Below are 72,089 nucleotides of genomic sequence, written 5' to 3' on the forward strand. Positions count from 1 at the left end.
GGAAGTTAATGATGATGATCATGAAACTTCAGATTAAGTTACTACAGAACCTCGTAGGTCTTCCAGAGTAAGATCCGCACCAGAGTGGTACGGTAATCCTGTTCTGGAAGTCATGTTACTAGACCATGATGAACCTACGAACTATGAGGAAGCGATGATGAGCCCAGATTCCACGAAATGGCTTGAGGCCATAAAATCTGAGATATGATCCATGTATGAGAACAAAGTATGGACTTTGATTGACTTGCTCGATGATCAGCAAGCCATGTTAAATAAATGGATCTTCAAGAGGAAGACGGACACTGATAGTAGTGTTACTATCTACTAAGCTCGACTTGTTGCGAAAGGTTTTCAACAAGTTCAAGGTGTTGAATACGATGAGATTTTCTCACTCGTATCGAAGCTTAAGTCTGTCTGAATCATGTTAGCAATTGCCACACTTTATGAAATCTGGCAAATGGATGTCAAAACTGCATTCCTTAATGGATTTATTAAAGAAGAGTTGTATATGATGCAACCAGAAAGTTTTTTTCAATCCTAAAGATGCTAACAAAGTGTGCAAGCTCCAGCGATCCATCTATGGACTGGTGCAAGCATCTCGGAGTTGGAATATACGCTTTGATGAGTTGATCAAAGCATATGGTTTTATACAGACTTTTGAAGAAGCCTGTATTTACAATAAAGTGAGTGGGAGCACTACAGCATTTCTGATAAGTATATGTGAATGCCATATTGTTGATCGGAAATAATGTATAATTATTCTGCAAAGCATAAAGGAGTGTTTGAAAGGAGTTTTTCAAAGAAAGACCTTGGTGAAGCTGCTTACACATTGAGCATCAAGATCTATAGAGATAGATCAAGACGCTTGATAAGATTTTTCAATGAGTACATACCTTGACAAGATTTTGAAGTAGTTCAAAATGGAACAGTCAAAGAAAGAGTTCTTGCCTGTGTTGCAAGGTGTGAAGTTGAGTAAGACTCAAAACCCGACCATGGCAGAAAATAGAAAAGAATGAACAGTCATTCCCTATGCCTCAGTCATAGGTTCTATAAAGTATGCTATGTTGTGTACTAGACCTATTGTATACCTTGCTCTGAGTTTGGCAAAGGAATACAATTTTGATCTAAGAGTAGATCACTAGACAGCGGTCAAGAATATCCTTAGTGAGGACTAAGGAGATGTTTCTCGGTTATGAAGGTGATAAAAGAGTTCATTGTAAAAGTTACATCGGTGCAAACTTTTACACTGATCCAGATGACTCTAAGTCTCAATCTGGATACATATTGAAAGTGGGAGCAATTAGCTAGAGTAGCTCCGTGCAGAGTATTGAAGACATAAGAATATTCGCAAAATACATACGGCTCTGTATGTAACAGACCCGTTGACTAAATTTCTCTCACGAGCAAAACATGATCATATCTTAGTACTCTTTTGGGTGTTAATCACATAGCAATGTGAACTAGATTATTGACTCTAGTAAACACTTTGGGTGTTGATCACATGACGATGTGAACTATGGGTATTAATCACATACAGATGTGAATATTGGTGTTGAATCATATGCTGATGTGAACTAGATTATTGACTCTAGTGCAAGTGGGAGACTGAAGGAAATATGCCCTAGAGGCAATAATAAAGTTATTATTTATTTCCTTATTTCATGATAAATGTTTATTATTCATGCTAGAATTGTATTAACCGGAAACATGATACATATGTGAATACATAAACAAACATAGTGTCACTAGTATGCCTCTACTTGACTAGCTCGTGAATCAAAGATGGTTAAGTTTCCTAGCCATGGACAAAAGAGTTGTCATTTGATTAACGGGATCACATCATTAGGAGAATGATGTGATTGACTTGACCCATTCCGTTAGCCTAGCACTTGATCGTTTAGTATGCTGCTATTGCTTTCTTCATGACTTATACATGTTCCTGTAACTATGAGATTATGCAACTCCCGTTTACTGGAGGAACACTTTGGGTACTACCAAACGTCACAACGTAACTGGGTGATTATAAAGGAGTACTACAGGTGTCTCCGAAGGTACATGTTGAGTTGGCGTATTTCGAGATTAGGTTTTGTCACTCCGATTGTCGGAGAGGTATCTCTGGGCCCTCTCGGTAATGCACATCACTATAAGCCTTGCAAGCAATGTGATCAATGAGTTGGTTACGCGATGATGCATTACGTAACGAGTAAAGAGACTTGCCGGTAACGAGATTGAACTAGGTATTGGATACCGACGATCAAATCTCGGGCAAGTAACATACCGATGACAAAGGGAACAAAGTATGTTGTTATGCGGTTTGACCGATAAAGATCTTTGTAGAATATGTAGGAGCCAATATGGGCATCCAGGTTCCGCTATTGGTTATTGACCAAGAATAGTTCTAGGTCATGTCTACATAGTTCTCGAACCCGTAGGGTCCGCACCCTTAAGGTTTTGATGACAGTTATATTATGAGTTTATGAGTTTTGATGTACGGAAGGAGTTCGGAGTCCCGGATGAGATCGGGGACATGACGAGGAGTCTCAAAATGGTCGAGACGTAAAGATCGATATATTGGACGATTATATTCGAAGTTCGGAAAGGTTCTGAGTGATTCGGGTATTTATCGGAGTACCGAAGAGTTACGGAAATGTGGAAATGTGGAAACAAAGCTAAGATTGAAGCTTCCATAGCTGAGGCAGTTATCCTAGAGGAGGTGGCAGACCTCAGGACAGCCTACTATCCGGACCATGTTCCCACGTTGCACAATAAGGTGTCTCGATACAATACAGAAGAACCCAAGTATAAACCCAAGTTGCCTCTATTCACCGGGCAAGGTGGCAGGGCTGGATGCTCGACATCTTATGTCATGCCACGAGATGAGTGGGAGGATGTCATGTTCTATATCTTGCACAATATCAAAGAAGTTGAGGATGAGTGGATGAGGTAATACCTTTGCACCATTCTTTTAGTCAATTCGTTATGTTCACTTTACCTAGTTCTTATACCGCTTTTCTTATTGTAGTCGATTCGTTGAGGAAGAATGGACAGGAATGCTGCCTCCTACTAAATCGGAGGCACTTGCTCTTCTCCGAAAGGGTGCTGATGGAAGGAAAATTTTCGTTGCGTGGTTCATGGAGAAAGTAATATTTCACACTTCCCTATTACCCATTTCACACTTCCAATTAAACTCATGCACCCTATAATTTCAATTAAACTTGTAGGGAAATGATCTGAACGAATCAATGGATGAAGAATTGAGATGGGTTTCCATGGGTTTTGACCCTACCGTCATGACATGCCAAAAGTATGATGTGAATGGGTATCGCTTCCATACAGAGGAGCACCAGAACAGTCGGCCTGATCCCAAAACCATAAATACCGGAGTCTTCACCGAAGGAGATAATAATGTAGATTACTACGGAAGGGTAGGAAAAATATACGAGCTTACATTCAAATGTGGCCGTAAACACCTAAGTCTCACTGTGTTCAAATACCGATGGTTCGACCACAAAAAGGGTCTGAGACATACGCCTTCTATTGGTTTAGTTGAAGTTAAACCATCAATCGTCTATGCCGGAGCTGATCTCTTTATCGCCGCTACCCATGCCACACAAGTATATTATCTGCCTTACCCATGCCAGAAAGAGTACCTAAAGGGTTGGGAAGTTGTGTTCAAGGTGTCGCCACATGGTAAGCTACCGGACCCGAACGATGATGATTACTACAACATAAAGCCCATGACATATGAGGGAGTGTTTTTTCAAGAGGAACATGATGACGTGGTCCGAAACAAGGAGGATGATGACTTGGGTTATGTTGACCTGGACCCAAACGACGACGGTGCCCGGATTGATGGTGAGGCAGTTGTGAATCAAAGAGACATAATTATGCTTGAAAAGTTAAATGAAGACGCCGACGCTGACGATGAGGAAGAGCCTCCACCTCCGTCAGACAACGAAGAAGATATGCGGGATAGTGATGATGAGACCGGTCGACAAATAGATTACAATAGTGATGATTCATATGGGTTCTAGAAAATGTATGTTCTTTTAATAATGTTCTCTTCTGTTATTAATGTCTTTCCTGTATGCTTGTTTTTTTATATCCTTACTAATTGTTTATTCTCTTCTCAATGCAGGTTTGCTAATCATGGGCAAGTCCAGCGGTGCCAGTTTCCTTAGTAAACTCAAAGGAGGACTTACTCGGAGTGGACGAGCCCACAAGGTTCCCTCCCGACTACGCGAGGATGGCACCTCACTGGGAGGTGGAGGGGTCGGGGGAGGAGACCCTAGAGGAGGAGGGGGTGGGGGGAGAGCCCCTAGAGGATGAGGAGGTGGGGGGAGAGGCAACCGGGCCAAAAAACTCCGGGCCGTGTCTGAAATAGGAGGGTCTTCTTCGATGCCCTCCTATGCTGATGCAGCTTCTGAGTCTGAGGAGGAGGAGTATATTCCTGATGTCGAGGAGGAGGAGGGTGAGGAGGAGGAGGCCGAGGAGGAGGAGGCCGAGGAGGGCGAGGAGGGTGGAGGGGAGGTTGACCCCGAGTTGTGGGGTGACTTGCCACCGGGTGCTCCGCAGGGGTGGCTGCGTGGTAATGTCGGAGTACCTACACCACCTTCAATCGAGGCGCACAAGTGGCTCATTGAACCTGCGGGGACAGAGTAAGTGCATCTCAATCATACTTTCAACACATGACAACATTTTTTTATTGTACACATGGCAACCCTTTGATTCTTTTGCAGTAACTGGATCCTTCACGGAAAGGGCCGTAAACCGAACGGCCTTCTCACTGTCCTGTTGAAGCAGTTTTGGCCTGGCCTATTCTGCCCGCGGCTAGACAGGGACCCACAACTGCGTGTTTTGGCCACAAGCTGGGCCCACTACGAGGCTTGCAGCAACGCGGAGTACGAGACGGCCGCTAAGGCCATGATCACCAAATTTTGGGTAAGTTCCCTTTTGAATCACTTGTCTTTAGTTTCGTTCATAGTTTATCATTGAATCACTCAAATCATGCCTTGTTTGCTTCTGGTTTATGCATGATTGCAGCAACTCTATAGAGTTCTTGATGAGCACAAGGCCAGAGCCGACGTGGTCTTACTTGCGTCTGCAAAGAAGAAAGCTCGTCAGTTGTAGTACGAGGTGCGTTGGGTTGCCGTCTCACAGTACTACCACATCTACCTGCAACAAAAGATGACCAAAACTCAAGCACAGAGGCAAAAAATTACCATGAGCAGGGAGCAGTTCATGATGGTAACTATTACTGACTTTTCATTGTTTCAAGGAGTCAACTATATGTTTCGTGCTCACATGTCATGCTTCCAAAATTTGCATAGGTTGTTCCTCGTTGGTGCTATGGAAGGCATGACGGATGGGCGTGTTTGGTGGATAGGTGGGTCGGTGACGATCCAGAGTTTGTTGCCAAGAGCATCAAGGCCCGGGCTAACCGTGGAAAAGACGGGACACACGGCCAAGGAAACAGGAACCACTGGGGCTTCAAGGCCATGAAGGTATATCTATATGAAAGATGCATTTTGGTTCTTCTTTACCGTCATGTTCTTATGTATGGCTAACTTCTGTTTGACGTTGCAGGAGGACAAGTTGCAGAGGCCGCTCTCAGACATGGAGTCGTGGAAGCTGGCCCGCGAGCGGAGTGATCGCAAGGAGGGCGAGAGCCAGTACTACGGCAACACCGAGAAACACCTGGAGTCTTACACTCAGAACTATCAGAAGTTGCATCCGGATGTTCCCGTTCCTGAGGTCGCCCAGTCTCAGATCGACGACACGGCGGTGGTGGCCATCCAGGGTAAGTCCCATGGCCGGTATCCGTGTTTCGATGGCTTGGTCACTCCGTCGATCTCGTACACACGGCTTCGAGCTACCAACCCGAGCCCGTTAGAGAGTACGGGGCGTTCGCAGCCTCCCTTAGTCCGCCAACGTGCTGTAAGTACTTCCCCTTATCTTCTTTGTCTCTATCTTTCTTAGTTTATTTTCATCACTGCCCACTTAGAAACAACCTCAATTTTGTAGGCATATTAGACCTTTCTCGAGCATAGGCATATTGAGGTGAGGGAGTACTTGCAACGAGTGAAGGCAAACGATGATTACAGCCGTCAAGTGATGGCGGTTAGTTTTGCCCTCTTAAACCAAGCTCAAATTTGCACTTTCATTCCTTCTAACTTTGTTGATCACGGCTTGTTTCTAAGTGGACTTGTTTAACTAACATCTAGGCTATGTTGGCGTCTTGGACTAACCGCACGGAGCCACCACAAGTTGGACCCCCACCACCACCTGCGGGAGACGCCCCACACATTCCCACGTTCGAGGAATGGCTGGCACTAGGCGGTGATACTCCAGTTAGTAAATTTGCCTAACTAATGACAAACTAGTTCTCGTTCATTCAACACTATCATGTCATATTTACCGTTAGAATCTTCTTTCAAACATGTAGGGGACCGGTGGCTCGACTCCTGCTCCGTCGACCCCAGTCACTCCGATCTGGCAGAGTGATGGTGGTCGCGGTGGCGGTTTTGGCGGAGGAGGACTTGGCGGTGGCGGTTTTGGCGGAGGTGGACTTGGTGGTGGTTTTGGCGGAGGTGGACTCGGTGGTGGTGGTGGTTTTGGAGGAGGTGGACTCGGTGGTGCTTGATGTCGATGATGATTCCGTGTATGTGGCCGTTGTGCCATGTCTTTCATGTTTCAACTTTTATGATGTTTCATGTCTTGCACTACTCTTATGTTCGTGGACTTTCGCCGGTGATGATCTTTAGATGATGAACTTGACTATGTTTAAATGATGTTGATGAACTGTCATATTTCATATTATTCTGTTTTGAAATGTTGTCAAATGAATTGGAAAAGAGAAAACAGGGAATATAAAAAAAACTATGCCTACGGTAAAGTCGTCGGCATAGATACGCTCAGGAGCCACCAGGAGGCGACACGTGGCAGGGCTATGCCTACGGCCAAGCTGTCGGCATAGATTTATATCTATGCCGACGGCTTTGCCGTAGGCATAGCCATGCCACCAGGTTACACCAGGAGGCGACACGTGGCAGGGCTATGCCTACGGCAAAGCCGTCGGCATAGATTTAACCTATGCCGACGGCTTTGCCGTAGGGATATCTTTGCCACGTGTCGCCTCCTGAGCCGCCAGCAGTTTTGACGGCGCCGTCCGTTGCCGTCAGACGGAAAACTACGCCGACGGCTAAACTATGCCGACGGCTGCGCCAGGGCCGTCGGCATACCCTCCTATGCCGATGGCATTATTATGCCGACGGTCTGACAGGAGTACGCTGACGTAATCTAGACTGGCGGCTCTATGCCGACGGCTGCCGTCGGCATAGATCTATGCCGACGGCCTAGGGGCCTATGCCGATGGCCCGTGGCCGTAGGCATAGACCGCGAGTCCGGTAGTGAGTATCCCCATACTTGCTTAATTAGAATGCATCTTAATGAAAAGGAACATATAGTTTCATGAGATTTTTCTCATAATAATTCAAGGTAATATAATTTGATTATCTATTAGAAATGCATTAGAGAAAAAAGAAATCCATGCTACTTTGTGAGCCTTGCGTGCTAATATGCCCAAATTGGTATTAGCTTCCATTGTCCACCATGATCAATTTTTGAGTGGAAAAGTAACGAAAGGTACACAAAATGTCATGGTTATTAAGTAGGACTACAAATACACTTCATTTTCTACATATTATTCAAGTGACTGCCATCCATCATATCATAGAACAATTAAACTGAGTGACTCATCAGAAAAAAGTCCATACTTGATCCTCTCACCAAGGATTGTCACTAACACCAGAACAATCAAATAGTGGTATTCACAGTTATTCTTATATTTTTAAAGTGAAGCTATAACCTGAGAGAAGATTGTTAAGTATAATTTCCGGGGAGGAGTATGCATGAGAATTGCATTCTCCACTGCAATTGGATATGAAGCTATAACCTGTAAATTGTAATGCATCAGCAAGTTATGGGAATAAAAGGTATACCTTTAGAAATTAAGGGAATACATTATTTGATTGTGGCCTATATTTTTCCATATCTGAAGGGTGTGCGTTGCAGCAGGAATATGCAGGCATAGAAAAGAAATATGTTAAAGACATGAGTGAGATTATGAAACCATGCGACATTTGTAAATTTTTATTAGCTCAGCACGGACGAATTGCATAAAAGAAAAAAGTGAAATAACAATGGCAATAGCAATAATAGTCTCTTTAAGCATTATTGTAAGAAAATAAAGAAGTATAGCAGTTGTTATGCAAAAGCATGAATGATAAGGCCACTGTGTGAACATATTGGAGGTTGTGTCACCGTCACCGTAATATGGTTCGAATATAGCTAATAAAAGCTTCAATTTAAGAAAGGAAAAGTATAACATATCATTATGTAAAACATATGCAAATATGAAAAAATTCTATTTGATTTTGTTTAATATTTGGAGAATTTCTTTTTAAACTTCCTCTTGAAGCCGCCAGTCGATTAACCTGCAACTCATATCCACAACAGTATTTACAAAACCTTCCATTTTGAATGATAAATCCAAAACACGCCTAATCCAGCACAGTGCTAGCTTGCCAGGCTAGATGATGTTCAGATTGGATAGTACTGCTACTGCCGAAACACACATGCCCATCTATTCGGGTATTAGATCGATCTGATGACATTCATCGTGCAATAGTATTGCCCCCTTTTTTTTGCGGGTGCGTGCAATAGTTCTGTCGGGCAGCAATATACCTGAAAATGACCAAAGAGTATATATTTTTTTTGCGGGTAGAAATTTGTATTACTCATCCACCAAAGTCCTTACAATCAATCGCAGCTAGTTCCAAAGCCTCAGGAGGACCAGAACCTAGCCAAGTCATGGTTCTACCCTCACTACGAGCAAATTTAGCTAAGCTATCACTAACTTTATTTTGGCTACGACTTACATGAGTAATACAATTTTCACGTAGAGACATAAGATATCTAATCTCCTTGATGATAGACGAATATACCGATCTGTCAACCTCTGAAGCCTGGATCAATTTCACTGCAATTATAGAATCCATGTCGATCTGCACTGGTAACTCACTTCTCTGGATGGAGAAAGATAAACCTTCCATGCATGCACATAATTCAGCTTCAAGTGCATCCCGGCAAAAAAATAACTGCCTACAGGAAGAGAATATGCCTTAAGAAAAATCAAAGCTAAGCAAAAAAAACAATAAAATTCATACTAAACTACAGGTGTGTGCAAGTATGAGAGAGAGATGCAGGATTGAATTTCCTGTAGTAAACAGTATGTTTCACCTTTTTATTCCGTCCAATCAGCGCCTTACATAAAACAAAACGAAGAGAGATGACTACGATCCATCGCTTTAAATCAACGTTGTTCCATCTGTTTATTCCTTCAAACAATAAATAAATAAAATAAAACGAAGAGGGGACTGAGATGGTTGTTTCATGCTTGCCGGGAATGCTTGAATTAGAGAGGATTGTGGATTAGAAAGACTGACCGGACTGTTGCACGGATGAGGCGGCTGGAAACAGAACAGATCTCGCTTCTAAAAGATGCTTCCTCCACATATAAATCAGAGCTTCAAAGTTCCAATCCAAATAAACCTGAGATCGCTTAGATTTGGGGAGATAGAGAAGGAGAGCACCGACCTTTTGGTGCAGGAGATGTTGGCGGAGGACGACAGCAGTGAGACGTGTGGCTTGCCTGGAGCTATGGTCGACACCGGGGCACGAGGATTGGGCCAGCGGTGTCCGCGGGGATTGATTCATCGGCAACAGATTGCGGGCTCAAATCAATTACGGTGATCGGAGGGCCCTGGGTCGGCAGCAACATGCACGTCTTAGGCGGCGACCCCCCACGAACGCTGGGCTAGCAGCGGCACAGCACCATGACTGCTCAGAGCGAGATGTGTATGGTAGCTTTGCCACGGCTGATGATGAAGGGGGTTATTTGTTTGGGTGAGTGGAACTATATGGAGAATACGAAGAGGAGGGGGCGTCATTGAGAAAATAAAGTGGGAGGATGGTGGAGAAGATGATGCGTCTTCATTCCAGAAAAGTCCATAATTTACGGATGGAAACGGATGACGGATGGTAAGGCCATCTCCACCGCGCGACTCCAAAACGTCCGGGTCTGTCCGTTTGAGATTACACGGATAAATGAGACGACCCAGCGTGCTACCCTATCTGTAAAAAGTGTCCGTTTCTGGTCCGTCTCACCCCATCCCGGAAGCAAAGTTGGGCTGGATTTGCGTCTGAAACGGACCCGAGCGGACGCTCTTTGTCTCCTCCTCGTCCGGGCGTGTCCTTTTGCATGTGACCCTGGCCCGCCTGTCATTGGCACAAAAGTGGCCCACACACCCACCCACCCACCCCTCTCTCTCCTCCTTTTTCTTTCCCTGGCCCACCACGCACACACACCACCACGAGGCACCCGCGGGCGACGAGGAGCACACGGCGCGGTGGCACTCCCGCCGGCCGGCCTTGCCTTGCCGTCGTTGAGGTCCTGCCGCCGCGGGAGAGGAGTGCGCCGGCGCGCGCGGCAAGCTTGGGGCGCGGACGGGCGCAACGGACGCGGCAGCTCGGCGCAGGCTAGCGCGGTAGCTCGGCGCAGGCGAGCGGCTGTGGGCTGCCGCGGGCGCGCGCAGCCGCAGCCGAGCGCAAGTGATGGCGGCGCGGTGCAGGGCGCGGCGGCGAGCGCGGCGGCTGGACCAGGGGGCGCGGCGGTGGGCGGCGTGCGCGGGGCGAGCGTGAGGCCGGCGGCGAGGCGGGCGCGGCAAGGCGGGGTGAGCGCGAGGCGGGGAGGCGCGGCGAGGACGCGGCGAGGCGAGGGCGCGGGCAGGTGCGGCGAGGCGAGGAGCGCTTCGGCCGAAGCATGGCACCGCACGGACGTCGCGGCGAGCGACGGGAGCACGGGCATGCTAGCTAGTGAGGCACCGCGTTCGCGTCCTTGCTAGCTAGCCAGCCAGCCGCCGCATTCGCGTGCCTGCTTGCTAGCTAGCTAGCCAGCCGCCGTGTTCGCGTGCATGGGCCGCTGCCGTGTGCGAGCGCGTGGGCTGCGGCGAGGCGGCCGCGGCGGATGGCGGCCGGCGGGGCACGACCTGGGCACGAGTGCGGCGAATCCGGACAGCGCCGGTCCTCCTCGTCGACGCCGCCGGCAGCCGTCCGTAAAGTGTTCGATGAAATGTCTAAAGCAGAATACATCCGGACATATTTTGGGTTGGATTGGCTGCGGTGGGCGCCTCGATGGTGGGACGACCGCATGCGGACATGCATGTCCGTTTTTCTATCCCAAACGGACAAAATCCGGTCAAACCAGACGTCCGTTTGGGGTCATGCGGTGGAGTTGGCCTAACAAAACGTTGTGCTTCGGTCCTTTCTGTACACCAGTAGCGGGACGTTTGATGTGGCATCATGCATATTGAAAGTTGCTGATATGGCAGATTGCTGAATTGGATAGCTTGCATGTCGAATAAATACTTGTAGTGGGGATGAATCTCTTAAGTATATAGGATATAGGTTTGAGTGGATGTTAAAATTCCTATAGAATTTCTATAGTAGAAACAAATCCTTGCACCTTGAATTATACACGAAGAAATCTAAATCTAAAGCTACTACTATTTTTTTAATGTAGAAATGTTTCCTACTTGCCCTGTGTGTGAACAAAGAGTATGCATGTATTTTTGCATGAGACTGGAAAATAATGTTAGTGGACGCTGACATGACACGCTTGATAAGGTGGAAGGCCACCTGTTAAGAAAATTAGAGTTAGTGAGGATTAACTATTTAGAAATAGTAGATTCCTACGAAAATTCTTTAAATCGGACAAAGCAATGTTATTTATTCTCCTTTACTAAAGATCAATATGTTTTTTTAGAATGAAGGTGATTGCCCGACCTTAAGAATGAGGTATTTATGATTTACAAGAGTTCTAAAATATGAAAAAAAGACCGTGAACATATAGCAAAGTTTCGATGCGCGAGCAGAAAGGTCTACATAGCAGCGCAACGCATGTCAAACAAACGGGAAACAAAAGGACCGCCCTGGGCCGCCGTCGCCAACACCCCCAACGACGCAAAAGGCATACACCCTAGCGCCAGTGGCGGATCTAGGATTTAAAAATGTGGGGCAACAATGAACAAGATTAAAATGCAAAGTTCAAGAAGGCGCGCCTGGGCGCAAGGCATTGGCTCAACGCCTCGCTTTGCCCCTGTGCGCCAGGAAAAGCGTTGGTGCTGTTGGTGGCTGAAAGTGTTGGCGCTGTTGATGCTCTCTAGAGTCTAGATGTAGATGAACTGCTGCTGTTGATGCTCTCTAGAGTCTAGATGTTGATGTACTGCTGTTGTTGATGCTCTCTAGAGCCTAGATGTTGATGTACTGCTGCTGTTGATGCTCTCTAGAGCCTAGATATTGATGTACTGCCGTTGTTTATGCTCTAGCTGTTGTAACATGTACTACTGTTTTTTTGCTACTACAGTGTTAGTTTCGCTGTTGCTAGCTGTTGCCTGCTACTAGTTAGTGCTTAGTAGTTACTGCTAGCAGTGCTAGTAGCTGTTGTTGCTTCTATTGCTTGTGCAATTGTGCTAATGCTGCTGGCGTGCTGCTATGTCATAGTTTGTAGGAGAGAGCACAAGGTTATAATTATACTCCGGTTTACATTCTAGCACTATTTTAGACAGCAAAACACTCTTTGTCCCGTCTCTGTATAATTGTATACGAAACGCCTAATTGCGTCTAATCACGCCTAAGCTAGCAAAGCGCAAGTAGGTGGCCAGACACATAATTAACGCCTAACACTTTCTTGAACTTCGTTAAAATGGCTAGGACAAAATCCCTACAAACTCTAAGCCCCCTTGAAAGGAAGCTCCCCGGTTAGTCGTGGGCTTTGGAAGACGTGGGCCCACGTTGTTATCCTTCCTTCCCAACACGTATGACCCATTCCCAATGACATGTGGGTCTAGAGTATGTTACCCCTTAAAAAAAACTGGTTTAGAGTATTCTGTACTCGTGGGAAACACAGGCGAGAGAGCCGAAGGCAAAGAAATTGAGGGGATGCGGCGACAGGGGCAAGCTTGACCGCCGTAGGAGGTGCCATGGCTGGGGGTGATGTGTGGTGAGCCGCGGCGGGCACCCGGCGGGAGCGCGGTGAGAGGTGGGCTGGTGGTGTGAAGAAACGGCACGATGGACCAGCGGTTGTGTGGGAGCTACAGCGGCGCACACCCGTGCTGGGGCTGCACAGGTGCGTGTCTGATGCTTGCCTGGGTGCTGAGAGATTGAAAGAGAGATGGGAGAGATTGAAAGGGAGATGATGGAGAGATTGAGAGCTATATGCTGATATAATCTATCTATATAAAGATAAAGAGGCAATCGTGTCAGGAAGCGGGTTTTTCTTTGGCTTAGGCTTCGTTTGGTGGGACGGATCGTTTTCTCTTTGTATGGTGTGGCCGCCTAGTTAGCTTGATTTGTTCTGTTTTGGTTGCTTGAGCCTCGTGAGTCTGTCCAAGCAGTGAATAGAGTTCTGATTAGTTATTCTTTAGTGTGCCTGATTAGGTGCAGGTTAGACGGCTTGTCGTTCATGTTCAGAGCGACTTGATAAGATCACCCTTGACAGATTCCGCACTTCATCCATATCCGCCTTTTCTTTTACAGGTATGACTACTTCTCTCTAATATCTACGATGGCTTACCAAGACAATGAATTATGTTGCTTTTATAGCAACTTATCGCAGAATAAAATGAGCATAGCAGACAAATTACATGCAAGTATTGTGATTAATATGCAATATTTGTAGATATTTTTTCGGCAATGCATGAAAAAAATCCCAATATTGTACTGCTGCAAGAAAAATTAAAATAGTTGATACTAAAATTGCACTTTTATGTCATCAGACACCACCAAAAATTCTGCTAGAGCCAAGCGGAATCAAAGATGAAGTCATACCTTATTCACCTATATTTTCTGATCATATGTGGTAGTTTGGATTCATTGATTGTTACTAGAAATGATGTGCTATTGCTTGGATGAAGAGATATGATGCTGGAGAGGTACTTAGCGGAATGACCAAGTGATGTGCATGTTATTTCCAGTTTGTGGGCAGGATAATTATATATTCCTTGCATTATGATTCTGAAACTTCTATCAACAAAACAAGCATCTTATAGCCATAAAAAAGGCCGGGGCCGAGTCATCAATTCCTCAAATTACTCCCCTTATCAAGTTGCTGATGTTTATCTTCTTCCTTGTTTGGTAGTATCGATAGTAACTATCACAGGTTCAGTTCTCTTACTATAGTAAATCCGACAATATTTGTTGTGCATTCTTCTGGCAAGACAGTTGAACTTCAACAAAACAAACATGCGTATCACCTAATTAGAATGCAAGTTAAGCCTTCTCTTGTGACGTCCATCCCGGTCTCCATCCATTTCCAGTCTTTTGTATTTGGAGTATAATTATACATCATGCTTACTCTATCACCCGCTACTGAACTACTATGAAAGCAAAATGCTTTTTTGTTTTTTACCCATGGCTCGGTTTCTATATCCATTACAATTTGGTGTTCACAATTTCTTTTACTCAACTTTTATGTAGCTGTTTGCACGTGCAAAGTACACTGAACTTATATAAAACTGACACTAGAGGAATTGTGTTACTGTCGAAGCCTTCAAGGCGCCTCTCAACACAAGTTTGACTCGGTGTTGCTTGGAAAGAGCACCAATACATTTATTTTTAGTGGGTTTGATAGAGGTACTTATCATGATAAGAATAAGACCAGGTAGCAGTATAAATTGCATCTTTTCTTATCCGCGGATGGAATTTAGCATTATTCTTGAATTGCCGCTCCAGTTAAGTCGTTGCTTATTCATTGGTTTGAAAAATGTATTATTACGATGAGAGTGCAATTAAGTATTTTGCAAGGGAGTTGATTAGGCATTACAAGTCATGCCACTACATACACTATTTTATAAATATTGAATGTAGCATATGCAAATTATTGCTCTAATTCATAAAATTTAGGAAGAGGAAGAGGAGGAAGAGGACACCATCAAGAACAAAGACATGAACAAACAAATGTTAGGGAAACAGCGCGGCAAAGCGTGCGTCGTCTTCTAGTATATACTACACTACACCAAATTTAGTATGATGGACATACATTGCACTAGTTAAATAGAATTTGTAATTTGTGTATGGGGGCCATGGCCCCCCATGACCCCACCCCTAGATCCGCCAATGCCTAGCGCAGCTTGATGTCGGGACGTGGCGCGTAGACCCTGGCACTTGGTGTGGATCATACCAATAAAAATATCAAGACGTTATTGGTCACCCCAAAAGCCTCTACAACTGCAATAACATAAATGCTTGTAATGATGTGGCCCATGTACTACCAGGCCATGATGAGGGGGAAACCAGTGAATGTTTCTTTAAATTCTTAGATTTTGTACTTTTTTCTATCACCAGTGATCTTGCTAGATCTTCTATTCAAGGGCCCTCTTTAGAAAATTTGATTCTTAAAGAAATTTTCCTAGATCATAGGGGTGGACTACTGAATTTCTACAGAATCTATTTCTACATCCCCACTCCATGGGAATTTGAACATAAGCTCAAATCTCATTTTGTTTTTTCATTAGGAAAATCAATACACATTTGTCCCATCTCTCTGTATCTCTCCAGTCCCCCAAAATAACCATCACGAAAAGCGGACAGTAAAAGTTCCTGATTTTCAAATCCTGTAGAATCTTATGATACATGACTTTTTTTACAGCATGGCACATGAACATATCAATCATGTGTTTTTTCTATTTATAGTTTTCAAATATTTGCAAATGGCCTATGAAAGGTCTAAAAAAAAGCGGCCCTAAAATACCGCCACGGTGCGTCCTGCGGACCGAGCCAGGGTTTTACGGCCTCCACCAGTCTCTCCACCCAGCGAAACCCCCAAATCCCCCTCCCCCCCGCACCGCCAATGGCGACGCCGCCGGCGCCGTCGCCGTCGCCGGTCAGGCTCCGGCTCGTGTTCGACAAGGCCCGCCTTCTCCGGCGGGCGCAGAGGGACCTCCGGCGCTGCTGGCTCCTCCTCCGGCCCGAGCTCGCCACCGTCGCCGACCTCGCCGCCCACGTGGCCGCCCGCTTCCGCCTCCACCGCTCCTGCCCCGGCGGCGTCGTCTTGACGGTGGGACGCTCTCCTCCCTCCTCCCCTTCACCCTTCTACATTTTGTATGACGCATGGGGCTCTCAGTCGGGGACTCCCCGTACACGAATGCCCGAGGGTTTCCGGGCAGTTCTTAGATTCTTGTGGATTTTCCCCTTCTATTTTTGTCGATTCTTAGCTTCTGTACTAGGAATTGATGGATTGTCTCTCTGCGCAGATGGATGGATTCGCCGTGCCGCCTTTCGAGTCGACCTGTATCTTCAGGGACAAGGATATCATAAGGTATTCGGTCGAGGATTGAATTTTTTGTACTCTCGTTGAATCTAATGTGGTCTCCGATGTAACATTGTGGCGTCTGGATCTCTGTGTTCCGATTTTGGGGGAATCCATGGGGTGTGGGCTTGTGGCTATGCAGAACACCCATGTCAGATTCACTGGGTGCGCATGCTACGTTTCGTTGTAGTGTGTATCTGCCATTTTCCTCTGGAAAGATGAAAGCCCAGACGGATTATCATCCCGAGTCAAATCTCATATGTCCAAGACTGAGTGGGCTGTGAACATACGAGACATCTGCATGGCAGTTATCCCCATATAAACGATGCTTCAAGTGTTCGGCATGATATAAGTAAATTATGTTTCCTTTGAAGAGCTAGAGTTTCACATGAATGATGGCATTCCGTAGGAGAACTCTCCTGTGTTTTTGGATGTAGCATGTCGGGTTTCCACTGGCATGTTGAGTTGTATACTTATATGGGGATGGTGAGGAAATTTGTGGTGAACAATTTCCGTTTACACCTGTACTTGGCTAGGAAAAAAAATCTTTTCCATCTAGTATTCCAGTTTCAATACAACCATGCGTGTAAATTGTGGAAATGATGTTATTTACAACAATTGCAGGGTTCAACAGAAAGCTTGCAAGAGAATGGTACACCATGATGATGTACACTGTATTGAAGATCCCGAGAAAGTAGAAATGCGTCCGCTTCCGACTGAGGATAAAATCCTTGCAATTGAGTATCAAATTGACTCTAGTAAGCATCAAGAAGAAGAGGTGCATTGTGATCATCAGCCTGAAGAAAAGGTAACATCCGACCACGATCTAGAAAATGGGCATACAAGCTCGAAGAGGAAACGAAAAGATGAAGATGCAAAAATACCTGAGAGCTCAAGGTATCCTCGTTTGTTACCATATTTTTTTGTCCTGTTTGCAAAATTAAGGATTACCACTCAGTCTGTATTTTCATAAGTCATAACAGTAAAAGAAACTGAAGAAGTTGATGATTACACAACCATTTAGATCACATCTGGTTTCATGGCTGCTTGCTTCTCCTATCCCGTGTTGCGTTCTGTTCTGTTCAAGTGATTCTGCTACATCTGGTGATGCAGGAGAAAGAAACTGAAGAAGGCAAAACACATCGGGTGCAGCAAGGTAGATGACATTTGCCAAGATCAGGGATCTCATGGTTCCAAAGAGTCGAAGCCGTCCACTATTGGTATTGAAGAAAAGAAGGCTGATATTCAAACTGAATGTACTGTTGAGTTGGATGGAAAGCAAAAACCTGACAGGTAATATATTAAGTTTCTTCTTTCCACCCCATCCGATAAACAAGTTTTCTTCTTCCTGGTAGTGGCACTACCAAGGATCATGGACAGCGAAGTACCAATCCAGGCAATAAAATCACCACTAGTAAATGGTGCTAAATTGGTTTAAATTACATGCTTATAGCATATCGAGTATATCACCACAACATACTTTGGATATACTCGAATGCTATAATCTTTTGTGCATTAAAGGTGTACGGAGTTCCATTGTCCCTTATGTTTATGTCACCAAGAGATAGTGATGACATGTCATTATGTTTGCATAAACTGCAAGAAGCTTTTTGAACATGGCATTTTCTAATGATTCAGCATTTATCTCTGTTACACCATTTTAAAGACTGTTTTTGCCTTTTTGTAATGGCAGTTATTTTTATTTTTGTTTCTAGTTATATATGTACAACAGAATGTGAGCATTAATACAAAGTACGTCCTAGTTCGTTTTTAATAGGTGGTATCTACATATATTAACAGTAATTCTGGTAAAAAAATAGGTAGTATCATGATACAATAAGACTTATGGACTCCTTTGCAGTCTTTTCATATTGTTCACGCTGGAGTATCTTAGAATTAGTGTCATTCTTTTTCTGTTATATCTTTGCAAAAAACTAATCTTGGAACATTTTCAGGTGCAATAAGACCGAGTTGAGTTGCGAAACTGAGGTGGCTGGGCAGACAACTCAAATTCCTAAAACGGTTTGTGTAATCTGCATTTCTGCTTTTAGAGAAATTCAGTGATTGGCTCTATCTCTGTTAGTTTATTTGGGCTGTAAATATTTTCCTCATCAACTTTCATGTTTCTTATAGTTGGTAAACATTATCATGTATCTATAGTACGTTATGAGACCCAAAGTTCTCAAAACTGATCTAAAGATACCGCAATGACGGATCATTGTAAATAATAATAATAATCTTATGGCCAGGTTGGGCATTGCATCGCTAAACGTAGTAATAGTAAGTATCTGTTCTTGGCCAAAATAGACCTACTCAATTTTTTCCAATATATTCTACTGCACTTTTCATTTAGTATAAAATAAATATGTACAGCAGATGCTACTTGTAAGATAAGATATTTAAATTGCCTAGAGATTTAGATGGAGTTGTATTTCCTTCTCTTAATTTGATTTATTCTTTTGGCTTTGATAAGACAACAGATAGGACTGGATCATGCTCCTTTAGCTCCTCTTTGATATGCTAATAACGGGCATACTAAAATTTTGAAACAGAAGCTATGATGTAACAGTTTTTCTGCCTCTGCATTTTGGTTAATTATCACATGTATTTTTGTCTTTGTTTTGTCCTGTCAGAGTCGAAGTGCTCGTCGTAAGAAAATCAAAAGGCAACTTAGGAAGCTAGAGAAAGAAAAGCTGAAAGAGGTATTTTGTTAACTATTTTTTGTGTTCTCTTTTGGCTTCACATGGTATCTTTTATATCCTTATTACTAGGGCATGTTGGGTAGGAATTCGGATAGCACTGCAGATTTGTGAATCACTGCCACTGACAATCTTTGTTGGATCAGTGTCAGACAAAGAGATAAGTTGTTTAAGTAGATGTTTAAATAATCTCACTAATCACATCCACATGTGGACCTTTTCAAATCAAGCCACGCTCTTTCCTTAAATTCTACCTTTTCCAAGACTCAAGAAGACAGTCGGTGAGTTGATATTAGAGTCTCACAAGAGTTTGAACCTGTAGACTGGTAAGGCAATCATTGTCTAAGAATCCGTAGTAGGGTTCATTATTGATTTATGGTTGTACTACTTTACGAGCATTCTGTAACTCATGTTACTTCCGAATGCTTCATTCATCCTCTGAACCCAATCGTCTGGTGATGGCTTCTCTCCCCTCTCATCCCCACTTTATCACCCAGATTCCAGTCTCTCCCGGACACAGCTCGCTAGCCTATCCAGCTTCGCTCTCCCGTGCGAGACCCACCTTCTCCCAGTGGCGCTGCTCTTCGAGATCATCCTGTCTCACCCATCCCGATCCTAAATTGCGCCATGCAGCCGAGCCACGGAGACCTCACCCATGGGGACGGCTGGTGGCAGCCGAGACAAAGGCAACAGGAGGAATCGCGGCAATCGTGGCGGCTGTGAAATGGGCCTCCATGGGGGGGGCTCCCGGTGCTGCAGCAGAGGCGGTAGGAGGAATGATGTTGGTTGTTGTTGCAAAACAAGAAGGTCTGTTCTAAACTTGCACGTGGGGCTGAAAGAGAACCTTAATGTATTTCAATTGGTACCCTACTCCAGTGGCTCTAGATCTCCCATGCGATTAGCACAATTGTCGTACTTGATATGGTCTCATATCTATTGTAGTCATAAAACATAAATGGTGTTAGCCAAACATATTAATCCGCAATGTATATTTGTAGAATGTGGACTGCCAGGAATCACCCGCTGCTGCTGACTGTCCATCCTCAAGCAATCACGATGATCTTCCTTGCCCGTCAAGCAATGAGAATGGCCCTCACTTGCCATTTTCAAGCCATGAAGCAGAGGAGGAAGAATCTGATGCATCAGAAGATATTGTTCCAGTTGTGGTTCGTCCTGGTCACATTCGCTTTGAGCCAGCAGGTATTCCTGAGCCCGTGAAGAGCTAATTCCTGTTAATACGATTTTCTGCATTGCAACAGTTGATTTGTCGATTGGCACTTCGCTGATAGTGTATCTGTTTACCATCCCCATTGGGAAAGAAAGCTTGTACGAATTGTAGTGCCCCTGACTACACTGCATGTGAGCTTGCACACATGTCATTATGCATGTCCAAACATGGACACATTCTATGCTCTGTATGGTCAACTGGAAAACGTTTTTTGACATCTTGATAATAATTTGCTATTATTCAAGTTTTTATTATGTTTTTTTTGTATGAGCTGCTTGCCTGCTTGTGCCCTGCCTCTTGACTCTTGAGTCATACTTGAAGCTCAAAATATAGTGAAATTGTTACGAAATTACTTTCATAGTTTTTGTGGTAGAGTTATTGTAGTCATTCAGTGCAATTTGACATTCATAAAAGAGGCAAACGATTTATGTTGTGTTTTTTTTGGAAAAATACCCTATAATTTGCATCGTGGACCAATTAGTCTGCTTATTTATACCTGAAAGGGGTGGATCCTCAAGGCAGATCATTGTGCTAAGTTAGGAAATATAAAACATTGCTGCTCCCAAGCCTATGAATTTTGTTCCTGAATTGATCTTCTGAGAGAAAATATCCAAGGAGGATAGTTTTACTGTTGCCAAGTGGCACTGCTGGTAGATTGTGTTGTTCACTATGTCTACAGTCACCATTACTTGGATTCACTGTGTCCATAGTCACCATTAGTTGGAAATATTAATATAGTTGGTTTGCTTTTTAGTTACTTAGTCGAGTTTATTTGTTTTTATAGATTAGGTGTATTAGAGATAAGTTCACTTGGCATTGGAGATCTGTCCTATTAGGTCATGGAAGGGACCGCATTGCATCTTTGCTTTCTCTCTCAACACCTCTGTATCTCAGATTATATCCAACCTTCTCCTCTGAAAACCTTTATCCCCTTCAAGCAATGTCATCTGCCTGCCCTCTACTACACAGTAGGTACCCCGATGAACCAAGATTTGTATCACAGTGAGACTAATTAAGGGTCAACTACTAGGCTTCTAAAATAAAAGTTTAGGTTGGGCTGCCAGAATAAGCGGGGTAAGGGGCAGCTTATTTTGGCAGCCACCCATAAGCCCCCAAAGAACTGTCCCGACAGTCAGTTGTCTAAGTGGCTATGGAGCTATATATTTTTTCTGTGTGAATCAACTATATTGCAGTTCCATTTTCCCTTCATGACTTGTATTTTTTTAAACTTTTCTAACAGTTCTATAGGAATCATCATTCTTGTGTTATAGACATCATTATACAAACTTCAATCCCTACCTGAATAATCATTTATTTTGTTTAACACAGAATTATTTGTGTTTCTAGGTGAACCAAATACGTCATCAGCGAAGGAAACACAGGTTTACTTACTTCTCTTTGTCCTTTCTGTTATTCATCATGGAATGCCTATAATGTTCAACCATTCTGCAACAACTAAAATTTGGGGCCTATCTATGTAGTTACTGAAACATGTTGCTTATCCCTCAGTTCAATTGGATGCGTTGTTCTGCTCAAATATTTTTCAACAGACAACAGATGCAAAGACCTAAATGTTGACTTGTGGATTAACTTCTGACTCTGTCCTACATGCTATATTTTTTATTTCATTAGCTTTAGACTCAAAATTAGTACTCCAGATAGCCTATTCCTTTATAAGAAACTTAGATACGAGGGTTATTTCATCTCGACGGGGTACCAACATTCAAGAAGAAATAGCCCACTATGTCAAAACTTTGTGGGAACAACAGATAAAACATTTAAAAAAATTCCCCTAAAAAGCTACAGCTAGGAGGAGAGTATGAAGTCGACAAGCAGCGAAATGGAGTGAACTTTCCTTTCCATATCTTCCAATGTGGACTGAGTTTTATTCTGAAATGTTAATAGTTTGCAGAATATCATCCCTTCCCCATATGTTCTTTAACAGATCTTTTTAAAGCCTTTACACGTGGTTGGGGTGTTAATGATAGGTTCTTTTCCATTTTCCATCTTATATTTAGCTCAAGTTTCATGGGGTATCCAGCGCATGTGTGTGCAGAAATATATAATGCAGATTGGTAAAATCTAAGTTAGATGTAGATTTGAATTATGCATTATCAAGATTACCATTTTATGTACATGAAAATAGGAAATAGAAAATATTGTTTAAGTTGAGTAAAATCAGCATCTACTTCCCTTCCCATTGATGTTGTGCTTCTTGTTGCAGGCAAATTTCACATGGGGTGGAACCATGAGCAAAAAGAAGGGACAGAAGTGGGGAATGAACAACTCAAATAAGAAAAGTGCTCATACCTGCAATCTTGGGAAAATAGTTGGAAGCGATACTGAAGTTAACCACCTTGTGGTAGATAGTAGGGATGAGGAAAATGTTTTTTCTGGGGCCAGTAATCAAAAAGTCAATGAGATCAATCATGATGTGTTAGCAAAGGAAAAATCTGTTGCTGAGGAAGGGAAGTCTGCCAGCGAACCTTTGGACTTTGAAGCTCTGTACCCCCTAACACGTCTTCCAGTGGTATTGGTTTCCGTTAGTTGCTTTGCAGAAGTTGCTTATTCTTAAGCTGTATTTTATTGTCTAGTTTAATTCTCTTTGTGAGCTTACCCTTTTTTTTTCTGTTACAGGAGGGAGATCTGATTGCTTATCGATTGGTTACGCTGTCTTCCTTGTGGTGTCCGGAGATTTCTTCGTATCGGGTATGACACTATTTCTACTAGAAGTTTCAATTTCTTATGGAAGCACTTCTGCATGGGTCATTTGTTGCTTCAAACATGCGAGGGCAAACATGAAAGCAAAACACATCTTAAATATTCGAGCCATCGGCTGTGCTTTAATTTGGGCAACCTATGTTTCATCATTTTACACACTGTTTCAGGTTGGTAAAGTTCTTATGTATGATCTGATATCATCGCGCATCATTCTGTTACCTGTTCCGGAGCATCCAATCATCACGGAGGAAATGACATGCGAGGACGAGTCAGATGCTATGATGGTGGATACGTCACCCTACAAGGAAGATGGCTCCTTGGAGGTAATCACTCGCTCGTGTTCAATTCCCAATCTAGCCACGTGCGCAAACCCGGTAAACATCACCCTCAGCGTCTACTGCATGCAGATTGAGTACTCCAACCTTCTCGATGTAAGACTAGTGAAGGGCAGCAAGCCAGTATCCGCAGACCTTAGCACTCCCATTAGAGAAACAGGGAAGGAAGGCAAATCACCAGTCGGAGAACCGGTCGCCTTGGACGAAAACAAGGGCAAAGTTCATAGCCAGAATGGAACCTCGGTGCCAGCCTTGGACGAAAACAAGGGCAAAGTTCATAGCCAGAATGGAACCTCGGTGCCACCAGATAGCAGTAAAGGCCCAGAAGCGCCACCAGGTATAGTAGACCTATAGCTAATCTCTTCCTCTATACCTAGCAGGTCTTGCTATTGTACGCGATTTAGAAACAACGTTTTTTTTGCGCAGAGAACACGCGTGATAAGGCCTGGGAGGCAAGCAGCGAGGTCCCAAACGGCAAGCCTGACGATGAAGCCGAGGGGAACAATGGGTGGGGAGCTTGGAAACAGAACGCTAGCACGTCGGCGTGGTCGTATAGAGCGCAGAGAAGCACCGCCCTTGGTCCGACCCTCGCGCTTCTGAGAGGCAACAATGGCAGAGGAGGTGGCAGGGGAGGCGGTAGGGGAGGCGGTAGGGGAGGCGGTAGGGAAGGCGGCAGGGGAGGCAAACCCAACAACCGGAAGTACGGCAAGTGATGATGTGTTAGCACGGCGCGTTCGGCGTTCGGGAGTTGCTGATTCATTTTGTATGCGATGCCTGGCCGAACGAATATGGCGTCTTGTTAGCAGTTGTCAAAACCATTTGGGGGAAAAACAAGATAATGTCTGTTTAACTGTCGATTCGGGATTTAAACGACCACGTGAATGCAATTGATCATCATGCGTGTTGGGGCGGAATAAGTAATATACCCGGGTGCAAAAACAACCACGTAACGAAAACAAGCAAACACATCATGATCTGGTCGTATTTCTGCAAGCATTTCAAAACCTGCCTTCATAATTTAAGTTTTGCGACCGGATTAATATCAACACAATTTGCATCAGGACTTGCAGAGTTTTATTACAGTGAACGCCAGTTCATCAGAATCAGATCCATGGGAAGAAAATTGCACCGTAGTTCCGGTTCTATAGAACAGTGAAATAAACATCCTAAATCATAAAGAACTGATGACAAATAATTTGCGATTTTGAGCGATCCACTGTCAAATAAATACTAGCACGAATTGTGATGTTGACAGTGTGGCGTTGTCCTCTGACGAGCGTTCCCTCGCTAACACACACAACGTGAATGAGTCACTCGCCTCGTCGAGGGACAGGTGTGACCTTATCTCATTCGTGAATAGTCTGTTGACTCGAAGCGACCCTCAATTTGTCCACTTGTGTTTGCTTTGAGTTGTATGCGGTTGTTTATATGGTTGTCGCTGCTTTTATAATCATATATAAAGCGGGACGAAACCCATTTTCGATAGATACAATGTATCATATGTTGTGGAGTCACTGTATAAGGGGTTGTTTGGATACATGTGTTTTGCTAAACTAGTTTCCCCTAAACTCGTTTGCGGTTGTAACTAATCAAAACCATGTTTGGTTGGCACAACAAATCCAAGGATAAGTAAGACTTAGTTTCCATAAAACCAAAAAAGTGGTTTTTGGAAAAACAACGATTCGACGTTTTTGGAAAAACAACTGTCTCCTAGAACATTCTAACGAATCGATTGAAGACAATCAAAGTGAGTGACTCGGTCGTACGTAACACAGCTAATTAACACGTGGCGATCTTAATAAAACTGTAAATGCTGGAACCAAGAAAGGAGGAGGAAGGAACAGGCGAAAGAAGGAGAGACGGAAGATTCGTATGGAACCGGTGAAGGAGCAGCGCTGCTGGCGTCTGGCGAGGTGCAATGCATCCATGCATGCATGCACGTCCCGCCTAATTACGGGGTTATCCTTGCTTGGAAATTTCCAAGAAATTAAAAAAGGACGTTAAAATATTGACTCACGTGCGGCTTCATCACGTACCATTTGCAGTAACATAATTAACCGTCTCGCTCGGCTCACACCACCCAGCTAAATTGCAGCCAGTGGAGTGGAGTGTATTATGCTTGGAAACTTCAGATAGATGCCAGGCGACGAATGGTGGTAATAATATGCCGGATGGTAGCCACTGCCTAATTCAGAGCGAATATGAGAAGGTCAGGTCAGGTGCAATGGACCTCAACATTGACTCACGTGCGGCTAATCTCGCTCACCATTTGAGTGCAGTGGAGTGTATACCACTACCACCCTCTAGCTAACTCCCACTTGATCATACTTAAGTAGGCTAGGCTATTTTCCATGATCACTGATTCGCGTATTTCGGTGGGGTCTGAAATACTTGTAGCCCTGAAATTTCGAGCCAGTTCCAATCCAAAATTTAAATCAGGTTAAATTTTAATAAAATTTACTGGGTTTTCAAAACTCAAAAACCGAAAGAATTTCTGGAATTTCACGTATTTCGGCGACGTCCAAAAGTTTTTCGTTTCCGAAATGAAGAACCTTGGCTACTGATATCTTCTTTCACAATTGCTGTAGTGTAACATTCCTGCATTTTGTGGAGCCCCGGCAAAAGCAAGGCAAGTAGGCAAAGGCACCCAGAAACAGTTCGGAAACCAGGAAGCAGAGCATCTTTTTACATAATCCCAGTTCTACTCTCCCCTGCTTCGTTCTCTTCACAACCAACTCCTGTCGCCGGTATAAAAACCATGGAGGCGCGCTTCCGGTCGTTTCAACTTTCAACTCGACATCAAAGGAACATTCCATGGCTGACCCAAGCAGCACGTGCGCGCCTCCTTCTTCTTCTTCCACGTCGCCGCGGCTCAGCGCCGGCGTCGTCAACTTCTTGGCGCGCCGTGCCATGAACACGCACCACCGAGCAGCAGCAGCAGCAGCATTTCCCCTCCACTCGCCGGGCTCCTCCACCGGCTCCCCCGACTCCGTGCCGTGGAGCAGCTGCCACCACCACCACGCCCCGCCCACGCCGCCCCTGCCGCCGTTCGACACCGACGAGAAGCTCCTGCTCAACACGCTCTCCCAGCACGAGGCAGCGGCGGCGCCGCTGAAGCAAGAGGCAACGGACGCCGAGGTGGCGCCCGGCGTGGGCGGCGGGCGCGCGTTCCGCGGCGTGCGGAAGCGGCCTTGGGGCAAGTACGCGGCGGAGATCCGGGACTCGACGCGGAATGGCGTCAGGGTTTGGCTGGGCACGTTCGAGAGCCCGGAGGCGGCGGCGCTGGCCTACGACCAGGCGGCCTTCGCCATGCGCGGCTGCGCCGCCGTCCTCAACTTCCCCGCCGACCAGGTCCGCCGCTCGCTCGAGGGCGCGGGGGAAGACGTGCGCGGCCGCGCCCACGGGGTGTCGCCCGTGCTGGCGCTCAAGCGGCGGCACTCCATGCGGAGCCGAAAGGCCACGGCGTCGTCGCCGTGCCGCAAGGCCGCCCGTGGCCGGCCGGAGGGCGTGGTGATGGAGCTGGAGGACCTTGGCGCGGAGTACCTCGAGGAACTGCTCGGCGCCGCCGACGACATGACGGCCTCGGCCTACGACTCATGGTGCTCGGGCCATCATTCCATCTGATGCAAGAAGAGAGCTGGTAACGATGGATTGATCACCATGACACCATTTGTGTAGCTCTTTCTTCCCTGTTGCTGTTGCTGTTGTGGGCGGTTCCAGAATTTAGATAGCTTCTGTAGGATGGAGAAACGGGTTGCGAGACCGACGGCATGTTTGGGTCTGAATTTGGATAGCCGTGAAAGATGTGAAGTGACAAATGTTTGGGCTTGAATCCAGTCAAAATGACTGCATGGTTGTAGATAATTCATAGGCGCCAAGTTCGAATTTTGTGTGGCTTGGGTTGCTGTTTTTTTCTTTTAAAAAAGAAACAGAAAAGATACACGGGATTGTTGTTAGTTTTTATCGTTGGCGGGTAAAGTGGACTAGATAAAAGAAGCATGCATGTCCTGATCGACCAGGTCAAGTCCAAAGTCCAAACATGTCTGCCTGCAAGTTGACGTTGGTGTGTGTTGGTAGTCAGTCACGTACGAGTATATGTGTACAAGCTAAACACAATACTAAGATCATCTTCAATAGATGATGCAAATTTGAGGATGCAAAAAGGAGATGTAAACATTTACATCTTAAAAAAAATGCATTTTACATCTTAAAAAAAAAGAGTCAACTCCAACCGATGATGCATATTGGAGATGTAAAAGAGCAACTCCAATAGATGGTGCAAAGTGGAGATGTGAAACCAGCCGCCGGCTGCGTGGCTGTGTACAACTAGTCGGCATGAGCGCTGATGGCCGAGCGCCGAGAGACAGGAGGATCGTCGGTGGACCGAGCGGCGACCGAGCGACGAGAGCCGGGATGTCGAATGCGGCGGGAGGAGCTCGAATGGCCGGCGGTGCGGCTATGAATCGAGCGGTGGATTGGTCGCGGCGGGGCGACGACATTGCGGCACGAGAAGATCAAGTCTGGCGGCGGAAAAGCGCCGGCGGCGTGGAGGCATGTGTGCCGCTCGAATTCGGCGGAGCGGGGCGGGGGAGGGGGTGTGGGGCTCAAATCACGCGGTGCACGCGGCGACGTAGAAGCGGCCAATTCGAAGGCGGGAGACGGCATAGAAACGACGGAACCAGCAGCGGGGACGGTGGAGCGGCCGGATCTAGTAGTGGGGCATCGGCGACATGGTGCGGTAAGCGAGTGGCGCGGCGACGGAAGTGAACGGACTCAAGTCAATGACTACAGCGACGCAGCGGGGTGGGTCATACCAGCGGCGGCTGCGGCGGAGGAGGTGGCTGGGTTGTCAGAGTCGGCCATGGCCCGGGCGGTAGTTGGCGGGCTGCGGAAGGAAAATGAAGCAGTTGGGCAGTTGGCTGGCAGTCGCCAGTTTTAGTGGAGGTGCAAATTTGCATCTCCAGGTGTTATATTTTACATTTTTTGAAGGTGAAGATGTATTTTTTTCATCTACATCATCTGTTGGAGAAGAGTATTTGGGCCTTGAAGATGCAAAGTTAGTTATTTTTGCATCCACATTATCTATTGGAGATGCTCTAACAATAAGTAGTAGTTGGTGTTTGCCAACATACCGTGTATTAAGTTGGGATTGTTGGTTGTTTAAATATTTGATATTACTCCTTTCGTCCCAAAATAAGTGACTTCACCTTAGTATAATTTTATCGTAAAGTTAGTAGAGAGTTGAGACACTTATTTTGGAACGGCGGAAGTATCTCCACTTCTAATGTCTGAGTTGGTTGAATAGTACCATGGTTTATTTTCGTCCCACCACTTTCAAGCGTTTTTTTTTCGCTGGTTTTTTCCGTCCCCCCGCCCACCATCTCTCTCACGTTAATTTTCTTCTTCTTCGCAATTAAAACCGAACCGTGTCCGATCCTCTTTTCATTTATTCGTGCTTGCTATGGCAGGTGTCTATTGAATTCAATCATGTAAATATTTGGTAAGTAAGAATTCAGAAATAATACCATATACATGAGATCACCTTCCAAACAGATCACCTCTCTCCTCGATTTATTTTTCTCACTCATCCCCTTCCATAAACATCTCTACTCCTAATTGAGCAGTACTAAGTCGTCGTTCGTTCGTTCGTTGCCTCCCCCTCGCACGACCTCCCCTTTCACCGATTTTTTTCGCCTCGCACGACCTCCCCCTCCACCGATTTTTTTCGCCTCGCACAACCTCCTCCCTGTCCATCGATTTTCATTAAAAACGAATCAAACCACGATCCGTCTCGCTCCCAAACCCGCCCCTCCCGATCCAATATCCGCTGCATCATCGCACCACATCCAGGCTCTCCCGGCCCCTCTCTTCCCATGTCGTGAGCAGCAGCCGCACCCCACCCACCCCATGATCACGGTGGCGTTCCGGCCCTCCACCCAATCTTCCTCTCCCTCTCATCCTGCCGCCGGCTCCCTTCGCTCTTGCTTGCCTGCTCCCGCTTGCGATATGCCTCCAGGAAGCTAGTATGGTGGCCGTTTATACACAAGGAGGCGCTCCAGCAACATCCCGAGCGGGGTAGGTGTGCCGCTGTAGGGCTAGGGCATCCCCCACCCCTCGCCCTTCCCTATTTTTCTCTCAACTCCAAGCCGTCACCGCCGGCGGCCGTCGCCTCCACCTCTGCTCGACCAGCTTCTAAGTCGCGTGCTCTGGAAAGCGATGACCACAACAGGTATAAGTACTTGTGTTTTTTATTGTGTTCAAAAAAGCATATTGATGCATGTGTGATGTTGATGCGTACGTGATGTCCATGAGAATTCTGATGCAATTTTTGAATGGGAAGGGAAATCTTGAGTATAAGTTGTGTTGTCATTGGGTATTTGATTGACGATCTTTGTTCATGCTTTTCTCAGATTTTAGGCTGCAATTTTCTAGGATGCAATCACCTCACAATAATAATGGGAGATGATTATAGGATGCATTTTTCTAATCCATTCTTTTCCTTAATCTTTTGAATTTGGGCAACGATGACTTTAATATAATGCTAATGATCGAGTGATTGGATGTTTCGTGGTTGCTCCTATGGTGAGGGTCTGAAAGTCTCTTTGATGATGATGTCGCCGACACAGCAGCTGCTGCTTTGTGGATCTGATGGCACGACTCAGGTGCTGACAACGAACCGGATTACTACATGTTGCAAACTGATCACCTAAAGATGTCTATCCTCCATATTGGTTAACATTTGATTCAGTTTCACTGTAGTTGAGTTGTTTGTGTTATTTTCTATACCAAGGCTATTACCAAGTTATGTTGCATGTGCGCTGCTAATTTCGCCATTGTTAATTAGGATGATGCATCTGATAAATTTGTCGTCGTTAGGATTCTGTAGCTAAAATTCAGGCTGATATATATTTTAATTTAGAGTTTTGCAACTAATCTTTTCGTATTCTAAGCTTTACTTATATAATCCCTCCATTCGGAAATAAGTGACATGGTTTTAGTTCAGCTCAAGCCACCATTGACGTGAAGCATATGCTTACCTGGAAGCCTCTCAGTTTTGGCACCTCAGAGAAGATTAATTCGTTGGCACTTCACTGATTAACATATGTATATGCTAGCAGACTGGTTATTCCACTAAACGTTTTCTAACTCCAATTTTTGGTCATCTTCAGCTCTTCCTTGGTCACAGTGGAGGCCTTGATAGGGATAGTAAGGAAGCTTAGTCTCATGAGAAGCGTCCAACACCAAAAGAAAGTTGGTGCCATGAATGCATTTGTGAGTAGTTATATGTCACTGAAATCAGAAGTTGCCATATATACTTCGATTATCAAGTTGTAATCGAAGTTGAACATTTCACTGAAATCCAAGTTGCCACATTTATTTTTGATTATCTAGATGTGATTGAAGTTGAATGCTTTCTAGTGTTTCTTGCATCAGCTGTCCTTACTAATGGGCATTTCTTGTTGTAGCTTCATTCTGATCAATACATCAATGATAGCAACACTAAGTGAGGTTGGGTGCTTTCATATGGACCCTAACCTAGGAAAGAAAATATATCATGTCCAATCCCCTAATAGGTTCCATGTTATATATATATATATATATGAATGATAGACATGCAAACAGGAACACTGTGTTTCTTGGTATAATTTATTGTCCATATCACTTTCTTATCCACACTGGTACTAAGTAGTTTAATGTTGTTCGTTGGATTATATTTTTCCTAAAAATCTATTTGTCACTGATCAGTAGATTATCTGTATATGTTTACTGCCAATTGACTTGAGAGGTCTCGATGGCATTAAACGTCCAGTTTGTGTGGGGACTGGTTGTGTGCTCGGCAGAAAATCTTTATATGGTTATGAACTCCCAATTAAGAACAAGAAGCCAGGTTACTACCTTCACTTTGTGGAGGTAGAACATCAAAATAGAAGAGCACAAAAAGTAAGAAGTCACACAAGCATGTAGATGATTCTTTGTAAGTGAAGACGTATAAGAGGGGGTTGTAGGAACCGACAGATATATAACAGGCGTTGCCCTATTATTTTCTGTAGTTAACATTGAAGGAAATATGCCCTAGAGGCAATAATAAAGTTATTATTTATTTCCTTAATTCATGATAAATGTTTATTATTCATGCTAGAATTGTATTAACCAGAAACTTAGTACATGTGTGAATACATAGACAAAACATATAGTCCCTAATATGCCTATACTTGACTAGCTCTTTAATCAAAGATGGTTATGTTTCCTAACCATAGACATGTGTTGTCATTTGATGAATGGGATCACATCATTAGGAGAATGATGTGATGGACATGACCCATCTGTTAGCTTAGCATTATGATCGTGTCAGTTTCATTGCTACTGCTTTCTTCATGACTTATACAAGTTCCTCAGACTATGAGATTATGCAACTCCCGAATACCGGAGGAACACTTTGTGTGCTACCAAACATCACAACATAAATGGGTGATTATAAAGGTGCTCTACAGGTGTCCTCGAAGGTGTTTGTTGGGTTGGCATAGATCGAGATTAGGATTTTTCACTCAGTGTTTCGGAGAGGTATCTCTGGGCCCTCTCGGTAATACTCATCACTATAAGCCTTGCAAGCATTATGACTAATGAGTTAGTTGCGGGATGAAGTATTACAAAACGAGTAAAGAGACTTGCCGGTAACGAGATTGAACTAGGTATTGAGATACCGATGATCGAATCTCGGGTAAGTAACATACCGATGACAAAGGGAACAAGATATGATTATATGCGGTTTGACCGATAAAGATCTTCGTAGAATATGTAGGAACCAATATGAGCATCCATGCTCCGCTATTGGTTATTGCCTGGAGACGTGTCTCGGTCATCTCTACATAGTTCTCGAACCCATAGGGTCCGCACGCTTAACGTTCGATGACGATTGGTATTATGAGTTTATGTGACATGATGTACCGAAGATTGTTCAGAGTCCCGGATGTGATCACGGACATGACGAGGAGTCTCAAAATGGTCGAGACATAAAGATTGATATATTGTACGACTATATTTGGACACCAGAAGTGTTTCGGAGAAATTTCGGATAAAACCGGAGTGCCGGAGGGTTACTCGAACCCCCGGGGGAACTAGTGGGCCTTGATGGGCCTTAGTGGAGAGAGAGAAGGGCCACAGGAGGGCTGGCCGCACGCGCCCCTTGAGTCCGAATAGGACAAGGGAAGGGGGGCACCCCCCCTTTTCCTTCTCCCTCTCTCCCTCTCCTTCCTCCCCCTCTCTTCCCTTGTTGGAAACCTACTAGGAATAGGATTCCTAGTAGGAATCCTACTTGGGGCGCGCCCCATGAGGGACGGCTGGCCTCCCTCCTTGCTCCTTTATATACGGGGGCAGGGGGCACCCTAGAATACACAAGTTGACAATTGTTTTAGCCATGTGCGGTGCCCTCCTCCACAGATATCCACCTCGGTCATATCGTCATAGTGCTTAGGCGAAGCTCTGCACCGGTAACTTCATCATCACCGTCACCACGCCGTCGTGCTGACGAAACTCTCCCTCGACCTCAGCTAGATCTAGAGTTCATGGGATGTCACCGAGCTGAATGTGTGCAGATCGTGGAGGTGCCGTACCTTCAGTGCTAGGATCGGTCGGATCGTGAAGACGTACGACTACATCAACCACGTTGTCATAACGCTTCCGCTTTCGGTCTATGAGGGTACGTAGACAACACTCTCCCTCTCGTTGCTATGCATCACATAGAGATAGATCTTGCGTGATCATAGGATTTTTTTTTGAAATTACTCCGTTCCCTAACAGTGGCATTCGAGCCAGGTCTATGCGTAGATGTTATATGCACGAGTAGAACAAAAAGAGTTGTGGGCGATAATAGTCATACTGTTTACCAGCATGCCATACTTTAATTCGGCGGTATTGTTGGATAAAGCGGCTCAGACCGACATTACGTGTACGCTTACGCGAGACTGGTTTTACCGACGTGCTTTGCACATAGGTGGCTGGTGAGTGTCTGTTTCTCCAACTTTAGTTGAATCGAGTGTGGCTACGCCCGATCCTTGTTGAAGGTTAAAACAACACACTTGACGAAAAATTGTTGTGGTTTTGATGCGTAGTTAAGAACGGTTCTTGCTAGAAGCCCGTAGCAGCCACATAAAACTTGCAACAACAAAGTTGAGGACGTCTAACTTGTTTTTGCAGGGCTTTCTATGATGTGATATGGTCAAGGCATGATGTGATATAATTTATTGTATGAGATGATCATGTTTTGTAACAAAGTTATCAGCAACTGGCAGGAGCCATATGGTTGTCGCTTTATTGTATGCAATGCAATCGCCATGTAATTGTTTTACTTTATCACTAAGCGGTAGCGATAGTCGTAGTAACAATAGTTGGAGAGGCGACAACGATGCTACGATGGAGATCAAGGTGTCGCGCCGGTGACGTTGGAGATCATGACGATGCTTCGGTGATGGAGATCATGAGCACAAGATGATGATGGCCATATCATGTCACATACTTTGATTGCATGTGATGTTTATCCTTTATGCATCTTATTTTGCTTAGAACGTCGGTAGCATTATAAGATGATCCCTTACTAAATTTTAAGGTACAAGTGTTCTCCTTGAGTATGCACCGTCGCTACAGTTCGTCGTGCCGAGACACCACGTGATGATCGGGTGTGATAAGCTCTACGTTCACATACAAGGGGTGCAGGCCAGTTTTGCACACGCAGAATACTCAGGTTAAACTTGACGAGCCTAGCATATGCAGATATGGGCTCGGAACACTGAGACCGAAAGGTCGAGCGTGAATCATATAGTAGATATGATCAACATATTGATGTTCACCATTGAAAACTACTCCATCTCACGTGATGATCGGACATGGTTTAGTTGATTTGGATCACATGATCACTTAGATGATTAGAGGGATGTCTATCTAAGTGGGAGTTCTTAAGTAATATGATTAATTGAACTTTAATTTGTCATGAACTTAGTACCTGATAGTATATTGCATGTCTAAGTTGTTGTAGATCAATGGCCCGTGCTATCGTTCATTTGAATTTTAATGCGTTCCTAGAGAAAGCTAAGTTGAAAGATGATGGCAGCAACTACACGGACTGGGTCCATAACTTGAGGATTATCCTCATTGCTGCACAGAAGAATTACGTCCTGGAAGCACCATTGGGTGCCAGGCCTGCTGCAAATGCTACTGATGACATTAAGAACGTCTGGCAGAGCAAAGCTGATGACTACTCAATAGTTCAGTGTGCCATGCTTTACGGCTTAGAATCGGGACTTCAAAGACGTTTTGAATGTCATGGAGCATATGAGATGTTCCAAGAGTTGAAGTTAATATTTCAAGCAAATGCCCGAGTTGAGAGATATGAAGTCTCCAACAAGTTCTACTGCTGCAAAATGGAGGAGAATAGTTATGTCAGTGGACACATACTCAGAATGTCTGGGTACCATAATCACTTGACTCAATTGGGAATTGATCTTCCAGTTGATTGTGTCATTGACATAGTTCTTCAATCATTGCCACCAAGCTATAAAGGCTTCGTGATGAACTATAATATGCAAGGGATGAACAAGACTATTCCCGAGCTCTTCGCGATGCTAAATGCCGCGGAGGTAGAAATCAAAAAGGAGCATCAAGTGTTGATGGTCAATAAGACCACTAGTTTCAAGAAAAAGGGCAAGGGGAAGAAGGGGAACTTCAAGAAGAACGACAAAAAGGTTGCTTCTCAAGAGAAGAAACCCAAGTCTGGACCTAAGCTTGAAACTGAGTGCTTCTACTGAAAAGGGACTGGTCACTGGAAGCGGAATTGCCCCAAGTATTGGCAGATAAGAAGGATGGCAAAGTGAAAGGTATATTTGATATACATGTTATTGATGTGTACTTAACTAATGCTCGCAGTAGCGCCTGGGTGTTTGATACTGGTTCTGTTGCTCATATTTGCAACTCAAAACAGGGGCTACGGATTAAGAGAAGATTGGCTAAGGACGAGGTGACGATGCGCATGGGAAATGGTTCCTAAGTCGATGTGATTGCAGTCGGTACGCTACCTCTACATCTACCATCGGGATTAATTTTAGACCTGAATAATTGTTATTTGGTGCCAACATTGAGCATGGACATTATATCAGGATCTTGTTTAATGCGAGACGGTTATTCATTTAAATCATAGAATAATGGTTGTTCTATTTATATGAGTAATATCTTTTATGGTCAGGCACCCCTGCTGAGTGTTCTATTTTTGTTGAATCTCGATAGTAGTGATACACATATTCATAGTGTTGAAGCCAAAAGATTGAAGTTTAATAATGACAGTGCAACTTATTTGTGGCACTGCCGTTTGGGTCATATCGGTGTAAAGCGCATGAAGAAACTCCATGCTAATGGACTTTTGGAATCACTTGATTATGAATCACTTGGTGCTTGCGAACCGTGCCTTATGGGCAAGATGACTAATACTCCGTTCTCCGGAACAATGGAACGAGCTACTGACTTGTTGGAAATAATACATACAGATGTATGCGGTCCAATGAGTATTGATGCTTATGGTGGGTATCATTATTTTCTTACCTTCACAGATGATTTAAGCAGATATGGTTATATCTACTTAATGAAGCATAAGTCTGAAACATTTGAAAAGTTCAAAGAATTTCAGAGTGAAGTGGAAAATCATCGTAACAAGAAAATAAAATTTCTATGATCTGATCATGGAGGAGAATATTTGAGTTACGAGTTTGGTCTTCATTTTAAACAACATGGGATAGTTTCACAACTAACGCCACCTAGAACACCACAGCGAAATGGTGTGTCCGAATGTCGTAACCGTACTTTATTGGATATGGTGAGATCTATGATGACTCTTACTGATTTACCACTATCGTTTTGGGGTTATGCTTTAGAGACGGCTGCATTCACTTTAAATGGGGCACCATCAAAATCCGTTGAGACGACGCCTTATGAACTATGGTTTGGCAAGAAACCGAAGTTGTCGTTTCTTAAAGTTTGGGGTTGCAATGCTTATGTGAAAAAGCTTCAACCTGATAAGCTCGAACCCAAATCGGAGAAGTGCGTCTTCATAGGATACCCAAAGGAAACTATTGGGTACACCTTCTATCACAGATGCGAAGGCAAAATATTTGTTGCTAAAAATGGATCCTTTCTAGAGAAGGAGTTTCTCTTGAAAGAAGTGAGTGGGAGGAAAGTAGAACTTGATGAGGTAGTTGTTCCTTCTCCCTTATTGAAAAGTAGTTCATCACAGAAATCAGTTCCCGTGATTCCTACACCAATTAGTGAGGAAGCTAATGATGATGATCATGAAGCTTCAGATCAAGTTACTACCGAACCTCGTAGGTCTTCCAGAGTATGATCTGCACCAGAGTGGTACGGTAATCCTATTCTAGAAGTCATGTTACTAGACCATGAGGAACCTATGAACTATGCGGAAGCGATGATGAGCCCAGATTCCACGAAATGGCTAGAGGCCATGAAATCTGAGATGGGATCCATGTATGAGAACAAAGTGTGGACTTTGATGGACTTGCCCGATGATCGGCAAGCCATAGAAAATAAATGGATCTTTAAGAAGAAGACCGACGCCGACGGTAATGTTACTGTTTACAAAGCTCGACTTGTTGTGAAAGGTTTTCGACAAGTTCAAGGAATTGACTATGATGAGACTTTCGTAGTGATGCTTTAAGTCTGTCCGAATCATCTTAGCAATTGCTGCATTTTATGATTATGAAATTTGGCAAATGGATATCAAAACCGCATTCCTGAATGGTGTAACATCCCAAATTTTCAATTTGGAATGTTATACATTAGTTCATCACTACATAGCATATTTTCTTGCATTTTGGCTTGATCCTAGAAATTCTACGCAACTCAAGGACCCACAGAGAGAGTTGGGGATTTTGTTATTTTCATATTTGAGATTTGTCAAATTTTGAAAAGTGGATCGTTTGATTTTAATTTTTTTCTTCAAATATTTCTGCTATGAAAATAAAAAGAGAGGGGATAAAATGACTTCCCCAAAATAAAGAAATATTGGACGTTAAATATTAAAATCAAATAAAAATTTTATTCAGAGTTTTATTGCTATTTTATTTGAATTAGGAAAAAAATGCATTTTTCAAAATTGCATTAGAAGCCCAAATAAATGTTCACTTGGTCCGCCTTATTTTTAGAGGACGGGGAAAATTTATTTCAGGATTTTTGGAGTCCATTTAGTATTTCTTTTCTTTTTTTTTGCACAGAATAATTAAAAAAAAGTCAACTGACTTAGTCGGGCCGTACCCGACTAGGACTCCCGCCGACCGTCCTTTATAACCCGAACCCGCCGACCCCCGCAGCCCACCAGCCCACCGCCGCCGAACCCTAACCCTAGCCCAACACCGCCGCCAGCCGCGCCCCGCACCCCGTCGCCGCCACCGCCGCCGGACACCGCCGCCACCACCCGCCGCCTCGCTGCCGACCCCGCCGCCCGCCGGAGTTGCTTGCCGCCCCGCCGGAGTTCCCACCGCCGCCGTCCCGAGGTAGCCGCCGATTTCCGTCAAAAAAACCGTTCGTTTTTAAGAAACCCTAGTTTTTTAGATCGATTTTAGTTTTTTCCGGTTTAGTTATTTAGCGAACGCCCATTCGTACGTTCTTTTAACGAACGGTTTTCATCGTTTAGCCGCAGACAGCGAACGTTCGTTCGTTAGCCTATTCGTCAGTTTTTCTTTTTCTAGGGTTTTCCGCGATTATTTTCGATCGTGATTTCTACCATGTTCTTAGTTTTAGTTTATCTTTTAGCTCGTTTATCGGAATCAGGCGATTCAAGCGCCTAGATCTTCGTCTCGAAGCCCTCTTTTTGATTAATGAACTTGAACAAGATTTTGGTACTGTAAAATTTGACCTAAGTTCAGATTAGTAATCAGATCTTGTTTCTTTCGTAGTTGGAGTTTCGTTGCTTCGTTTGATTTGATTCTTTTTGCAAACTGGAGTTCTTAAGTTGAACTTTCCGGTTAGATATTTTATTTGAGTTTTACCCGTTCTTCTAGTTGAGTGCTTATTGTATGCTTGTTTGTTTGTGATAGAGTACCCGGAGTGCGAAGCGTGCTACTACGAGTCTCTAGGTTTTGCGGATCATCAGCAAGACAAGTAACACTTTGATCATACCTCTTTACTACCCAGTTTTATTGCATTAGATCAATCCTCACATAGTGCATGATTATGATCTGATTAACATGTGGGTTTTGGGAAGTATATGATGTAGTACCTATTCACCTGTTTATTATCAAACCATTGGGAGTTACTTCTACGTTATGCTTATGTTGCTATGGTATGCTAGTAGACGTGGATTGGTTGAGTGTATCCATGACAAATGTGAGTATTGTTAATTAATGGTTAACTTAAGGTGGCTACTTAAATACACATCTGGGTGGATTGAGGCACCTGGGGAACCTAGTGTTGCCTGTTTTTTTGGAAATCCCGGGGTTACCATGTGATTATCCTATGGACTGCCACCCAGGCTCAAAGGGATCATAAGATTATTCATGCTAGAAACTTCCATGTGCAGCCATAAGCTATTATGGGCTCTAGCATAGTTGAGAATGTTGTGTGACCTTCTTAAGTGGTAGACTAGCAGATGCAGGGGATGTAGGTTGGTACTGTCTACCCAGAGTAATGAGTTAATGCTTCTGAAAGACTGTGTCTCGGTCATCCGTTTCTCAAACACCATGTAGTGCGAGAAATCCAATGGACGAGATCGAGTCTTGTGGGGAAAAGTGTGCAAACCTCTGCAGAGTGTACAAACTAATCATGGTTAGCCGTGTAACCGGTTATGGACATCTTGAGTATCTGGTTCTTGGATTATCATGTTGATCTCATCACTCTAAATTAATTTTGTTGGGTTTAATGATGATGTTTAATTGGGATTGAGTTGGAGTAACCTTCTCAATGTTTAACAACCACCATGATAATTAAATAAAATTTATTCCTTTGTTGTAGGGAAAAATTGGCTTTATGCAACTCTAACCATAGAGCTTTCCACCAGCCATACTGCATGTAGTGATAGAAATTATTCTGTTCGGTACTCTATGTGTTACATTGCCAGCATATTCCATGTGCTGACCCGTTTTCGGGCTGCAACGTTCATGTTGCATACTTTTCAGACGCCGAGTAAGGTGCCTTAGGTCGTGGTCTTTCACTTAGTTATGCCGTTGGAGTTGATGGACTCACTTTATCTTCCAATCCTTCCACTGTTATCGATTTTAGATGGCCTTAAGCCATATTATTGTAATAAGTTCTCTTTTGGAGACATTCGATGTAATAAGTGTGTGATTGCTACTCTGTTATAAATCCTCAAGTACTGTGCCTGTCAGCATTACCGATCCAGGGATGACACTAATGCACAGAGATCAGACTGTTTGAGGTCTGGTCGCTACAAGATGGTATCAGAGCACACGCTGACTGTAGGACACGACCACTAAGCTAAAGCCCTAGATCACTACTCTCTTCTCATTTCTGACTCCTCTCCTTTTCTACTTTATAGGATGGCGGATGCAAGGAACAAGTCCGTGCAACCGGATGAAGACACACCTTTTGGACGACACCTGAAGGAAGTCACTAGATACCCGAGCATATGAATATGATGTCTACTGCACAACCAGATGTAGACGTTGTTGGGCCTCCAAGTGCAGAGGTTTGTAGGACAGCAACAAACTTCCCTCAAGTGGATGACCTAAGGTTTATTAATCCGTAGGAGGCGTAGGATGAAGATGGTCTCTGTCAAACAACCCTGCAACCAAATAACAAAGAGTCTCTTGTGTCCCCAACACACCCAATACAATGGTAAATTATATAGGTGCAGTAGTTCGGTGAAGAGATGGTGATACAAGTGCAATATGGATGGTAGATATAGTTTTTGGAATCTGAATTTATAAAAACAGCAAGGTAACAAGTGATAAAAGTGAGCGTAAACAGTATTGCAATGGTAGGAAACAAGGCCTAAGGTTCATACTTTCACTAGTGCAAGTTCCCTCAACAATAATAACATAATTGGATCATATAACTATCCCTCAACATGCAACAAAGAGTCACTCAAAATCCACTAACAGCGGAGAACAAACGAAGAGATTATGGTGGGTACGAAACCACCTCAAAATTATCCTTTCTGATCTATCTATTCAAGAGTCCGTAGTAAAATAACATGAAGCTATTCTTTCTGTTCAATCTATCATAGAGTTCGTACTAGAATAACACCTTAAGACACAAATCAACCAAAACCCTAATGTCACCTAGATACTCCATTGTCACCTCAAGTATCCGTGGACATGATTATATGATATGAATCACACAATCTCAGATTCATCTATTGAACCAACACAAAGTACTTCAAAGAGTGCCCGAAAGTTTCTACCGTAAAGTCAAGACGAAAACGTGTGCCAACCCCTATGCATAGATTCCCAAGGTCATGGAACCCGCAAGTTGATCACCAAAACATACATCAAGTAGATCATGTGAATATCCCATTGTCACCATAGATAAGCACGGCAAGACATACATCAAGTGTTCTCAAATCCTTAAAGACTCAATCCGATAAGATAACTTCAAAGGGAAAACTCAATCCATTACAAGAGAGTAGAGGGGGAGAAACATCATAAGATCCAATTATAATAGCAAAGCTCGCGATACATCAAGATCGTATCACCTCAAGAACACGAGAGAGAGAGATCAAACACATAGCTACTGGTACATACCCTCAGCCCCGAGGGTGAACTACTCCCTCCTCGTCATGGAGAGCGCCGGGATGATGAAGATGGCCACCGGTGAGGGATCCCCCCTCTGGCAGGACACTGGAACAGGGTCCCGATTGGTTTTTGGTGGCTACAGAGGCTTGTGGCGGCGGAACTCCCGATCTATTGTGTTCCTCAATGTTTTTGGGTATATGGAGATATATAGGCGAAAGAAGTCGGTCAGGGGAGCCACGAGGGGCCCACGAGGGTGGAGGGCGCGCCCCCTACCTCGTGGCCTCCTCGAAGCTTCCCTGACTTCAGCTCCATGTCTCCTGGATCACGTTCATTCCAAAAATCACGCTCCTGAAGGTTTCATTCCGTTTGGACTCCGTTTGGTATTCCTTTTCTTCGAAACACTGAAATAGGCAAGAAAACAACAATATGGGCTAGGCCTTCGGTTAATAGGTTAGTCCCAAAAATAATATAAAAGTGTATAATAAAGCCCGTAAACATCCAAAATAGATAATATAATAGCATGAATGCTTCATAAATTATAAATACGTTGGAGACGTATCAAATCCCCAAGCTTAATTCCTTCTCGTCCTCGATTAGGTAAATGATAAAAGAAAGAATTTATAAAGTGTGAATGCTAGCAGGTGCACAAGTTTGATCAATGATAATTTCAATCACCTTTTCTAGCATGATTATATGTCATAACAGTAGTTCATCTCATAAAACTTCTCAAGATCAAGTAACAAGCTATTCACATGTTAAAGCATAAACCATAAACTTTCTTGAAAACTAGAAAACTTCATTCTCAGTCATCAAACAATTACAATTCATCTTATTTTCATGAAGGGTCTATGTCAGAGCTTTGATTTAGCAAACTCCGCATACTCAACTATCATATAGTCTTCCATGATTGCTACCACTCAAAGCATATTCTTAGAACAAATAGCATCCATCGAACACAGAGAAAGATAGGGGCTTAGTGTTTCGCCTCCCAACTCACTTATCATATAGATAATTGTCAACAATAATAATTCATGATCAAATATATTTGCATGGCCATATATGCTTAGATCTTTCCCCAACACACGATGCTTGCCAACTAAAGAGTAGGTAGGAATGAGAAGGAATACTACTGACTCTTGCATAAAAGTAAAAGATAGGCCCTTCGCAGAGGGAAGCAGGGATTTGCAGAGGTGCCAGAGCTCGATTTTGAAATAGAGATAAATAATTTTGAGAGGTATGCTTTCATTGTCAACATAACAACCAAGAGTTCCCAATATCTTCCATACTACATACATTATAGGCGGTTCCCAAACAGAATGGTAAAGTTTTTACTCCCCCTCCACCAACAATCATCAATCCATGGCTTGCCCGAAACAACGGGTGCCTCCAACTAACATCAATCCTGGGGAGTTTTTGTTTGCAATTATTTTGATTTGATTTTGATCTTTTGATCATGGGACTGGGCATCCCAGTTACCAGCCATTTTTCTCGTGAATGATGAGCGGAGTCCACTCATCGTGAGAATAACCCACCTAGCATGGAAGATACTGACAGCCCCTAGTCGCTACATGAGCGATTCGGGCATACAAAACAGATTATTATTTGAAGGTTTAGAGTTTGGCACATGCAAATTTACTTGGAACGGCAGGTAAATACCGCATATAGGTAGGTATGGTGGACACTCATGGAAGAAACTTGGTTCAAGGAATTTGGATGCACAAGCAGTATTCCCGCTTAGTACAGATATTTAGGCTAGCAAAGGATTCTAAACAGCAAGCACCACATGTTGGAGGATCTATAACAATATAACTTCTATACAAATACACCCAAGCATAACTCATTACGTTGTCTTCCTTGTACTTCAACTAATTTGCTCAGGTTTGAAAATAATTAATGGGGCTCACAATCATAGAAGATGTCTAAGATAGTATATTTATATGTGAAATTTCTCTTCCTTCAATATTCTTTCATGAATTGTTCAAGTGACCAATACAATGCTTTCTAACCTTCAACAAATTTACTACCTCTACTTCTTAGATGTGAAGTCATTACTCCCAACGGGGTAAGCATATGAAACATATATAATTTCAGATTTATGACATTCAACTCATTCAACCATTTACTCATAGGATATAAGTGAAGCACACGAGTAAATGACAAACTACACCAAAAAGATATAAGTTAAGATCAATGAGTAGTTAAATAATTATGTAGCTATGTGAAGACTCTCTAACATTTAAGAATTTCAGATCTTGGTATTTTATTCAAGCAGCAAGCAAAACAAAACAAAATGACATTTCAAGGATAGCACGACTCATGTGAAGAAGCAAAAACTTAGGTTCAACCGATACTAACCGATAATTGTTGAAGAAGAAAGGTGGGATGCCTACCGAGGCATCCCCAAGCTTAGATGCTTGAGACTTCTTGGAATGTTATCTTTGGGTGCCTTGGGAATCCCCAAGCTTGAGCTTTTGTGTCTCCTTAATTGCTTTTATATCTAGGTTTCCTAAATCTTGAAAGCTTCATACACACAAAACTCAACAAGAACTCGTGAGATAAGTTAGTATAAAACAATGCAATAACCTTATCATTCTCTACTGTAACAAATTGATATTATTATTCAACATTTCATACTAAATGTCTCTGCATATTTAACACTCCAATCCTCAAATATATTCATTAAACAAGCAAACATATGCAAACAATGCAAACATAACAGCAATCTGCCAAAACAGTATAGTCTGTAAAGAATACAAGATTCATCATACTTCCATAACTCCAAAAATTATGAGAAAAATACTACACTATACAAGATTTATCAGAGCTCAATATTCAAAAAGATTCAACATTATATCACTCTGTGACTTTTCTAGGGATTTTTTGCAACAGCGGTAAACTTTCTGTTTTGAAACAGCAACATGTAAACTTGCAAAATAAGCATGGTAAAGGCTATCCTTGACATTTTTATTGAAATATAGATGCAAAACATTATTCTAAATAACATAAAGCAAATACTAACAAAATAAAATGATGCTCCAATCAAAACACATATCATGTGGTAAATAAAAATATAGCTCCAAGTAAAGTTACCGATGAACGAATACGAAAGAGGGGATGCCTTCCGGGGCATCCCCAAGCTTAGGCTCTTGGTTGTCTTGAATATTACCTTGGGGTGCCTTGGGAATCCCCAAGCTTAGGCTCTTGCCACTCCTTATTCCATAGTCCATCGAATCTTTACCCAAAACTTGAATACTTCACAACACGAAACTCAAAACAAAACTCGTAAGCTCCGTTAGTATAAGAAAATAAATCACCACTTTTGGTACTGTAATGAACTCATTCTTTATTTATGTTGGTGTTAAACCTACTGTATTCCAACTTCTCTATGGTTCATACCCTCCGATACTACTCATAGATTCATCAAAATAAGCAAACAACACAATGAAAACAGAATCTGTCAAAAACAGAACAGTCTGTAGTAATCTGCATCAAACGTATACTTCTGGAACTCCAAAAATTCTGAAATAAATTGGTGGACCTGAGTAATTTGTGTATTAATCATCTTAAAAAATAATCAACCTAAAAGCACTCTCCAGTAAAAACTTCCAGCTAATCTCGTGAGCGCAAAGTTTCTGTTTTTTACAGCAAGATCACATAGACTTCACCCAAGTGTTCCCAAAGGTTCTACTTGGCACAAACACTAATTAAAACATGAAACCACATATAACCAGAGGCTAGATGAATTATTTATTACTAAACAGGAACAAAAAGCAAAGAACCAAAAAAAATTGGGTTGCCTCCCAACAAGCGCTAATGTTTAACGCCCCTAGCTAGGCATGATGATTTCAATGATGCTCACATAAAAGATAAGAATTGAAACATAAAGAGAGCATCATGAAGAATATGACTAGCACATTTAAGTCTAACCCACTTCCTATGCATAGGGATTTTGTGAGCAAACAACTTATGGGAACAACAATCAACCTGCATAGGAAGGCAAAACAAGCATAACTTCAAGATTTTAAGCACATAGAGAGGAAACTTGATATTATTGCAATTCCTACAAGCATATGTTCCTCCCTCATAATAATTTTAAGTAGCATCATGAATGAATTCAACAATATAACTAGCACATAAAGCATTCTTTTCATGATCTACAAGCGTAGAAATTTTATTACTCTCCACATAAGCAAATTTCTTCTCATGAATAGTAGTGGGAGTGAACTCAAGAAAATAATTATCATGTGAGGCATAATCCAATTGAAAACTAAAATAATGATGACAAGTTTCATGGTTATCATTTTTCTTAATAGCATACAAGTCATCACAATAATCATCATAGATAATAACTTTGTTCTCATAATCAATTAGAACCTCTTCTGAAATAGTGGATTCATCACTAAATAAAGCCATGACCTCTCCAAATCCACTTTCATAAATATAATAATCATAAATAGGAGGCATGCTTTCATCATAATAAATATTCTCATCAAAACTTGGGGGACTAAAAATATCTTATTCATCAAACATAGCATCCCCAAGCTTGTGGCTTTGCATAATATTAGAATCATGGGTATTCAAAGAATTCACACTAATAACATTGCAATCATTCTCATCATTCAAAGATTTAGTGCCAAACATTTTGTAGATTTCTTCTTCTAGCACTTGAGCACAATTTTCCTTACCATCATTATACAAAAGATATTAAAAAGATGAAGCGTATGAGACAAACTCAATTCCATTTTTTGGTAGTTTTCTTTTATAGAATAAACTAGTGATAAAACAAGAAACAAAAAGATTCCATTGCAAGATCTAAAGATATACCTTCAAGCACTCACCTCCCCGGCAACGGCGCCAGAAAAGAGCTTGATGTCTACTACACAACCTTCTTTTTATAGACGTTGTTGGTCCTCCAAGTGCAGAGGTTTGTAGGACAACAACGAATTTCCCTCAAGTGGATGACCTAAGGTTTATCAATCCGTAGGAGGCGTAGGATGAAAATGGTCTCTCTCAAACAACCATGCAACAAAATAACAAAGAGTCTCTTGTGTCCCCAACACACCCAATACAATGGTAAATTGTATAGGTGCACTAGTTCGGCGAAGAGATGGTGATACAAGTGCAATATGGATGGTAGATATAGGTTTTTGGAATATGAAATTATAAAAACAGCAAGGTAACAAGTGATAAAAGTGAGCGTAAATAGTATTGCAATGGTAGGAAACAAGGCCTAAGGTTCATACTTTCACTAGTGCAAGTTCCCTCAACAATAATAACATAATTGGATCATATAACTATCCCTCAACATGCAACAAAGAGTCACTCCAAAGCCACTAATAGCGGAGAACAAACGAAGAGATTATGGTAGGGTACGAAACCACCTCAAAATTATCCTTTCTGATCTATCTATTCAAGAGTCCGTAGTAAAATAACATGAAGCTATTCTTTCCGTTCAATCTATCATAGAGTTCGTACTAGAATAACACCTTAAGACACAAATCAACCAAAACCCTAATGTCACCTAGATACTCCATTGTCACCTCAAGTATCCGTGGACATGATTATACGATATGCATCACACAATCTCAGATTCATCTATTGAACCAACACAAAGTACTTCAAAGAGTGCCCGAAAGTTTCTACCGTAAAGTCAAGACGAAAACGTGTGCCAACCCCTATGCATAGATTCCCAAGGTCATGGAACCTGCAAGTTGATCACCAAAACATGCATCAAGTAGATCACGTGAATATCCCATTGTCACCATAGATAAGCACGGCAAGACATACATCAAGTGTTCTCAAATCCTTAAAGACTCAATCCGATAAGATAACTTCAAAGGGAAAACTAAATCCATTACAAGAGAGTAGAGGGGGAGAAACATCATAAGATCCAATTATAATAGCAAAGCTCGCGATACATCAAGATCGTATCACCTCAAGAACATGAGAGATAGAGATCAAACACATAGCTACTGGTACATACCCTCAGCCCCGAGGGTGAACTACTCCCTCCTCGTCATGGAGAGCGCCGGGATGATGAAGATGGCCACCGGTGAGGGATCCCCCCTCCGGCAGGATGCCGGAACAGGGTCCCGATTGGTTTTTGGTGGCTATAGAGGCTTGTGGCGGCGGAACTCCCGATCTATTGTGTTCCTCGATGTTTTTAGGGTATATGGAGATATATAGGTGAAAGAAGTCGGTCAGGGGAGCCACAAGGGGCCCACGAGGGTGGAGGGCGCGCCCAGGGGGGTGGGCGCGCCCCCTGCCTTGTGGCCTCCTCGAAGCTTCCCTGACTTCAGCTCCATGTCTCCTGGATTACGTTCGTTCCAAAAATCACGCTCCCGACGGTTTCATTCCATTTGGACTCTGTTTGATATTCCTTTTCTTCGAAACACTGAAATAGGCAAGAAAACAACAATATGAGCTGGGCCTCCGGTTAATAGGTTAGTCCCAAAAATAATATAAAAGTGTATAATAAAGCCCGTAAACATCCAAAACAGATAATATAATAACATGAATGCTTCATAAATTATAGATACGTTAGAGACGTGTCAGAATACCAAGCTTCACCAGGACCTACATCGCCACTCTACCAGAAGAAGTGCGTTGGATGATTCAAGTTCAAGTACCAGGAAGGACGTTCATGCCAGTCGCTGAGCCCATAGAGTTTTCCTTTGATGCACCAACCTGGAGTCTAGGAAAGAGCATGGCAGCCCACATCGCCATGGGACGCATTGGAGAAGTTTACCACAAGGATCTAAAGGATACTATCTACAAGATTTGTGGGCGTGGAGATGAGCAATGGGAGATGATCAACACCAGGAGGGATAGATCTATAGCAGCTTTCATCCAGGAGTTAAACCAGCACATTCATCGCCAGGAGAACCAGATGTGCGCAGGCATGATAGATCTGAAGAAAGCAATGATCAAAATCACGGAGCTAGAGGAAGAACTCAATTCTACACGCAATGTATATGAGGAGGAAATGACGATACTCGTGGAGAAGAATGACGATTTGACAAGGAAGCTAGGAGTATTCATGGGAGACCCCGTTCCAGGAGGAGAAGACGACGATTCCATTTGTTTGAAGAACTACATCATCATCGACGACACCGACTCGGACCCCGACGATAGCGATGATGACTATGTTGATGAAGCTGGAGCAGATATCATGGAGTCTTCCACCGATCAAGTTTTCTAGTCGACCACCATATCAGTAGTAGTATCCCCCCATGTATATAGTATAGTTCGAGCACTTTTGTACCGATAGTTAGACCGATTGTGTGCCCTTGTTTGAATTGATTGAAGTGATATTGTTTGTGTTTGTCTCATGAGCATATGGGTAGTTGAGGGAGTCTTGGATTAGGGGGTGTCCGGATGGCCGTACTATGACCTTTGGCCGGACTCCCGGACTATGAAGATACAAGATGGAAGACTTTGTCCCGTGTCCGGATAGGACTTTCCTTGGCGTGGAAGGCAAGCTTGGCGATACAATAATGTAGATCTCCTCCCATTGTAACAGACTCTGTGTAACCCTAGCCCTCTCCGGTGTCTATATAACCCGGGGGTTTTAGTCCGTAGGAAAAACAACAATCATACCATAGGCTAGCTTCTAGGGTTTAGCCTCTCTGATCTCGTGGTAGATCAACTCTTGTACCACCCATATCATCAATATTAATCAAGCAGGAGTAGGGTTTTACCTCCATCGAGAGTGCCCGAACCTGGGTAAAAACATCGTGTCCCTTGTCTCCTGTTACCATCCGCCTAGATGCACAGTTCGGGCCCCCTACCCGAGATCCGCCGGTTTTGACACCGACATTGGTGCTTTCATTGAGAGTTCCTCTGTGTCGTCACCTTTAGGCCCGATGGCTTCTTCGATCATCAACCACGACGCGGTCCAGGGTGAGACTTTTCTCCCCGGACAGATCTTCGTGTTCAGCGGCTTCCCACTGCCGGCCAATTTGCTTGGCCATCTGGAGCAGATTGAAAGCTACGCCCCTGGCCATCAGGTCAGATTTGGAAGTTTGAACTACACGACTGACATCCACGAGGACTTGATCTTCGACGGATTCGAGCCACGGCCGAGCGCGCCGCACTGTCACGATGGGCATGATCTAGCTCTGCCGCCGGACAGCGCCCAGAGCGCCGCTCAGGTGTCCGCTCCGACCCTTAGCTCGGAGCCGACCGCGCCAGTCGGGGACGGACGGTTGGACGCCGCCCCGGGAGCTGCAATCTCTACGGCGATCGAGCCGAATACCAGCCTAGTCCTTTGTGAGGCCTGTGACTCCAAGGTGCCGGACTCCTTTCCGGACTCCGAATCTTCCGCACCCCTTCCGATCGAACCCAATTGGGCTCCGATCATGGAGTTCACCGCCGCGGACGTCTTTCAGCACTCGCCCTTTGGCGACATCCTGAATTCACTAAAGTCCTCTCTCTTGTCAGGAGAGCCCTGGCCGGACTATGGTCAGCAAGGTTGGGATGCGGACGACGAAGAAATTCGAAACCCACCCACCACCCACTTCGTAGCCACTGTCGACGATTTAACCGACATGCTCGACTTCGACTCCGAAGACATCGACGGTATGGACGCCGATGAAGGAGACGACCAAGAACCAGCACCTATAGGGCACTGGAAAGCCACCTCGTCATATGACATATACATGGTGGACACCCCAAAAGCAGGGAATGGCGATGAAAAAACGGAGGATGACCCCTCCAAGAAACAACCTAAGCGCCGGCGTCAGCGGCGCCGCTCTAAATCCCGCCAAAGCAAAAACGGCGAGTCCGGCACTGGAGATAACAACACCCCGGACAGTGCCGAAGACAACCCCCTCCAGCAGGATTCAGCGCAGGAGGACGGAGAAGCCAGCCCTCATGAGAGAGCGGCAGACAGGGAGGTCGAGGACGACAATTATATGCCTCCCTCCGAAGACGAGGCAAGCCTCGACGACGACGAATTTGTCGTGCCAGAGGATCCCGTCGAACAAGAGCGTTTCAAACGCAGGCTTATGGCCACGGCAAGCAGCCTCAAGAAAAAACAGCAGCAGCTTAGAGCTGACCAAGATTTGCTAGCCGACAGATGGACTGAAGTCCTGGCGGCCGAAGAGTACAAACTCGAACGCCCCTCCAAGAGCTACCCAAAGCGCAGGCTGCTACCCCAACTAGAGGAGGAAGCAACTAAACCTACATCACCAGCGTATGATGCGGCCGATCGGCCACCCCGTGGCCGCGACAGAGAGGCCTTTCGGCCCTCAACTCAAGCCGCACCCCGGCGCCGCTCAAAAAATACCAGGGCACGGGGAAACGCACCAGACCTGCGAGACATATTGGAGGACAAGGCAAGGCAAACAAGATCAATCTACGGATCGCGTGGGCGCCCCACGTCACGTGACGATAACCGTCACGCCGGATATGACAAATACGGCCAGGCCGAACACAACAGACAAAGCTCATCCGAGCTACGTCGTGATATAGCCCAGTACAGAGGCGCCGCACACCCACTATGCTTCACAGACGAAGTAATGGATCATCAAATCCCCGAGGGTTTTAAACCCGTAAACATCGAATCAAACGATGGCACAACGGATCCTGCGGTATGGATCGAGGATTATCTCCTTCATATCCACATGGCCCGTGGTGATGATCTACACGCCATCAAATACCTCCCGCTCAAGCTTAAAGGACCAGCTCGGCATTGGCTTAACAGCCTGCCAGCAGAGTCAATTAGTTGCTGGGAGGACCTGGAATCCGCATTCCTTGACAACTTCCAGGGCACTTATGTGCGACCACCAGACGCCGATGACCTAAGCCACATAATTCAGCAGCCAGAGGAATCGGCCAGACAATTCTCGACGCGATTCCTAACCAAGAAAAATCAAATAGTCGACTGTCCGGACGCAGAGGCCCTTGCAGCCTTCAAGCACAACATCCGAGATGAATGGCTTGCCCGGCACCTAGGACAGGAAAAGCCGAAATCTTTGGCAGCCCTCACGACAATCATGACCCGCTTTTGCGCGGGAGAAGACAGCTGGCTAGCTCGTAGCAATAACATGACCAAGAGCCCTGGTAACTCAGATACCAAGGACAACAATGGCAGGTCGCGTCGTAACAAGCACAAGCGCCGCATTAACGGCGATAATACTAAGGATATGGCAATTAATGCCGGATTCAGAGGCTCTAAACCTGGTCAGCGGAAGAAGCCATTCAAAAGAAATCCTCCGGGCCCATCCAGTTTAGACCGGATACTCGATCGCTCGTGCCAGATACACGGCACCCCCGAACAACCAGCCAATCACACCAACAGGGATTGTTGGGTGTTCAAGCAGGCAGGTAAGTTAAGTGCCGAAAACAGAGACAAGGGGCTGCATAGCGATGACGAGGAGGAGCCCCGGCCACCGAACAATAGAGGACAGAAGGACTTCCCCCCACAAGTGCGGACGGTGAACAAGATATACGCAACCCATATCCCCAAAAGGGAGCGGAAGCGTGCCCTCAAGGACGTCTATGCGTTGGAGCCAGTCGCCCCAAAGTTCAACCCATGGTCCTCCTGCCCGATCACTTTTGATCGAAGGGACCACCCCACTAGCATTCGTCACGGCGGATTCGCCGCATTGGTCCTAGACCCAATCATTGACGGATTTCACCTCACTAGAGTCCTCATGGACGGCGGCAGCAGCCTGAACCTGCTTTATCAGGATACAGTGCGAAAAATGGGTATAGATCCCTCAAGGATTAAACCCACAAAGACGACCTTTAAAGGCGTCATACCAGGTGTAGAAGCCAGCTGTACAGGCTCAGTTACACTCGAAGTGGTCTTCGGATCCCCGGATAATTTCCGAAGCGAAGAGTTAATCTTCGACATAGTCCCGTTCCGCAGTGGCTATCACGCCCTGCTCGGACGAACCGCATTCGCAAAATTTAATGCGGTGCCGCACTACGCATATCTCAAGCTCAAGATGCCAGGCCCTAGCGGAGTCATTACAGTCAATGGAAACACCGAACACTCTCTCCGAACAGAGGAGCACACGGCGGCCCTGGCGGCGGAAGTACAAAGTAGCCTCTCAAGGCAATCCTCCAATCCGGCTGTTAAACATCCGGACAACGTCAAGCGCGCCCGAAGTAACCTACAACAAAACCGTCTGGCACGTTCCGAGAAAGCATAGCAGTGCGGCCCCAACCCCAGCCCTCGCGGGATTGCGATAGCAGTACCACGCGTACATAATTAGGCTCTGGAAATACCATGGGCATAAGGGGAGGGGCACAACCACGGCACGCCCAGAATGCGGCTCAACCGCACTAGGGGCTCCCGATTTTGCCATTTCTTCTTTTTTTCTTTTTATATATACTTTCAGGACTCCACTATTCGGAAGGCCTGTCCGGCAATACACTCGCCGAACACACGATGCAACATCCAGGGAGACAACAAGCCACGTCAAATGTCCAGGTGGTCTCTATAACGAGCTAAATACCTGTCTTACTTAATGTCTCGCAGCTTGCCCCTGGAGGGGGGCATGTCAAATAATCCCATCTCTTGTGTATTGCACTATTTGTATCGTCCTGCTCTCATAGCAACCCCTTTTTAATAAACAATACATAGCTCTTGTCTGTTATTGTATTCATTTATTTTTATATAAATATGTTCAGTCATGACATTATGCAACCTTACACTTTGGTACGGCCAATACACCAGGGGCTTAAGTACCCCATAATACGGTGTGAGAAGACCGAACACTCTCATGAGTGCGGCACCCCGAACTTATAGCACTATATGCATCGGCTACGAATCATGTCTTGGGTCAATAGTTGGGTTTGCCCGACTCCCATGTTTTGGTACCTTACGTTCCGCAATGTCGGCTAAGGTAGCGCTGGGAGAACTACTGCGATTGTGCCCCAGTTGAGCTGGATTAACACCTCAGTAGAGAAAGCTAAAACTGACCGTCATGATAGGGCGAGGGACCGGTCGCTGTTCGAGAGGTTTTTCGAGTCCCTAAAGACTTATGCCGCTTAGAGCGAGGAGCTAGATTTATCCGGCCTAGGCGTGGATAGCTCCCTGAACTCGGTCTTCCAAATACTAGGGGCTTTGCCGAAATTTAAAATTATAGAATTCTATGGCTAAGTGAGAGTGATAAAGCATTATAAGTCCGATGGCCTTGTTCGTTGTGCTGAGCGCCTCCCTAGACGGACCCAAGAATGGGAACAAGAGCGCTCAGGTTTATCCCGAACACCCCAGCACTCGTGGCATGGGGGTAGAAGCCGACGACTTGCATCTCTCAGATTTAATAAACGGCCGCACAGAAGGTAATATTTTAAATTCAAAAAGCGTTGCTTAGCGCATATGAACAAGTTTTCAGCGCACAGGATAAACACGAGCGAGTTTACTCAAAAATTACATCCCTGGTACATTCATTCGCTACAAGACGGGCACCCTTCAGGACGCCCTCATAATACATCTCGGGCCTGTGATGCTCCTTCCCCTCCGGTGGCCCATCCTTCACCAGCTTCTCAGCATCCAGCTTGCCCCAGTGCACTTTAGCATGGGCAAAAGCCCTACGGGCGCCCTCGATGCATACAAAGCGCTTGATGACTTCTAGCCTTGGACAGGCGTCCACCAGCCGCCGCACCAGCCAAAAGTAGCTCAAAGGCATGGCCTCCCCAGGCCACAGCCGGCCTATTAGGCCCTTCATGGCCTGTTCGGCTGCCTTATGAAGCTCGACCAGCTGCTTCAGCTGGTCGCTCAGGGGTACCGGGTGTCAGGTCTTAGCATACTGGGACCAGAACACCTTCTCGATCGAGCTCCCTTCCTCGTCCCGGTAGAATGCGGTGGCGTCGGATACACTTCGGGGCAGATCTGCGAATGCTCCTGGAGAGCTCCGGATTCGTGTAAGTAACAGGTAATTTACTTTCACGTGCTTGCTTTGCATAAAGAATGCCTTACCCACCGCAATCCTTTTCATCGCCTCAATTTCCTGGAGGGCTTTTTGGGCTTCGGCCTTGGCAGATTTGGCGCTTTCAAGTGCCGAGGCAAGCTCGGACTCTCGAGTCTTTGAGTCAAGCTCTAACCTCTCATGTTTTTTCACAAGAGCATCGAGCTCTTGCCGCACCTCCGCCACCCGCGCCTCTTGCTTTTCTCGCTCAGTGCGCTCCAGGGCCGCATTGTCTTTGGCCTTGGACATCGCTTCCTTCAGGGTCGCCACCTCGGATGTGGCCCCTGCAACATTCACGTTGGTCCTGTCATTATTTGCAACGAGGTATTTTTTATATACTTACATAAGGTATTACATACCTTCCTTGTTCTCGAGCTGCTTCTTGGCACGGCCGAGCTCGTTCTCGGACCGCTCGAGGCTCTGCTTCAATGCATCGACCTCCGCAGTCAGTGTGGCAGAGGTCAGCAGCGCAACCTGCATTCCCATATTGACATATTTAGTTTAGACTCCTACGTATATCTTTTTTAGATCCTCAGTCCGGCTTTTCTTTCCGAACACCAAACTGAGCATCAGGGGCTACTGTCTATGCAGTAACATTTTTATATGTTTTAAATACATACCTCAAAGCTTGTTAGAAGGCTGGTACAGGCTTCTGTCAGCCCGCTCTTGGCGGACTGAACCTTCTGAATCACCGCACTCATAACAGTGCGGTGCTCCTCGTCGATGGAGGCGCCGTTAAGAACCTCCAGCAAATTGTCTGGCGCCTCCGGTTGGACGGAGGCCGCCGGTGTCGTAGGCTTGCCCTTCTTGCGAAGGGGCTGCCCGGACTCCGGAACCACTAAAGGTTCCGGAGCGGTGTCCGGCCCAGGACCGGACTTAGATCCCTCTAGGGCTTCATCCCCTTTGGGCCTGGAGTCTGGGAGGTCGCCTTGCGGCGCCTCCAAGACCACCTCCTCCTGGTTTAGTCCCTTCTAGGACTCCACCTCGGCATCGTCCGTAGGGCGAGGGGAGGAGGCCGTCGGGAGTGAAGCGCTATTCACATCCGACGAATCCAGGGAGCCGCTCGATGAATCGCCGAGCTGAGCCTTGGGCGGACTGCATGATTGAATTTGGCGTCAGAAGGTACTATACAATAGAGGAACGCTATAAGTTATTCTGGTATCCGGATACTTACAATTTTGCCAGGGGCTTGACCCTGGATGGCCATTCATCTCCGCTGTCGTCGGTGTCGGAGGCGTAGTCCGGAAGAAGGGTCTTCCCCTTCTTGGACCCTCCGGCCTCCCCAGTTGGGGCGGCTTTCCTTTTCTTTCCTCCCCCCGCTGGAGGGGGAGAGGCTTCTTCTTCCTCCTCCTCGTCTTCGGAGTCGGAGGGCACTTCGGGGTCGTCAGGCGATGAGTCCGACACCACCAGGCGTCGGGAACTCTTTCGAGTCCCCGTGGCCTTCTTCTTGGCCTTCTTCTCCGGCACCAAGTGGGGTGCCGGAACCAGCAGCTTTGTCAGACGGGCGTCCGCTGGGTCTTCGGGCAAAGGAGCCAGACAGTTGATCTGTCCGGCCTTCTTCTGCCAGTCCTGTTAAAGGAATGGGAGTTTAGATCCCACATAGAGTCAAACTATGGAAAACAAATACCCTGTGATGGGTAAATTGAGCTTACCACGCTGGCTTGACGCTTCACGCAGAATCCGCGATCCTCGGTAATGGGAGGGTGAACCTCAGAGCTCTTGAAAAGCACCTTCCAGGCATCTTCGTGCGTTGTGTCGAAGAGCCTGGACAAAGTTTGGTGCTGGGCCGGGTTGAATTCCCATAGATTAAAAGCCCGTCGTTGACACGGGAGGATCCGGCGAAAGAGCATGACCTAGACTACGGTGATGAGTTTAACCTTCCTGTCGATCAGGTCTTTGATGCAGGTTTGAACTCCGGTCACCTCTACCGAATTACCCCACGACAGACCCGTCTCTTTCCATGAGGTGAGCCGTGTGGGGATGCCAGATCGGAATTCGGGGGCCGCTGCCCATTCAGGGTCACGCGGCTCGGTGATGTAGAACCACCTCGATTGCCACCCTTTGATGGTTTCCACGAAGGCGCCCTCAAGCAATGTAACATTGGCTATCTTGCCCACCATGGCGCCTCCGCACTCTGCTTGTCGGCCGCCCACGACCTTCAGCTTGACGCTGAAGATCTTCAGCCATAGGCCGAAGTGAGGCTTGATGCGGAAGAAGGCCTCGCACACGACGATAAACGCCGAGATGTTGAGGATGAAGTTCGGGGCCAGATCATGGAAATCCAGGCCGTAGTAGAACATGAGCCCCCGGACAAATGGGTGAAGTGGGAAGCCCAGTCCGCGGAGGAAATGGGTGAGAAACACCACCCTCTCATGGGGCCTAGGGATGGGGATGAGTTGCCTCTCATCTGTGAGCCGGTGCGCGATGTCGTTAGACAAGTATCCGGCTTTCCTCAACTTTTTGATGTGCCCCTCCGTGACGGTGGAGGCCATCCATCTACCTCCCGCTCTGAACATGATTGGAGAAGGTTGAGGTGGGAAGTGTGGACTGGGGCGCTGGAGCTTGAGTGCGCAGGAATGGATAAACGAAGGAGGAAGAAGGCGTAGATGGAAAGGGTGAATCCTTATCCCCTTATATGGGCGGCCGAAACTATGAGCCCCCGCCAGCCGAATAAAACTCGCTTATCTCCCAAGCGCCGCGATTAATGGCGCGGTTGGGTTACCCACACCCGTATTGATGAGAATCCCGGAATAAGGGGACACGATCTCTGCTTTGACAAGACGTGCCAAGGAAACCGCTTCGCTAAACGCGCTGAGGTGGGACAGTAAAACGATTCGAATAAAGGTTTGGCCATGGCATGACGCCACGCTACGGAGTACGTCAGCAGATTAGATTTGTGCAGATATTATTCTCTCTATGGTGGTATGTGGAACTTATTTTGCAGAGCTGGACACTATCCTTGTGTTCAAACATCTTCTATGAAGTATTCGGAGGAGGAACCCGCCTTGCAATGCCGAAGACAATTTGTGCGCCGGACTCGTCGTCATTGAAGCCTGGTTCAGGGGCTACTGAGGGAGTCCTGGATTAGGGGGTGTCCGGATGGCCGGACTATGACCTTTGGCCGGACTCCCGGACTATGAAGATACAAGATGGAAGACTTCGTCCCGTGTCCGGATAGGACTTTCCTTGGCGTGGAAGGCAAGCTTGGCGATACAATATGTAGATCTCCTCCCATTGTAACCGACTCTGTGTAACCCTAGCCCTCTCCGGTGTCTATATAAACCGGGGGGTTTTAGTTCGTAGGAAAAACAACAATCATACCATAGGCTAGCTTCTAGGGTTTAGCCTCTCTGATCTCATGGTAGATCAACTCTTGTACTACCCATATCATCAATATTAATCAAGCAGGAGTAGGGTTTTACCTCCATCGAGAGGGCCCAAACCTGGGTAAAAACATCGTGTCCCTTGTCTCCTATTACCATCCGCCTAGACACACAGTTCGGGACCCCCTACCCGAGATCCGCCGGTTTTGACACCGACAGTAGTGTTTTCCCTCTAGACCTCATTCTATTCTGTTTTCTCATCTTTTCTAAACCCATCAGATGCCTCCGAGACGTGACAACGGATTTTCTTTCCCACCGGAGCTCACCCAGTTGATCCAGCAGCAGAATACCCTGATGCATCTACTAGTTCAGAATCAGAACCAAGGCAACAACAACAACAACCCACCACCACCACCTGTTGATCACTTAGCCCGTTTCCTAAGGCTGAATCCGCTGGTGTTTTCCAGTAGCACTGAGCCGATAGTTGCAGATGATTGACTCTGCAAGATTGGAAGGGAGCTGACCACTGCAAGATGCACAAATGCGAAGAGAGTGCGTTTTGCCGCACACCAGCTTGATGGACCCGCAACATCATGGTGGGAGAATTTCACAGCCACTTACCCCATCAACACTGTCACATGGGACCAGTTTCAGCAGGCGTTGCACACTGCCCATGTTTCAGCAGGAGCTATGGCCATGAAGAAGTGTGAGTTTCACAACTTGCACCAAGGAGGACGCACAGTGGGCCAGTATGTGGATGACTTTAGTAAATTAGCATGTTATGCCCCGGATGACGGTGCTACAGATGCTGCTAAGAAGGAGAAGTTTCTAGAAGGACTAAATGATGATCTAAGCATGCAGTTGATGGTGGCAACCTTCAACAACTACCAGGAGTTGGTAGATAGAGCGCTCATGATTGAAGGAAAGCAGCAGCAGATAGACAACCGCAAGAGGAAGTATGGACAAGGGAAGTACAATTTCTGGAGCTCAACAGAGACCCCTTCTTACCCCAAACTCAGGAGGACCCCTGCAACATAAACATGGAGGCCATAATGCTAATGGAGGGATTCCGCACAACCATAGTGGCCCCTAGAATGGGAATGGTAATGGAGGAAGCAACGGTCAGAACCGTTCCAACCCAACAACGCCCGGGAAGAAGGATCTAAGTCAAATTACTTGCTACAAGTGCCAGAAGACTGGACATTATGCCAATGAATGTCCCGACGCAAAGAATGGAAATGGCAATGGAAGCTCTGGGAAGAAGCCCAACCCTTTCAATAGGGGACAAGTGAACCACGTTAGTGTGGAGGAGGTTGAAGCGCAACCCGATGCAGTAATAGGTAAGTTTTTGGTTAAGACATTTACTGCAATCGTTCTTTTTTATACTGGTGCATCGCATTCATACATATCAAGGGGTTTTGTGGATAAGTATAAGTTACCAACCCAAGCCCTTAGGTCACCCATGTTAGTAACCTCGCCAGGAGCAGAGTATATGGCCAACATATGGTGTGATCGGTTACCATTAAGGATTGGTAACTACGTGTTTCCATCAGACCTAATAGTATTGGAGTCACAAGGACTGGATGTCATATTAGGCATGGATTGGTTGTCGAAGTATGGAGGGAACATTGACTACACCAGTATGTTAATTGTGCTCACCACCCCAAAAGGAAGAAGGATCAAGTATGTATCCCGGCATGTGCCGAAGAGGACTCAAGTAAATTCCTTATCAGGAGTTGTACAGGAGGAAGTACCAGTGGTGAAGGATTTCCTTGACATATTTCTGGAGGAGTTGCCAGGCATGCCACCAGATAGAGACACTGCGTTTTTGATTGGGCTTTTGCCAGGCACAGGGCCAATATCTAAGAGACCGTACAGGATGCCCGCAAAGGATTTGGAGGAAATTAAGAAGCAGATTTGAGTGTATCCATGACAGATGTGAGTATTGTTAATTAATGGTTAACTTAAGGTGGCTACTTAAATACACATCTGGGTGGATTGAGGCACCTGGGGAACCTAGTGTTGCCTGTTTTTTTGGAAATCCCGGGGTTACCGTGTGATTATCCTATGGACTGCCACCCAGGCTCAAAGGGATCATAAGATTATTCATGCTAGAAACTTCCATGTGCAGCCACAAGCTATTATGGGCTCTAGCATAGTTGAGAATGTTGTGTGACCTTCTTCAGTGGTAGACTAGCAGATGCAGGGGATGTAGGTTGGTACTGTCTACCCAGAGTAAGGAGTTAATGCTTCTGAAAGACCGTGTCTCGGTCATCGGTTTCTCAAACACCATGTAGTGCGAGAAATCCAACGGAGGAGATCGAGTCTTGTGGGGAAAAGTGTGCAAACCTCTGCAGAGTGTACAAACTAATTATGGTTAGCCGTGTAACCGGTTATGGACATCTTGAGTATCTGGTTCCTGGATTATCACGTTGATCTCATCACTCTAAATTAATTTTGTTGGGTTTAATGATGATGTTTAATTGGGATTGAGTTGGAGTAACCTTCTCAATGTTTAACAACCACCATGATAATTAAATAAAATTTATTCCTTTGTTGTAGGGAAAAATTGACTTTATGCAAAACTGTAACCATAGAGCTTTCCACCAGCCATACTGCATGTAGTGATAGAAATTATTCTGTTCGTTACTCTATGTGTTACATTGCCAGCATATTCCATGTGCTGACCCGTTTTCGGGCTGCAACATTCGTGTTGCAGACTTTTCAGACGACGAGTAAGGTGCCTTAGGTCGTGATCTTTCACTCAGTTATGCTGTTGGAGTTGATGGACTCACTTTATCTTCCAAGCCTTCCGCTGTTATCGATTTTAGATGGCCTTAAGCCATATTATTGTAATAAGTTCTCTTTTGGAGACATTCGATGTAATAAATGTTTGATTGCTACTCTGTTATAAATCCTCAAGTACTGTGCGTTTCAGCATTACTGATCCAGGGATGACACTGATGCACATAGATCAGACTGTTTAAGGTCTAGTCGGTACAAATGGATTTCTGGAACAAGAGTTGTATATGATGCAACCGGAAGGTTTTGTCGATCCAAAGGGTGCTAACAAAGTGTGCAAGCTCTAGTGATCCATTTATGGACTGGTGCAAGCCTCTCGGAGCTGGAGTAAACACTTTGATAGTGTGATCAAAGCATATGGTTTTATACAGACTTTTGGAGAAGCCTGTATTTACAAGAAAGTGAGTGGGAGCTCTTTAGCATTTCTAATCTTATATGTAGATAACATATTGTTGATTGGAAATGATATAGAATTTCTGGATAGCATAAAGGGATATCTGAATAAGAGTTTTTCTATGAAAGACCTTGGAGAAGCTGCTTACATATTGGGCACAAAGATCTATAGAGATAGATCAAGACGCTTAATTGGACTTTCACAAAGCACATACCTTACTAATGGGTATTCTACTGTTTCTTGCATCAATTGTCCTTACTAATGGGCATTTCTTGTTGTAGCTTCATTGTGATCAATACATCAAAGATAGCAACACTAAGTGAGGTTGGGTGCTTTCATATGGACCCTAACCTAGGAAAGAAAATATATCATGTCCAATCCCCTAATAGGTTCCATGTTATATATATGAATGATAGACATGCAAACAGGAACACTGTGTTTCTTGGTATAACTTATTGTGCATATCACTTTCTTATCCACACTGGTACTAAGTAGTTTAATGTTGTTCGTTGGATTATATTTTTCCTAAAAACCTATTTGTCATTGATCAGTAGATTATCTGTATATGTTTACTACCAATTGACTTGAGAGGTCTCGATGGCAGTAAACGTCCAGTTTATGTGGGGATTGGTTGTGTGCTCAACAGAAAATCTTTATATGGTTATGAACTCCCAATTAAGAACAAGAAGCCAGGTTACAACCTTCACTTTGTGGAGGTAGAACGTCAAAATAGGAGAGCACAAAAGTAAGAAGTCACACAAGCATGTAGATGATTCTTTGTAAGTGAAGACGTATAAGAGGGGGTTGTAGGAACCGATAGATATATAACAGGCGTTGCCCTATTATTTTTTGTAGTTAACATTGAAGGAAATATGCCCTAGAGGCAATAATAAAGTTATTATTTATTTCCTTAATTCATGACAAATGTTTATTATTCATGCTAGAATTGTATTAACCAGAAACTTAGTACATGTGTGAATACATAGACAAAACATATAGTCCCTAGTATGCCTCTACTTGACTAGCTCGTTAATCAAAGATGGTTATGTTTCCTAACCATAGACATGTGTTGTCATTTGATGAACGGGATCACATCATTAGGAGAATGATGTGATGGACATGACCCATCCGTTAGCTTAGCATTATGATCGTGTCAGTTTCATTGCTACTGCTTTCTTCATGACTTATACAAGTTCCTCAGACTATGAGATTATGCAACTCACGAATACCGGAGGAACACTTTGTGTGCTACCAAACATCACAACGTAAATGGGTGATTATAAAGGTGCTCTACAGGTGTCTCCGAATGTGTTTGTTGGGTTGGCATAAATTGAGATTAGGATTTTTCACTCAGTGTTTCGGAGAGGTATCTCTGGGCCCTCTCGATAATACTCATCACTATAAGCCTTGCAAGCATTGTGACTAATGAGTTAGTTGCGGGATGAAGTATTACGAAACGAGTAAAGATACTTGCCGGTTACGAGATTGAACTAGGTATTGAGATACCGACGATCGAATCTCGGGTAAGTAACATACCGATGACAAAGGGAACAACATATGTTTATATGCGGTTTGACCGATAAAGATCTTCGTAGAATATGTAGGAACCAATATGAGCATCCAGGTTCCGCTATTGGTTATTGACCGGAGACGTGTCTCGGTCATGTCTACATAGTTCTCGAACCCATAGGGTCCACACGCTTAACGTTCAATGACAATTGGTATTATTAGTTTATGTGACATGATGTACCGAAGATTGTTCAGAGTCCCGCATGTGATCACGGACATGACGAGGAGTCTTGAAATGGTCGAGACATAAAGATTGATATATTGGACAATTATATTCGGACACCAGAAGTGTTCCGGAGAAGTTTCGGATAAAACCAGAGTGCCGGAGGGTTACTCGAACCCCCGGGGGAACTAGTGGGCCTTGATGGGCCTTAGTGGAGAGAGAGAAGGGCCGCAGGAGGGCTGGCCGTGTACCCCCTTGAGTCCGAATAGGACAAGGGAAGGGGGGCGCCCCCCCTTTTCCTTCTCCCTCTCTCCCTGTCCATCCTTCCCCCTCTCTTCCCTTGTTGGAAACCTACTAGGAATAGGATTCCTAGTAGGAATCCTACTTGGGGCACGCCCCATGAGGGCCGGACGGCCTCCCCCTTGCTCCTTTATATACGGGGGCAGGGGGGCACCCTAGAATACACAAGTTGACAATTGTTTTAGCCGTGTGCGGTGCCCCCCTCCATAGATATCCACCTCCGTCATATCGTCGTAGTGCTTAGGCGAAGCCCTGCACCGGTAACTTCATCATCACCGTCACCACGCCGTTATGCTGACGAAACTCTCCTTCGACCTTAGTTGGATCTAGAGTTCATGGGACGTCACCAAGCTGAACGTGTGCAGATCGCGGAGGTGCCGTACCTTCGGTGCAAGGATCGGTCGGATCGTGAATACATACGACTACATCAACCGTGTTGCCATAATGCTTCCGCTTTCGGTCTACGAGGGTACGTAGACAACACTCTCCCCTGTCATTTCTATGCATCACATAGAGATAGATCTTGCGTCATTGTAGGATTTTTTTTGAAATTACTGCGTTCCCCAACAAACATATCAGTTTTTTCTATGGGTAGGCAGGCAGGAAAGATTTGTTTCTTACCTGAATGCTATTTGTAGGATAGGCTCTACATTGGATGATGAGAAATCACTTCTTATGTCTGAAATGAACCTGGAGATGAGATCTGGACATTCCAGTGTTTTTGTAACATCCACTGGCAACTGATCTAATGTACCTCTTATTATTGCTAGAATGGACACTTATTTTTCATCATACAAGTATGTTTTCTCTTTGTACCTTGTTTGTACCTTCTTAGATATTAGAATAACAACAATAAGCTTATGTATTCATGTGACCCTCATGAAACTTGATTCATTCATCCACGTGCACTTTCAGTTTTCTATTTTATAATGTTGTATCCATGCAATATTAATCAAGTATCTACATTTCAGCTAGATTTTTGTTTATTAGATTTTGGATGACTTAACACTGTGCCCCGGAACATTTTGAATGTTATGTCTTTTGGTTCTCATATTTAGCTCACGTCCGCAACTTTGTTGAAGGAAAACTCAAGGTTCCAACTTGATATGCCATCTCTTTCATTTCGTTTATTGGAACATAGAATTGGTAATTTTGGTGATGCATAGAACTAGTAAATTTGGTGACCTAAAAGCAGTTTTAGGTATATAAGATATAAAGTGACGGGAATCATTTTTCTCTCTCCTTTAACGGATACATAAATTTCTACCATGAATAAGGCATGTGCGCGCGAGGGAGTGACGAACATTTGTATTCTTAGCTTTCCTTTTCTCTGTCAACACATGAGCGTGGCACCATTATGATAGATCCCTGAATGAAGGGTTGGTCCAGTATAGAACCAAGAGGTACTAGCACTAAGGTATGAAGGTGGTTGCCGCCCTTGTCCTTAGCTGCTGGCCTGCCACTATGGCATCGATCACTGGCTCACATAGAACACAAGTTAATGGACTTTATGAGGGTTGAGAGTGAGCGGATGAGGCCTGGGGTTGGTCTATTCAGTTACCGTAGTTTGTGCGTAATAATTTTCCTACTTTAGAAAATATGGCAAATTGCATTCATTTGATATGGCTTTGGAGCAATTTGCACGAGTGAGGTTTTTTTTACCAAGTCGTACTATTCTTTGGTTAGGTTAGAAAGGTAAATGCAATGGTTGGTTGCTTCAAGGGTTAATAAAAGACACGACAATGTATAAGTTACATGGCCAACAACGGGCAACATATTTTTGTTGTGTGGTAATGCATGACATTCAACTGTATGTTACAACATGTTAATGGCCCAGGAGACATGGTATTTCCTTTCTTGGCTCGAGGGGGGGGGGGGTCATGGGCGGCGCACACCACATCCCCTTGATGGCGTTGGCAGATCGGCACGAAGACAAGTCGTGGGGATCAGGGCGGAGGGTGGGATGGTTGGCGGGGACTCCTCCTTGGCGGTCCATGGGGACGTATAGTGTGAAGGAGAAATGTCAGGACCCCGATCCTAACTCACACCGATCTAGCATGTAACACATCATATCACTTTGCGGCCTCACACACGGTATTCCCACGGGTGCCACCTTACCTGGCCCGGGACCGTTGCACCTTTTGGCTCACGTATATGATAGTGCCGCTAGCATCCATATGACAAAGAACCCGAGCTGACATGGCTAGTCGTGAACCCGAAGTGGCACTAACTTACAGGGACAGGCATACATGACCCAACAACGAACGTGTCGGTCATCAGTGAGTGAATCCGGGCTGTAGCAACTGGGCTAGCAGGACTTCGGTAAACTGGGCTGTAGCAGGCTAACAGGACTCCTATTGACACCGCGTGACATTTCCCCGAAGGGACAGACACAGGAACGAAGAAGGACACATGCCGGCCAGCCTAAGTGTTCCGGAGCAGTAGCAAGCTACCAAGGCTCAGTGGAAGCACCAGGAGACATTTCCCGGTAAGAGAGGCTACCAAGGATAAACAACTAGATAGTCAGATCCCACACATATCAAGCATTTCAAGTCATACACACAATATGCTCGATATGTGCAAATACAACATGGCATCACAACATAACTCTATGACTCAAAGTATTTAATTCAATAGGCTCCGAGGAGCGAGATATTACAAACATGGGTCTCATGACCCAACATTCAAAGCATACAAGTCAAAGCACACGCGGAAGCTTAACATGTCTGAGTACAGACAACTATAAATGAAAAGGCTGAGAAGCCTGACTATCTACCAGATCCTGCAGAGGGCAACAAGATCGTAGCTGAGGTAACAAGCTAAACGTCGAAGTCCACGTGGAACTACTAGTGAGACTGAAGTCTCTCTGCAAAAACATAAAATAGGCAAACATGAGTACAAATGTACCCAGCAAGACTTACATCAGAACTAACTACATATGCACCATTATCAACAAAGGGGTGGTGGGGTTTAACTGCAGCAAGCCAGCTTTGACTCAGTGGCTATCCTGAACTACGACTGCAAGTAACTCTTTTGAGGTGGCGCACACGAGTCCACATATTCACCATATCAATACACCACTATGGATCCGCTCCCGCCTCCCTACGAGAACGCCATCCATAGCACTCACGCTTATCTTGCATATTTTAAAGTATCCACTTTCACTTGTCTATGAACTGTACAGGCAACCCAGAGGTCCTTTACCGCGGACACGGCTATTCGAATAGATAATGTTAACCCTGCAGGGGTGTACTTCTTCGCACACACTCTCGCCACTTACCGCCATGTACACGTCATGTATCTCGGCAACCTTCAAGCGGAAGCCTGGCGAGGGTGTCGGCCACGACCTGACTAACCACACAAGACTCTAGCCTAGGTTTATCGCCTATTCGGGTTCCATCCGCAAGGAGATCCATCCGGGGTGTCGCTCACGGCCCCAAACGATGTGTGCAGAGTTCCCGAGCCCACCATCCGGGTGCCACTCGGTACACCAGGCCACGTGTGCCTAGTCTGTCCCAAGCCCACCCTGCCGGGTGCCACTTGGTAGAAAAATAGCACTACCTACAAACACCAGAAACTAGTTGCAACTCCTGGACAGAGACCAAGTTGGTTAATAAGTCGAGAGAGTCAATTAAGGATCCCAATGTGTGGTAGTAGTTGTTCATGGATCACAAACACAGAACTCAGTTCCTGAGGACGGTTGCAATGAGACAACCCACCATGTACTCCTACATGGACTCTCACCGCTACCTTTACCAAATCGTGTTCACACACTTAGCTCACACACAGTAGGACATGTTCACACACCTCCGATTCATCCCCGATGAATCAGACCCGACTCAACTCTAAGAAGTAGCTGGCATGACAAACAAGCATGAATGAGTAGGCACATCAGGGCTCAAACAACTCCTACTCATGCTAGTGGGTTTCATCTATTTACTGTGGCAATGACAGGTCATGCAGAGGAAAGGGGTTCAACTACCGCAGCATGTAACAGTTGAATCATTGTTGTCCTAATGCAATAAAAGAGAGCAGGAGCGTGAGAGTGGGATTGTATCGGAATGAACAAGGGGGTTTTGCTTGCTTGGCACTTCTGAAGATAGTATAGTTCTTCATCGGTGTCATCGATCACATCGTCGGTACACGTCTATCGAGAGGGGACAAATACCGGCAAACAAGGAAGAACACAATCAATTCTATGCAACAATATGATGCATGATCATGACATGGCAATATATGTGGTTTGAGCTAATGCAACTAGCAACCAGATTAAATGAAGTTGGTTTGAATCCAGGATTCAAATTTAAACTCCATATGTGGATATTTAAATGCCATTTATATGATTTGTGCTAAACAGTAGTCATAAGTTGTTCTAACATGCATGAAAATGGTACAGATGGATAGATTGGATTTTTCTGATCATTTTTCATATATAATTTATCTCATTTGGAGTCACGGTTGAATTTCTATGATTTTTACAAGTTTTAAACATTTTCTAGAATTTCCTGAATTAGATTTAATCCAGAAATTCCTTTACTACGTCAGCAATGTGTAAGCATGACGTCAGCAGGTCAAAGGGGCTGGTCCGGGTCAAACCTAACCAGTGGGGCCCATTGGTCAGTGTCACATTGCTGGCTTGGGTCACTGACGGGCGGGGTCGGTCAAGGGCCACGTCAGCAAGGTCAACGCTGACGCGTGGGGCCACGGTGATTAGTTAAAACTAAATAGGAATTAAACTATGATTAATTTTGGGTGTGGGGCCCATATGTTAGTGGGTCAGGGGGTTAATTAGCGGGTGATTAGGCCTAACTAGGTGGCCACGTCGGCGGCTAATCGCCGGCGACCACAGGCCACGACGGAGGCGTCGGGTTTGCTCCTCCGACGACCAAACAAGTGGCGGAGGGGCTCTACGTGGAGCTGGTGCTTATCCGCATCGAACGGAGCAAGTAGCAGTGGCTGGGGTGGTCTACAGCGCCGACGGTGTCGAGCTTTGCGACGGCCGGAGCTCGGCAAGGTCGGGTTCGGCGTTGTTGTGCATGGTAGGGTGAACAGGTGGCTGCTCTCGGCTCCTGGGAGCATGCTCAGCCCGCGACGATGCTCGGATGCGAGCTGCGGCTGGTGTTGGTGCGGCGGCGATGAGGCATGGAGGCGGGGAGCTTCTGTGTCCCTGCAACTACGACCTAGTGGACGCGGGCGAGCATGGGAGCAGGGGGAAAAGAAACAGCGGCTCACCGCAGGTCTTCTGGTGCTGCTGGCGAGGCAGGGTAGGCACGGGGTCCGGCGAATTGATGGCGCGGATCACCGGCACCCGAGGTCGAGGACGGCGGCGTTGGCGGGGAAGAAGGCCGTCCGGGCTTGCGTTCTTCTGCTTGGAGACGCGAGGCATCGCGGTGGAGCCGATGGTCATGTCGGCAGGGGGTGCGGTGGCTAGTGGTCACGGCTACGGCGAGCGGCGGCTCCGGCTGCTTTCGGTGGTCGCGTGGGAGAGAGAGCGGAGAGGGAAGGGAGGTCCAGAGAGAGTGAGAGAGGGTCGAGGGGCTGCGTGGTGCTCGTCTAGAGCCGTCCAGGAGGAACCAGGTAGGCAGGGAGGGAGGAGGTGGAGGCTGCGGGTGCAATGGCGTAGACACGCCTCTGCCTACTGGCAGAGGTTGAAGACGACCGCTTCGCCCTGGTGGGCTGGGCCTCAGCTACAGTGCTGGGCCAGCTGGGCTGCCAGGTGAGCGCCAGGTAAGTTCTCTCTCTCTCTCTCTGGTTTCTCTATTTTAATTTCTGTTTTCTATTATTCTGTAATCTTTAGGGCTTTTCTAAAAATACCTAGACCCTTTCAAAAATCACTAAACTGCACATGCCCACTGTATAGAATATATCCAACATGGAGCATTTCAGTTTAGGAGTATTTGGACATTTAAAATATTTTATAGAATTTAAATGTCCAAATTCAAATACTTATGATTTAATTTAGTGACCTTAGGATGACCTAGAAAGTTGTGCACCATTTTTGTCAGAGGTTTAAGACCAAGGCAAAGATGATGAACATTTTAGAAGGGCATTTCCGGTTCATTGAAAATGATTTTATGTTGAACCTATTTGATTTGATCTGATGCTAGGGTTTGATCAGTCCCCATTTCAAGTTCATTTGAAAAGTTAAACAAGATGCACACATGAAGGGCTATCCTACTACATACCAGGACCAGGGATGTGACAAGAAACAACGCCATGGTGAAGGTGAGGTGTGCGTCATCCAGTTTTAAAGGAGAGGATTCCAGCAAGAAATGTCGCACTACGGTGAGAAACCAAGCGGAAAGGGAAGGGTCCAGCAGAAAAAGTGAAGGGTGCATCGTGGGGTGATATTATTGTGTTGGGACTACCTATTGAAGATAGGCATGTCGAATAGTCTCGAAAACCCCATTTATCCTCGTTTGATGTCCGAACACGTTTGTATGTTTGTATTGGCCACCAGTTGATGTCCTAACACGTCCGGACGTATGAGAGAGAAATGTGTTAGGAATAAGCAACTTGTATTCCCATGAGGCCATAGGCTGATATATATACATGTACAGGTGCGGAACATATGCAGGAAACCCCTTATACAATGGGATAAATACAAAGGGGTACATGACTTATATTATAACTGTAACACCCCCCTCAAACTCATGGTGGATGAACAACACTGAGTTTGGAGAGATAAAAGCCATGTTGTGCTCTAGTTTGGGCCTTCGTCAGGAAATCCGCCAACTGTAACTCTGAAGGCACATACTGAAGAGCAATAACCAGATCCTGCACACTAGCATGCACATAGAAAGCATCAACACCAATATGCTTGGTGAGCTCATGCTTCATAGGATCGCGCACAATGCTAATAGCACCTATACTGTCAGATAAAAGCAGAGTCGGTGTAGTAACAGAAACACCAAAATCCTGAAGTAACCACCATAACCAAGTCACCTCTGCCATCAAAAGAGCAATTGCTCGCAACTCAGCCTCTATACTCGAACAAGAAACTGCAATCTGTTTCTTTGTCTTCCAGGCAATGAGAGAACCACCAAGAAAAACACAGTAAGCAGAAAGTGAATGGCGATCTGAAGGATCACTAGCCCACGTAGCATCCGAATAGGCCTGAAGCTGTAAAGAACTAGAGCGAGGAAATAATAGACGGTGAGAGATTGTGCCCTGAAGATATTGGAGAACACGAAGGAGATGACTATAGTGAACCGATGTGGAGCAGAGACGAATTGACTTAGAATATGAACCAGATAAGAGATATCCGCACGAGTGACAGCTAGATAGACAAGACTGCCAACAAGATGACGATAATGCGTCGGGCCAGGGAGGGGATCACCATCAGTAGCACGGAGGTGAACATTGAGCTCCATAGGAGTCTCAAATATGCGCTCGTCAGTAAGAGCAGCACGAGCAAGAAGATCCTGGATATACTTTTCCTGGGATATAAAAAAGCCATCAAAGGTAGAAGAGACTTCAATCCCAAGAAAGTAGCGAAGAGGTCCAAGATCAGACATAAGAAACTGCTCACTAAGACGGTCCTTTACAAAGGCAATATACTCAGGGTCATCCCCAGTGATTATGATGTCATCAACATAGAGAAGAAGAAGAGTTTGGCCACGAGGAGAAAGGTGAATAAACAACGCTGGATCATGAGCACTTGCTGAAAAACCAGCGGCAGTCACCACAGAGGCAAAGCGCTCAAACCAGGCGCGGGGGGCTTGCTTAAGGCCATAGAGAGAGCGACGAAGACGACATACCATGCCATCATGAACAGAATACCCAGGTGCTGGCTGCATGTACACCTCCTCACACAGCTCACCATTACGAAAGGCATTCTTAACATCAAGCTGAGATATAGACCAGTGGCGTGCAGAGGCAACGACAAGAAGTGTATGAACAGTTGTCATATGGGCCACAAGAGAAAAAGTCCTGTCATAATCACGACCATGTTCCTGCTGAAAACCATGAGCCACAAGACGAGCTTTGTGACGCTCAAGAGAACCATCGGAGCGAGTCTTAACCTTGTAGACCCACTTACAAGTGATGGGACAAACTCTGGGAGGAAGAGAAACAAGATCCCAGGTACCAGTGCGTTCAAGAGCAGCAATCTCCTCTACCATCGCAAACTGCCATTCAGGATGAACAACAGCCTGATGAAAAGAAGTCGGCTCAAGAACAGCAGCACCAGCGGTGGGAAATCCAAAGCGATCAACAGGCAGACAAGGACGACAATGCAAGCCATAAGTAGGTTGAGAGGAAGATGATGACACATCGACAGAGGCATCCACAGATCGTGAATGACGAGTGTAACACTAAGGAAAAGATGGAACAATAGAAGGAGGAATCGCCAAGGTAGAACCGTGGGGTGGCGATGAAGAAGTCACCAAAGATGAAGGTGTAGAATCCGGTGACATGCTAGGCAAGGAGACCGTGGAAGATGGTGGCAGCAAATCAACTAGAGGTGGAGAAGCAGAGGGAGTGGAATGAATAGGCACAGGCTCGACAGGGGTGATAGGTGAGTCAGGAAAAATGAGGAAAGAGATATCCTCCACTTAAAAGGTCGAGGAAGATGGGCGTGGGTAGAAGGGACGATACTCATCAAAAGTCACGTCTCGAGAGATATGCATCCGACGACCGATAGGATCCCAACAACGATAGCCCTTATGCTCATCACTGTAGCCTAAGAAAACATACTCAACAGACTGAGCGGTCAGTTTGGTGCATTTGCGAGGGGCAAGAAGAACATAGCAAACACAACCAAACAAGCGAAGCATCGAATAATCGGGAGAACAATCAAAAATACGCTCGAAAGGAACACCACCCTGTAGAGCAGTGAAAGGTTGTATATTGATAAGATAGGTGGAGGTGGAGACGGCCTCAGCCCAAAAATGAGGCGGGAGAGAGGCAGCAATCATCAATGCACGAGCCATCTCAAGAAGATGACGATGCTTTCGCTCAGCCACACCATTCTGAGCATGAGCACCAGGACAAGAGAATTGAGAGAGAGTTCCTTGCTCAGCAAGAACACCACGCAACATCTTAGAGACATACTCGCCAGCGGAGTCAGCATGAAAAACACGAATGGGAGAAGAGAACCGAGTATGAACCATGGCAGCAAAATGCTTATAAATAGACAACACCTCACTATGAGAAGTCATGGAATAAAGCCATGTGTAACGAGAGAAATCATCTATGAAAATAATGTAGTATTTATGACCAAATTTCGAAGTGAAAGGAGCCGGACCCTATACATCAGAATGGACTAAATTGAAAGGACGCTTAGACACTGACTCACTATGTGAATATGGTAACCGAATCTGCTTGCCAAGACGATAACCCTGACACTCTAAAGAGACATCTCCTGAGACAAACCCCAGAAGACCTCGATGAACTAAAGATGACAACTGACACAGATGACCAAGTTGATGATGCCACTGCTTGAAGGAACCAGTAACGGAG

The 72,089-nt window shown here is 45.1% G+C and overlaps 2 protein-coding genes and 1 long non-coding RNA gene across 5 annotated transcripts; 2 read left to right on the top strand and 1 right to left on the bottom strand.

Annotated features, from left to right (window-relative positions):
* Nucleotides 1–8,742: 8,742 nt before the first annotated feature.
* LOC123095894 (uncharacterized) lies at nucleotides 8,743–10,349 on the bottom strand. Of its 3 annotated transcripts, none has more exons than XR_006446372.1 (3): nucleotides 9,507–10,342; nucleotides 9,301–9,398; nucleotides 8,743–9,162 (listed from the first exon to the last, which is right to left on the bottom strand). It is a non-coding gene; the product is annotated as an uncharacterized lncRNA (long non-coding RNA). The 3 variants fall into 3 exon arrangements; XR_006446373.1 differs by having other exon boundaries at nucleotides 9,301–9,388; nucleotides 9,507–10,341; XR_006446371.1 differs by having other exon boundaries at nucleotides 9,301–10,349.
* Nucleotides 10,350–15,884: 5,535 nt separating this feature from the next.
* LOC123139527 (coilin) lies at nucleotides 15,885–24,303 on the top strand. Its single transcript, XM_044559307.1, has 13 exons — nucleotides 15,885–16,174; nucleotides 16,371–16,435; nucleotides 17,051–17,323; nucleotides 17,540–17,719; nucleotides 18,382–18,448; nucleotides 19,060–19,128; nucleotides 20,124–20,325; nucleotides 21,701–21,735; nucleotides 22,578–22,883; nucleotides 22,991–23,062; nucleotides 23,242–23,397; nucleotides 23,482–23,746; nucleotides 23,836–24,303. Exons 1-13 carry the CDS (start codon nucleotides 15,968–15,970, stop codon nucleotides 24,120–24,122), a joined length of 2,184 nt encoding a protein of 727 aa, XP_044415242.1. The 5' UTR covers nucleotides 15,885–15,967; the 3' UTR covers nucleotides 24,123–24,303.
* Nucleotides 24,304–26,223: 1,920 nt separating this feature from the next.
* Nucleotides 26,224–27,064, top strand: LOC123095907 (ethylene-responsive transcription factor 1B-like). The gene has a single exon (XM_044517483.1). The coding sequence runs from the start codon at nucleotides 26,224–26,226 to the stop codon at nucleotides 27,031–27,033; it is 810 nt and encodes a 269-aa protein (XP_044373418.1). The 3' UTR covers nucleotides 27,034–27,064.
* Nucleotides 27,065–72,089: the final 45,025 nt, after the last annotated feature.

Source organism: Triticum aestivum, chromosome 1B (assembly GCF_018294505.1).
Source record: "Triticum aestivum cultivar Chinese Spring chromosome 1B, IWGSC CS RefSeq v2.1, whole genome shotgun sequence".
In the NCBI taxonomy this organism is placed as follows: Eukaryota; Viridiplantae; Streptophyta; class Magnoliopsida; order Poales; family Poaceae; genus Triticum; species Triticum aestivum.

Excerpts from the sequence above, each read along its gene's own strand:
- LOC123139527 (XM_044559307.1), top strand. The coding sequence starts at position 15,968 with ATGGCGACGCCGCCGGCGCCGTCGCCGTCGCCGGTCAGGCTCCGGCTC. Across the intron at positions 17,324-17,539 it reads AAAATACCTGAGAGCTCAAG|GAGAAAGAAACTGAAGAAGG; the intron begins GTATCCTCGTTT and ends CTGGTGATGCAG. Across the intron at positions 17,720-18,381 it reads GGAAAGCAAAAACCTGACAG|GTGCAATAAGACCGAGTTGA; the intron begins GTAATATATTAA and ends GAACATTTTCAG.
- LOC123095907 (XM_044517483.1), top strand. The coding sequence starts at position 26,224 with ATGGCTGACCCAAGCAGCACGTGCGCGCCTCCTTCTTCTTCTTCCACG.